The sequence below is a fragment of the Protomyctophum bolini genome (genome assembly GCF_963924005.1).
Source record: "Protomyctophum bolini genome assembly, chromosome: 16".
Lineage (NCBI taxonomy): Eukaryota > Metazoa > Chordata > Actinopteri > Myctophiformes > Myctophidae > Protomyctophum > Protomyctophum bolini.
Window position 1 is genome coordinate 18,780,452 of NC_137877.1, and position 66,123 is coordinate 18,846,574.

Below are 66,123 nucleotides of genomic sequence, written 5' to 3' on the forward strand. Positions count from 1 at the left end.
AGACGCCCGCCGGCCAAGCACAGCCCAGGCGGGCCGGAGCCCTAGATTGGTGGTATATTCCCCTCCCAACGGAGGAGCCTTTCTCGAATCGGGTTACGAGCGTAAGGCGCCCCTGCAGAGCCCAAAGGGTTGCAGTGAACGTTAGGTCCCCGCACTGCCCTCTAAGAGGGTGCGCCACAAACGTTGCCTGCGATCCGAAGATCCTAGCAAACATGCGGACTTCATGCGGGTTGACACCGTGCTCTTCCCCCCGACCGAAACGAGGCGAACTGCCGATCGAACAAGGCGGACGCCCCCGCACCGACCCCCACGCAAGCCCATGGGTCCCCCACCCGCCATGGCGGGCAGGCGGATCCATGGACGGCATGCCGGATCAAGCAACGAGAGCGCCCCTCGCATCCATCGACAACCCTTACGGGCAAAGTTCGGAAATACCACCAAGAGGAAGCAGAAAGCCCCGCTCCGCACCCAAAAGAGCACGGGTTGGGGAACTGCTTAAGGGGCCTTGAGCCCACGCGGGCAGGGCAAAGAGAGAATGCAGCACAGGCGGGCGAGGGCCGAAGCCTAAACAACCGACAGCCACATCCAACCAGGTAGGGCCGGAGCCCTGTAAGACCATACTGCTTCCTAAAAGGATGGCAGTCACGATCACCGAGACAACTGATCAAGCCCGCACTATAACTTCAATCAAACTTCAAATTCAATTCAATTCAATAAAAAGGTTACCTTTTCAGTTTTTTTGGATTCCAGTCCAACACCTTTCTTTTAGGCCTGGCCTGGTGATAGGTGGGTATACAGGGAAGTGCTGGGGATGGAGGGGGTGGTGACGTGTGTGGCTGTGAGGCGCCAGTAGTGAGAGGCTGCGGGATCGGGTGGTTCTTAGAGGGTTCAGAGGGGCCTGTTTGGTCACGGTTGTTTCCGTATAGAGGCCTACTCATCATTACCCGGGATCTTAGGGTACCGATCCTGCGCTTCACACCGGCGCCTCCTGTGGGGGAAAGGGAAATGGAGTTTAAATCATGGAATGATGCTGTGGTGTGCTGGGGAGTGGTGGGTGTGGTGGGAAGGACTAGTGAGGTGGGTTGGAGTGGACTTGGGGCTGTGGACTCCTCACAGGTGGAGCACCCTCTGGGTTGGAAACGGGGGGAGGTTCCAGTGGTGGTATGGGTGGACTTGGGTGTCGAGGAGGCAGAAGGAAGGGGATAGGGTGAGATGCCCGCCACCTCCACCTCCCGAACACCGCTAGGGGGTCCGGGTGAAGAGGAGGCAGGCAGTGTTGAGTCCTCCGGGACAGGGGGGAGGGGGGTTGTGGGGGGCAACCGGGAGCTGGTCCTCTGGGGTTTTACTCTCTGTGGCTGGGGGGGCGCCAGAGCAAAGGCCTCTGGACGTCTCCCCAGCGACAGAGAGCAAATGGGTGGTGGGCACTAGGGAGGACGGGTCGCTGGTCTGTGGGGGTTATGAGGAGGGGTGGGATGGTAGGCCGCCTGGTTATAGGGAAGGTGAGAAGGGGTGGGATGGAAGGCGTTGGGAGTAAGGCTGGTGCACTTTGAACTGCACTCGCTGCCTGGAAAATGTGCTATAAAAATAAAGATTGATTGATTGATTGACACGTATACAGAGACAGACATGTACACAGAGAGACAGACACGTACACATGGACATGTGTGTACTTGTCTGTCTCTCTCGGGATTCCTGGATCGCTGCCCTCCACAAATTCCTATCCAACATCAGGTTCTTGAGCTCTGCAGTGTTGTCAGCCAAGCTGTCGCGCCGCAGCACGTCTACATAGGTGGTACGCTTCTTTCCCCTCCTGGCTTTGCTCCCATAGGGTGAATTTACTTGCCTCAAGTTCAGGGTGCCTGACGCAGTGCCCTGCCAGCCTCATCCTTCTCTCTCTGCCTTTGTCCGTGACGCGTGGTAGGTCCCCATAGAGGTCCACATTTCTGATGCGATCCGTCCATGTGACACCTAGTGCCATTCGTAGCATTCTAGTGTAGACTCCATCCAGGGCTTTTTCCTGTTGTACTGTGAGGGTCCATGTCTCAGCCCCATACAGCAGTACTGACTCCACAGTAGCTATGAACAGCCGCCGCTTAAGGTCTTCTCCCATGTCTGATTTCCACACTCTCCTCATCCCGTGCAAGGCTTTCCAGGCAAGTGCTCTCCGAACCTTCAGATCCTGTTCAGTTGAGGCAGTCCAGGCCCCGAGGTACTTGAAGTCCTCGACTTGCTCGAGCACCGTCCCGTCTGCAGTGGCAATGGTTTTGTCCTCTGTGTTGACTGTCATTACCTTTGTTTTCTTGGCATTGAGCTTGAGGCCGATCTTCCTGCACTCCTTTTCTACTGCCAGTAGTAACTCCATTCATTTCTCGACTGCATCCGAGATTAGGGCGATGTCGTCTGCATAGTCGAGGTCAGTGACCATTATGGGGTGTACTCGCCTTGACTTCCTCGGGACCAGAGTGAACCCCCAGAGTGGGGTTTGGACCTTGGCTCGAGTCTGGCTGTAGCTTGACTATCATCTGGACCAAATTTTCTGGAACTCCGTAGGCACGTAGAATACTCATGAGTTTCCCCCGGTGGATGGTATCGAAAGCCTTTTGGAAGTCAATGAAGTTGATCACAGCTGAAAATTTCAAGCCTGTTGAAATCAGCTGCACTGAAAACTTTGGGATGGGACCGTCTAGTTTGAATGGACCGATAAGAGTTGCTAGCGGCTCCATATATGCAGATATAGGTGATGATCCAGTCTTCTCAATATATGGCTATCCAGGGTTTGTTGAGGACAGTGTCGTGATCTTCATATTATGGAGACGGCCATATATGGAGCGTGTCACGAGGCATGATACAACTATACATGATTGATCTGGAAGCTTTTTGAAGAGTATTACTTCTTCTTGCTGCGAGAGTGAGGTCTAGCCAACACCAACTCGGGATTCCTGGATCGCTGCCCTCCACAAATTCCTATCCAACATCAGGTTCTTGAGCTCTGCAGTGTTGTCAGCCAAGCTGTCGCGCCGCAGCACGTCTTACAATTACAATTTACAATTTAGGCATTTAGCAGACGCTCTTGATCCAGAGCGACTTACAATTAAGCAAAAAACAAAAGCATGTCATACATCACATATATAAAAAAGTAGTTATCATGAATCGTGTATAAACTAAGAACGTAACAGTGGAGTATCTATGTCAACTATACATACTATACAACTATACATGATTGATCTGGAAGCTTTTTGAAGAGTATTACTTCTTCTTGCTGCGAGAGTGAGGTCTAGCCAACACCAACTCGGGATTCCTGGATCGCTGCCCTCCACAAATTCCTATCCAACATCAGGTTCTTGAGCTCTGCAGTGTTGTCAGCCAAGCTGTCGCGCCGCAGCACGTCTTACAATTACAATTTAGGCATTTAGCAGACGCTCTTGATACAGAGCGACTTACAATTAAGCAAAAAACAAAAGCATGTCATACATCACATACATAAAAAAGTAGTTATCATGAATCGTGTATAAACTAAGAACGTAACAGTGGAGTATCTATGCCAACAATACATACTATACTATATTATACTATACATACTATACTATACTATACAACTATACATGATTGATCTGGAAGCTTTTTGAGAGTATTACTTCTTCTTGCTGCGAGAGTGAGGTCTAGCCAACACCAACTCGTGATTCCTGGATCGCTGCCCTCCACAAATTCCTATCCAACATCAGGTTCTTGAGCTCTGCAGTGTTGTCAGCCAAGCTGTCGCGCCGCAGCAAGTCTTACAATTACAATTTAGGCATTTAGCAGACGCTCTTGATCCAGAGCGACTTACAATTAAGCAAAAAACAAAAGCATGTCATACATCACATACATAAAAAAGTAGTTATCATGAATCGTGTATAAACTAAGAACGTAACAGTGGAGTATCTATGTCAACTATACATACTATACAACTATACATGATTGATCTGGAAGCTTTTTGAAGAGTATTACTTCTTCTTGCTGCGAGAGTGAGGTCTAGCCAACACCAACTCGGGATTCCTGGATCGCTGCCCTCCACAAATTCCTATCCAACATCAGGTTCTTGAGCTCTGCAGTGTTGTCAGCCAAGCTGTCGCGCCGCAGCACGTCTACATAGGTGGTACGCTTCTTTCCCCTCCTGGCTTTGCTCCCATAGGGTGAATTTACTTGCCTCAAGTTCTGGGTGCCTGACACAGTGCCCTGCCAGCCTCATCCTTCTCTCTCTGACTTTGTCCGTGACGCGTGGTAGGTCCCCATAGAGGTCCACATTTCTAATGCGATCCGTCCATGTGACACCTAGTGCCATTCGTAGCATTCTAGTGTAGACTCCATCCAGGGCTTTTTCCTGTTGTACTGTGAGGGTCCATGTCTCTGCCCCATACAGCAGCACTGACTCCACAGTAGCTATGAACAGCCGCCGCTTAAGGTCTTCTCCCATGTCTGATTTCCACACTCTCCTCATCCCGTGCAAGGCTTTCCAGGCAAGTGCTCTCCGAACCTTCAGATCCTGTTCAGTTGAGGCAGTCCAGGCCCCGAGGTACTTGAAGTCCTCGACTTGCTCGAGCACCGTCCCGTCTGCAGTGGCAATGGTTTTGTCCTCTGTGTTGACTGTCATTACCTTTGTTTTCTTGGCATTGAGCTTGAGGCAGATCTTCCTGCACTCCTTTTCTACTGCCAGTAGTAGCTCCATTCCTTTCTCGACTGCATCCGAGATTAGGGCGATGCCGTCTGCATAGTCGAGGTCAGTGACCATGATGGGGTGTACTCGCCTTGACTTCCTCGGGACCAGAGTGTTGTTTGGACCTTGGCTCGAGTCTGGCTGTAGCTTGACTATCATCTGGACCAAATTTTCTGGAACTCCGTAGGCACGTAGAATACTCATGAGTTTCCCCCGGTGGATGGTATCGAAAGCCTTTTGGAAGTCAATGAAGTTGATCACCGCTGAAAATTTCAAGCCTGTTGAAATCAGCTGCACTGATAACTTTGGGGTGGGACCGTCTAGTTTGAATGGACAGATAAGAGTTGCTAGCGGCTCCATACAGTATATGCAGATATAGGTGATGATCCAGTCTTCTCAATATATGGCTATCCAGGGTTTGTTGAGGACAGTGTCGTGATCTTCATATTATGGAGATGGCCATATATGGAGCGTGTCACGAGGCATGATACAACTATACATGATTGATCTGGAAGCTTTTTGAAGAGTATTACTTCTTCTTGCTGCGAGAGTGAGGTCTAGCCAACACCAACTCGGGATTCCTGGATCGCTGCCCTCCACAAATTCCTATCCAACATCAGGTTCTTGAGCTCTGCAGTGTTGTCAGCCAAGCTGTCGCGCCGCAGCACGTCTTACAATTACAATTTAGGCATTTAGCAGACGCTCTTGATACAGAGCGACTTACAATTAAGCAAAAAACAAAAGCATGTCATACATCACATACATAAAAAAGTAGTTATCATGAATCGTGTATAAACTAAGAACGTAACAGTGGAGTATCTATGCCAACAATACATACTATACTATATTATACTATACATACTATACTATACTATACTATACAACTATACATGATTGATCTGGAAGCTTTTTGAGAGTATTACTTCTTGCTGCGAGAGTGAGGTCTAGCCAACACCAACTCGTGATTCCTGGATCGCTGCCCTCCACAAATTCCTATCCAACATCAGGTTCTTGAGCTCTGCAGTGTTGTCAGCCAAGCTGTCGCGCCGCAGCAAGTCTTACAATTACAATTTAGGCATTTAGCAGACGCTCTTGATCCAGAGCGACTTACAATTAAGCAAAAAACAAAAGCATGTCATACATCACATACATAAAAAAGTAGTTATCATGAATCGTGTATAAACTAAGAACGTAACAGTGGAGTATCTATGTCAACTATACATACTATACAACTATACATGATTGATCTGGAAGCTTTTTGAAGAGTATTACTTCTTCTTGCTGCGAGAGTGAGGTCTAGCCAACACCAACTCGGGATTCCTGGATCGCTGCCCTCCACAAATTCCTATCCAACATCAGGTTCTTGAGCTCTGCAGTGTTGTCAGCCAAGCTGTCGCGCTGCAGCACGTCTACATAGGTGGTACGCTTCTTTCCCCTCCTGGCTTTGCTCCCATAGGGTGAATTTACTTGCCTCAAGTTCTGGGTGCCTGACGCAGTGCCCTGCCAGCCTCATCCTTCTCTCTCTGACTTTGTCCGTGACGCGTGGTAGGTCCCCATAGAGGTCCACATTTCTGATGCGATCCGTCCATGTGACACCTAGTGCCATTCGTAGCATTCTAGTGTAGACTCCATCCAGGGCTTTTTCCTGTTGTACTGTGAGGGTCCATGTCTGTGCCCCATACAGCAGCACTGACTCCACAGTAGCTATGAACAGCCGCCGCTTAAGGTCTTCTCCCATGTCTGATTTCCACACTCTCCTCATCCCGTGCAAGGCTTTCCAGGCAAGTGCTCTCCGAACCTTCAGATCCTGTTCAGTTGAGGCAGTCCAGGCCCCGAGGTACTTGAAGTCCTCGACTTGCTCGAGCACCGTTCCGTCTGCAGTGGCAATGGTTTTGTCCTCTGTGTTGACTGTCATTACCTTTGTTTTCTTGGCATTGAGCTTGAGGCCGATCTTCCTGCACTCCTTTTCTACATGGAGAGAGAGGGAGAGAGAGAGGCTACGCTCACGCTAGAACACATTTCTATCCCTCAGGGCGCCCAGCAAGCCAGCTAGCCAGCAAGCCCGCCCAGTCAGCCAACGCAGCCAGCCAGCTCCGCCAGTCAGCCAGTGTAGAAAGTCAGGCTGCCAAGCCAGCACACATCAGCCCTTGCAGTCAACCATTGCAGCCATACCAGCCTTGCTCAGTCAGCTCAGCCAGGCCTCTCTCGAGGCCTGGCTCTCTGCCTGCCTGGCCCGGTCTGACCCGCCCTGCCTTGCAGCAACAGAACAAGCCGGAGTGGCAAGCCAGCCAGCTCAGAATAAGAGCTCAGCAAGCTAGCGCAGCTGGCCAGTCTGGGCTTGTTGCTGAGCTAGCATTCTGAGCTGGCTGGCTTGTCAGCCCGGCTGGTTCTATTGCTGCAAGGCAGGGTGGGGCAGACCGGGCCAGGCAGACAGAGAGCCAGGCCTCGAGTGAGGCCTGGCTGAGCTGACTGAGCAAGGCTGGTATGGCTGCAATGGCTGACTGCAAGGGATGATATGCTCTGGCTTGGCAGCCTGACTTTCTACACTGGCTGACTGGCGGAGCTGGCTGGCTGTGTTGGCTGACTGGGCGGGCTTGCTGGGTAGCTGGCTTGCTGGGCGCCCTGAGGGAAGCTTTGTGATGGATCTCTAGGGGCATTGATTGGCTTGTGTTGAGCCTTTTAGTGAGGTCACCTGACTTTGGTACTGGAACGATGTTCATTGTGCGCCATATCTCCGGCTGCTCTCCAGACATGTGTGCTTTGTTGATGAAATCTAGCACCACCTTGTCTATGGGCACGTATTTCAGAACCTCTGGTGTCAATCCATCCTCCCCACAGCTCTTTCCCCACTTGATCGTAGCCTTGGCCTTCTGGTACTCATCCATGGTGAATGGTCCATCTGGAACGGGAAGGTCATGGAAGACAGGGGCCATCAGAACATCCTCAGTTGCAGGTGGGTTACCTAGGAGTGTTTTGAAGTGCTGGTACCATGCTTCAACCCGTTCCTCTGCATTTTCTCCCCGGATCTTGGTAGTCTGAGAGGAGTTTCAGCCAGAGATGTCATTGATGAGCTTCCAGCCCATGCCATGCTTCTGGTTAACATGAGCATCCTCGATCTCCTTGATCTTCTGGTTTAGCTCCTGTTGTTCCAGTGTTTCATAGACTTGGTAGAGCTCCTCCTTCCTCCGCCTGTATTCGATCAGCGACAAAGTCCCTGTGTGCTGCTCTCAGCTCCTCCCTGGCTTTGATGATTCTGGGGTCAAGACATCTGTCTTTCCTCCTTGCTTTGGGGGCTTGCTGGAGACATGTCTCAGCTGCTGCATTGTTTGCTTCAACAAAACTTTGGTAGCGCACTGATATGTTCTCCTCCTCCTGCAGTACTTGGAACCTGTTCTTGATTTCTACTGCGTAGCGTTCCTGTAGCAGAAGGTCCGTTGCCAGTTGACTCCATTCATATTTCACCTTCCTCCTTCCCTCCTTCCTTGGGGCCCTCAGGCTCAGTCTAACTGTTGCTGTTACGACCCATTGGTCTGTGTAGAGTGAGCTCCATTTTCTACGAGTGAGGATGTAGTCAATCTGATGTGCCGTGTTGTGTGGTGACGTCCATGTCCACAACTTCCCCCTCTTCATTTGGAACATTGTGTCGGTGGCCAGAAGTTGGTGCTCTTCCATAATCTCTAACAAGCGTTTTCCATTGTCATTTGTCTGTTCGTTGTAGGTGAACAGCGCATCTCCTGGTCTGAGAAAGTCCCCTAGGATGGCCAGGAAGTTGTGTAGCTTGACTCTTTCAATTGCATGCTTGAGCTTGTGGTAGAACTGTTCCTTACTTTCCATGCTGGCATCTTCAGTCGGGGAGTAAGCTTTCTGATATGCGTTGAACACCGATCAGTACCTTCTGTGCCTCCCTTCCTATGAGGATTCCAACACCACCATTTCGCTGCCTGGGCTGCATTCCGCCATGCTGACCCTGTGTATAGGGCATACCCCATTCCAATTGTCTGGAGGTTAATCTCGTTTGTTATGTCGTCCTTGTGCACCTGCCTGTGCTCTTGTAGGCCGCATATGTCAACGTGCTGCTCCCAAAGGTTCAGTGCTAGCTCCTCAGTCTTCAGCCCACGTTCTCCTTACTGCTCGTGGGTGCTGCAAGAGTCCAGATATTGAATGTGGAGAGTCTGAGGGGCCGCTTGCATCTTAGTATAGCATCAGGTGCCCTGCACCCGTTAGCTACGCCCCGCCCAGGTGGGTTTAGGGGCACTGCATCATCCGGTCTGTCTGGCAGACGCGCTTGGGTACCTGGCACTGTTATGTTCCTGGGGACTCCCGCCCCTGGAAGTATAGGATTTGTGTTTCGGGTGTAATGATCCATAGTTTCCTTTCATGGCTGTTTACATTCGAGGGTCGCCGGTCCTCTCGAACGGAACAGTTTAACGTCATGCCCAGGACATATTACAGAAGAGTATTACAGTCAAGCATAATACAGTAAGACGCCCTGAGGGCTAGAAGCAACCTCGCCCCGGCAGACTGCTGGGCGAGCACTGGCGCTTTGGCATGGGTGGGTCAGATCAACATCTGGAATTAATTCTGTACTGGCCATATATGGAGCACGTCGAGTGTACAGGGTTTGATGAGGTCTGGCCATATATGGAGCACGTCTTGAGTGTACAGGGTTTGATGAGGTCTGGTCATATATGGAGCACGTCTTGAGTGTATAGGGTTTGATGAAGTCTGGCTATATATGGAGCACGTCTTGTGTACAGGGTTTGAAAGTCTAGGTCAGTGACCATGATGGGGTGTACTCGCCTTGACTTCCTCGGGAACCCCAGAGCCTCCTCTCTGCCATTGATTGCAAGTCTCAGTGCATGATCCATCACTACAACGAACAGGAAGGGGGCAAGAGTGTCTATCATCTGGACCAAATTTTCTGGAACTCCGTAGGCACGTAGAATACTCATGAGTTTCCCCCGGTGGATGGTATCGAAAGCCTTTTGGAAGTCAATGAAGTTGATCACCGCTGAAAATTTCAAGCCTGTTGAAATCAGCTGCACTGATAACTTTGGGGTGGGACCGTCTAGTTTGAATGGACAGATAAGAGTTGCTAGCGGCTCCATACAGTATATGCAGATATAGGTGATGATCCAGTCTTCTCAATATATGGCTATCCAGGGTTTGTTGAGGACAGTGTCGTGATCTTCATATTATGGAGACGGCCATATATGGAGCGTGTCATGAGGCATGATGGAGCCAGCTTAGGTGGATTCCTCTCAATCATCTCCCTAGGGAGGTCCTCGGACATCCCGCTGGAAAGAGACCCCTGGGAAGCCCAACGATGAGATGTCAGAATTATATCTCCAAAATCTTCCGAAAACGCCTCGGGATCCCCCAGAATTAAGTTACTAATGTTGCTTTGGAGAGGGAGGTCTGGAGCTCTCTGGTGGAGCAGTTTTCCCCCACGACCCGACTACGGAGAAGCTGTTGAAGATGGATGGACGGACCTTTGTGGTGGTACGTGTCAGTCTGATACCTCGGTAGTCGTTTGCTTTTGAGAGGTCTCCAGCTTTAGGCACTGGGATGATGTTAGGTCTAGATTAGTTCTTCGAGTCAATTAATATATAGCTTCACACTAAAGGGGGTTAATCAAACACAAACAGTTGGTTGGCCAACCTGGCGGGAAGGAAACAACAAGATACGGAAAACATTTGGCCAACCAATTAAAAACAGATTCAACACACATACCACATACTGTACCACACACACACCCTTAGGCCCATCACAATTACTACATAATAAGTATTTGTGATAATCGCAATACTTTTGGGATGATAGTCATAATAGTCATACTCGTTCCCATGTTGAAACGTAGTGGAAGTAGCAGATCTAGGAGCTCAAAACCGTTTTGATCTCGTAGATCTGATACTTTCACTATTCATGTATTTTTATTGTAATTTAAATAATGTATTAATACTTGTGATGGGCCTAATGTACCTCAATGTACCAGCTTGAGCGATACATTTGGGGATTCCAGACAACATAGCGCGCCCACTATCGTTGACCGGCTGGGGAGACCCTTGAGTCTCTGCCCTACCCCCGGCGTTCTGAGGTCACTGTCCTGGCAGGGAGACCATCGACCCTACCCCTGGCGTTCCCAAGGAGCATTCCAGACATCAAGGGCAGCAGGCATAATTTTCCTAAAAAAAAAAAGGTGTTAAAAACAAATGTTAGAAATGACTACACATGTACGTGCCCATCGGCCTACTTGAGAACGATGCAACTAGGGAACCTAATAATACCCGTTTTCAACTTGTCATAGCACCCGTTTTAACGGGTCCCTTTTGTGACCATACTATATGGAGGTCTCTGCATCTGTCTGTCTGTGCCTGAAGAGTGCAAACTGACTGTGACAAGTGGACTGGTTAAGTAATCAATTAACAGGTGTGGGGTTGCCGTGGCAATCAATTGGCTGAGGCAGAGACTGGAAATTGCACAGGTGAGGGACTTGGGCTCATTAGGTCCACTGGCAGAGCCTGACCAGAGCCTTTTGTGGCGTTTCTGGACAACGGTGTATGCCACCGACTCAAGGCCGGGCACTGCACTCCCTGTGGGGGTGTGGAACGCGTGTGTCAAGTTTGAAGTCGGTGGGGCAAACTGCGGTTGTCCTTGAGTTACGTGCATTACAACAGCACGCACGCAGAGACGTGGCACATTTATAGTAGGATTTGGGACCACAATCGGGCATAGCTCCGCCCTAATTGCTACATTCACTACATTTCTAAAAAAAAAAAAAATCTCTGAAATGACAAATAAAAATAAACTAAGACATTGCTGCGTTTAAAGCAACCCCAAAAATGATCAAACATTAGCCAAATTGGTAATTACATCAGAAAGGCAAAGATTTTGAAAATAGCTGATCTACAAGCTCACAACAGCTCGCAGTACAAGGTATTGCCTTTTTAAAAAAAAAAACATTATTTAGCACCATGTTCGAATGCCCCCACCCCCATGTCAAAAATAGATAAAAATCACTAAAACGAAACAAAGCAGCGAAATAAAATGTACACTCATCTTTTACTTTCTCTAATAACCTAGAACATGAACCTTGGTTGAAAAAAATCTAAAGTTGTTTAAGTAAAAGTATCAATAGTGCTGTATAGAAATACTGTTTCTGTGCCAGTCCAGAATTTAAAATGTACTTCAGCAAAATTACAAAAGTATTGGTTTTATAGCTATTGAAAAATAGCAGACCTACAAGCTCGAAGCGTGGCACTCGGTGCCCCTCTCTCTCTCTCTCTCTCTCTCTAGCAGGCAGAGCATACCTCTCTCTCTGTTTCTGGCGCCCCCTACTGGTATTAATAAGTCACATACTCGTGTCGTTCCAATTTCACGCATGCGCACACCACTCATGCCTACACAGGTACACGCACACGGACATTGCTGGTTGTAGGAGTGGTTGCACCACTCAAAAATATTGGGGAAAAACTCAAGTGCAACTACCTCAAAATTTAAAGGAATGACCGGAAGTACTCAAATTCCCTCAAAAACTGTTTTTAACATTGTAACAACATTGTAGTAACCTTGCAATAACATTGTAACAACATGATTGTAACAACACACTCACCGGTCTGCCGGGTCCACAGGCCGGGGAGAGGCAGGGAGCCAAATCTGTACCTCTCCCCCCCGCTGTTCTGAGGAGGGTTCCAAGAGCACCAGGCATCATTCTCCTTTAAAAACAAACAAAAAAGTATATATATTATAAAAAGACCCGTCTGAAGTGTACTGTACTGTACTGTACTGGACTGTACAAGCCCTCCTCCATGGCCCGTGTGTGTCTGTGTCAGGCTGTGCAACAGTGACACTTGGTGAACAAACGCTATAATACTATTTTCGTGCTCGGACACAAGGACACAGCCACACACAGCTGTCTATAGGAGTGGTTGCGCCACTCAAAAATCACACCCGTGTGAAGTGAGGGGTGCTCATCATCATCGTACATCATCAAGAATGGTGGCCCCTTAGTGGTCCCTAGTGTTCCCACCGACATCTGACTGGTTAGCGGATTTGCTCGTCTACATATGACATACATATTTTCCCTTCATTGTCAATGGCAATTAATGTTTTGATGTTTAATTTACGTCATATTTGAAGTAAATTTGACCTAATTTCTCCTTTCATTGGCAAATATTGAGACGTGTGGGGACAAATGCTGTATTAAATAAAAATCACACTCGTGTGAAGTGAGGGGTGTATTATCATCGTACATCATGACGTAACGTGTGTCGATTTGCTCAGACACACATGACGTAAATTCACCATTCATCATCAATGGGAACTGAAAAAAATAAACCTAACAAAAAAATGTTTGAATTGATTTTGGAATGTGGATGCAAACTTTAATTTTAAGATTTGTCACAGGTGGTTAGGCCTGACGTTGAAATTAAAATAATTTATACTTAAAATGTATATATTTTTTTCAGGTGCTTTATGTTCATGGAGAAGAGTTACGTTTCCCTCCTCCTCTGCTCACACGGTGTGTGTTTTCCCCCTTCATCACCACACAAAGCCACGTGAAACACCGTTTTATTACGTGTATAGATTATGAATACAAAAGGAAAAGTTAAACATCTGAACATTAATCCAGACTGAGCAGTGTAGTCGCGATCCCCCACAGAACCTCTTGGGATTCTTATTATATAATTATGGTTCACTAGATGCCTGTCATGACTCATGATGATTCTTATTATATAATTATGGTTCACTATACGATTATATAATTATGGTTCACTAGATGATTATTATACAATTATGGTTCACTAGATGCCTGTCATGACTCATGATGATTCTTATTATATAATTATGGTTCACTAGATGATTATTATATAATTATGGTTCACTAGATGCCTGTCATGACTCATGATGATTCTTATTATATAATTATGGTTCACTAGATGATTATTATATAATTATGGTTCACTAGATGCCTGTCATGACTCATGATGATTCTTATTATATAATTATGGTTCACTAGATGCCTGTCATGACTCATGATGACGATGCCAGCCAACCAAGTATACGCATCACCATGACGATGCCAGGCGTGTATATCCATATTATGAGGTTTCTAGTCTGATGTCAGTGCTGGATATCGCTGTTGTCTCCATACTGTATATGGAGCTCCACGTGAAATAACGCAGGCTTTCACCTAGTGCTCCATATATGGAGACAAGCTATACTATACACTATGCCCAGGTCTCGTGACATTGCACGCGCCGGTAGGCGTGACAGCCTACCGTGACGTGAGCCTTGCATGCCCTAATAATATTGTTGTATTGTTTGCATATTTATCCACTGATTGCGAACGCAGTGATTGCGAACGCAGTGAGCACTTACTATGAGACCTAGCAGATCATGTCTGTCTGTCTGTCTGTCTGTGTGTCTGTCTGTCTGTCTGTCTGTCTGTCTGTCTGTCCCGCTATACGTCCAAATATGGAGTGTACGTCCAAATATGGAGTGTGTTGCATCAATCACAAACAAACCACTCAGCTCCATATATGGGCACAAAAGGGGCATGATCTGCAGCTGCGTTCACTTCCCGCGTTTGCGCGTCTTACTGGTTTATATAGGCCTGTATTTTATAGATGGTTTTACTAGGTTGGGGTCATTGCACTGTATTGAATCATTTTCCATGAATCAGCCGTTTGCATTCTTCTATTTTATACGTAATGTCATTTTGAGCATTATAGTTAATAAAGATCGCTCTTATAATTAGTACATTGTTGTCTGTGGTGCTTCCAGGGACTGACATTTACTACCACAACGCTAGAACCCACATTTATTACAATATTTTCAGACAGTTATCCACTTAAAGCCTCAAACCTGTACTTGGCATGTCATCTATTCCCTCTATACCAAACCTCTTTGCAAAAAATAGCGATCTACAAGCTTGTAGATCGCTTGTAGATTGTAGATTTTTGGCTAAAGTTCCCCTCAGAATAGGGATAATCGACGTTCAAGTGGTTAATCAGCCCAGTGTGTGCCCAGTGGAAACCTCGTATGAATCTGATCTCAGGTCATGGGTTAAGATCCACAAGACACCCTTCAATCTGCTTCAAATTGGTCGTCCGTGTAAACGGTAAATTATATCACACAAATACCAACAGTCCAATACCTAGACAACCACTGCAGTGGTCCATGGACCACCTTTTGAAAACATCTGCTTAACCCATTCTGACCTGAGATCAGATTCATACAAGGTTTTCCACTGGACACACTGGTCTGATTAACCCCATTCTGACCTGAGATCAGATTTTTAATATGTCAGTCGTTCTTTGATTTTTCAAAAATAGCAGACCTACAAGCTCGTAGCCTTGAGCTTGTAGATCTGCTATTTTTCAAAAGCTAAAGCATAACATGATGCTAACACCAAAATGGGTTCCCGTTCAGAATGGGTTAAATGGGTGCGAGATGGATGGATGCATGGTGTGTGATAGGTGTGTGTACTGTATAAAGAAGTGATGCCAGTATTGTATTGTATTGTCTGTATTGTATTATATTTTCTGTAAAGGTTTGGTAGTGTAATGTATTGTATTTATTATTTTCTCGTCTAGTTTCGTTTAATTTGTTGTCTTAATTGTTTGTATGATTATTTCATGTACATTCTCAGTTATTCCTTTGTGCCAAACTGAAAAAGCAATACAAATTTGAATCATATAAAAAAAAAAAAAGAAGTGAAGCCATATGAATGAACCGATACAGACACCCAGCTGTTTAGAGCTCAGTTAACTTTGACAATAAGTAAATATATATAAATATTTTTGTACAAATCGCGACAACTACTCAACGCAGCGTCCGATTGCGGTTAAACTGTGCATGCATATTCCCACTAGGCTGAGGAAGAAATGCCACTTGTCCCAGATATTATTATTATTATAGGAGATCCCCCCCCCCCCCAGAGCAGTGTTGTCCATGGTGAGCAAGTTGACCTGGTGATCAGCTACAAATACAGTAATACTTGGACACTGCATTTGATAGCAAGCTGAAATTCGATGTAAACTGTGATTTGCTGTTTAAGAAAGGCCAACAACGCCTCTTTTGTTTGAGGAGGCTCGCCAAATTTTAGGTTGACAAATCTCTAATGAAACTGTTCTACAGTGCATTTATTGAGTCAATTATCTCCTTCTCCATCATTTGCTGGTACGGAAACCTGAACATAAAGGGAAAAAAACAATCAACAGATTGTGAGAACGGCCTCAAAAATAGCTATAGAGTAAATTTTAGTAGCCTGGATCATGTCTTATCTCTCAAACGCCAGGGGGGTTAAGGGGGTAAATCCTCTTAAACCCCAGGCAGGGGGGGTAAAGGGGGTAAATCTGCAACATCGGAGTTGGAACCAGAGACCAATTGGGTCTCCATTGACCCACTGAGCGCTGTTCAGAGGTGGACAGCCGCTGCCCCCGCCGGTACAAATATTTTCTATGTGTACCGTCCATGTTTTTTTTTTTTTACTGTGTTTTATGTGATTCATGCCTGTTATGCTTTGCTCTACACCAAATGGCCCTTCGGGGACAAACAAATAAATTAACCTGAACATAATCCAAAAAAAAATGAGCGACAGTTCTTTGTGACGTTTGTTCCGGTAAGGGGGTTCGTACTTTGTCTCCACCATCAGTTGTCTTCAGAGGAGGCTGCTCTGTTGGAGGATTCCAGACGAGATGGCAGGTGTAAGTAAGGGCCGCGTGGACACCAGACAGCGAAGTCCGATCATCACACGCGCGGAAGGGGACCTTCCGGCGTGCCTGAGGGAGTGTTTTAGGGTCAGCCTAACTAGCCCATCTCCCAAAGGCAGGGTCACCCCTACACACCTGAACCTCTCCCACCCTGTACCGCTGTCGTTCCAGGATACCAGCCCTTTAAAAGAAAAAAAAAAATACAAAAAGGATTAAAAAAAACAAGTAAACTTCTTTCTTCTTTTTTTTTGCTTTTTCTGTTTTTATATGCGTCTATGGAGTTAACGTTACTCTTAGTCTAATAGAACACTGCAGGTGTTTTAAGCATTATGTTGCACTTTAGCTATTGAAAAATAGCAGATCTACAACCTCGTAGCATGGCACAGAGTGCCACGCTACGAGCTTGTAGGTCTGCTATTTTTGAAAAATCCTAAAAATGTGGCGCAAATCTTATTCTTATATAAATATATTCTTTCAGAGCCAAAGTTTTTAACTCAAATCTTTGCTTCTGGGGAGTGGGGAGGTCCCTGGAACAACATGTTTTCAGATGGGGGTCCACGACCAAATGCAGATAATTCTAGGGGTCCTTGACATGAAATAGTTTGAGAACCACTGATATAGAAACATAGAAACATAGAGAGAGAAACTGGGGACCTGAGACGCTTCCCAGCTACGAGAATAGACTTTTACCAAGGTCTAGCAGGCTTTATTTCGGTGAGTGGTTACGTCGTTTTGTTTATTTGCTGGTATTAGAAAAACAGCGCACTGGAGAGGAAATATGACCAGAGGGCTGTGGAAGGTACTTCCACAAGGCGTCAGAGAGAGACACTCGCTGTAAGCATTGGACCAGGGCTATGAGCTACTATAGGCTGCCTGCTTCACTGGGGCTTAATGTTGTGTCAGCATGGCATACATCACAACCAAAACACAGCTCAATGCAACAATATGCCAAAAAAAACACTGCTTGTCAGCCTGTAGTGGTCATTTTAGAACGTACCATATCCACTTCAGAGATGCTGTCCAAACTCTCCACCTGGACGTCCACTCCTACGGGAATAGCTGGACCTAGAAAGAAGAAAAAGAAAGAAGTTGTGTTTTATTTCATTGTTCTTTTTCATTCCCCTTTCATAATAGAGACCTGCCATACCACTGCACTCCACCCCGCTTCCCACTAGGTGGCAGCAGAGTAGTGGAAACATTGCATAATCATCATTGTAATGTCTTCTACTTTATCACTTTGCTTGATGAGAGCTGATCAGAGGCGGATTTACCGTTGGGCTAGGGTGGGCTGAAGCCCGGGGGCCCACAGCTAGGGGGGCCCCAGAAAAAAATGAAAGAAAAAAAATATATAATATTATAATCTTTTTTCTTTTTTTTTTTAATATTATAAAATTGTAAACTATTGAAATCCAATTCAAGTGAAATGTGTGAAACTTTATTTCTATTTACTTTACAGTTTATTTAGATTACACAGGCGAGGCGACAGACAGGTTTCCTCCCCTCCCTTTTTGACTCTCCTCTCCTCTTGTGTATGACTGTGCCGTATGCGCGGCGACTCCGGCGAGTTCTGACTGTAGATAGAGGTGGAGAGTCTGGACTCGGAGACAGCAGAGCAGGCAGCAGTGCAGTCCGTGTTAATGAAACCCCATGAACCAGATAAGATCGCGTTGCGCCTTGGACCCGTGCGTTGATGGGACATTTAGATTTAAAAGGCGAACGGATGGAAGTGTGTATAAAAACAACAACGAGAGGGGAACTAACGTTAGCCACTTAGCCTCGTATTAGCTGGTTAGCTAACGTGGTTATCACTACAGCACAACAAGCCTCCAGTCCAGTGTAGCTACTTGTGAATGAAACAACACGTGGAAGCTAACATTAATCTCTAGCGGTCTAGTCTGCTATGTAGAGCAACTGTATATAGTAGCCCGTGTGTGTGTCCCAATAAAGTTATTACGTTCTCATGCCCCCCATGTAATGCACAATTGAGTATTCATATAGCAGTCGTTCTCAACCTGTGGGTCCCCACATGATTTGGGGGTGGGGGGAGGACCACAGATGACAGTGAAAGTGACAATTTAACGACTTTTAAGACTTCTATAATACCTCAAAGGCTCTAAAAGAAAAAAAAAACATTACTGCATCAAAAGTAATCAGCAAACCATGCATGCTATAAAAACTGGTCAAACATTGGCCAGATTATTAAATAAGAAAAAGGCAACAATTGTGAAAATAGCCGATCTACAAGTTCACAATGAGTTTGTAGATCGGCTATTTTCACAATATTTATCTGTGGAACCATTCTGTTGCTTGTCTGGGTGGGAGGGGGGTCCCCAGTTCAAATACCGTATGATTACTTTGGGGGACCACAGCCTGAAAAGGTTGAGAACCACATAGACTAACTGAATATTCCTAAAATTGCTAGCCTATATAAAATATAAATGTTGTGACTTGCTTATGTAACTATTCATGGATTCACTCGTATACCAAAATCCATTTTGGAAAAAAGAAAAAAATCACACCTGAGGGACGCTCATTTCGCATTATCCAAGGTTTGGATAGTTGGTGTCAAGGTGATGTACCGGTATGATTGCTCAGTAGTTGCTGATGTCTGCTCAGGAGGTTTGAGTGTTTGCTCAGACCGATTTTCTTTTAGAGGGAACATTGGGTCTGGGTACCCCAAAATGAAAACAAAATAGCCCAAAAAGAATTCAGCCTCGCGGCTGCGCCGATCGGTCGAATCGCAACAGGGTGCAGGGTTCGATGAGGTCTGGTCACATATGGAGCACATCTTGAGTGTACAGGGTTCGATGAGGTCTGGTCACATATGGAGCACATCTTGAGTGTACAGGGTTCGATGAGGTCTGGTCATACATGGAGCAAATCTTGTGTACAGGGTTCGATGAGGTCTGGTCATACATGGAGCACATCTTGAGTGTACAGGGTTTGATGAGGTCTGGTCATACATGGAGCAAATCTTGAGTGTACAGGGTTCGATGAGGTCTGGTCATACATGGAGCACATCTTGAGTGTACAGGGTTTGATGAGGTCTGGTCACACATGGAGCACATATATAATATATATATATAATTGTCAACCCACTTGACTGTGAGTTGATAATATTCCTGTTTGATTAATCAATATCAGGATTAATATCCCGTCAGTACTACAATGTGATTCAAGCTGTGTTGAATGCTTTGATTTTGGATGTGATTCAAGCTGACGGGATATTAATCCTGATATTGATTAATCAAACGGGAATATTATCAACTCACAGTAAAGTGGGTTGACAATTTTCCATGCTCTTCCCTTTGCCTTGCATTAAAAATCAACGTCTCTTGTCGGACGTAAGTAATTGATTATTGCTAATAAATGTGAATTAGAATTCCATCAGACACAATCAACATGACACAAATAAACGTATATCGAAATAACTGCAAATGAACAAATTGATAATTGCATAATAACACGTAGCATTGCAAAACCCTTTGTCTTTCGGAGCACCTCGTCTGAACACGAGTCATACACGGGTGTTTCGAGACAAATTGTATGAATTTGCGCTGATCAGATAAAAGCGTTACCGCTGTTGATAACTGCCCAAACTAGCTCGGCCGTTCATCAAGAGCGATAACGTTATTGAAATGATTCCGTTCAGACCAAATACCACAAATCAAATTGGGTATGCTTTATACAAAACACATCAGCTTAAATACGCGCGTCATTAAATTACACTGAGGACATGAGCCAAAGTATAATGAAATGCGCATCTCAAATGAACTGTCCGTGGTGACTAATGCAAGATTCGCTGTGTCTATCAATACGAGTATTGATAGTCAAGGTGAATTTCCCATTTCAAGTTATCTACCACGTACGATCCGCCGAGATCTTTGGCAGTATTCATAAAACACAATGCAGAAGAAAAATAATGTAGTTGCCTTGCTTTTCTTTTTTTTCTCCATTGCTCTGTACAATTTAGGCATTTAGCACACTCACCGGTCTGCCGGGTCCACAGGCCGGGGAGAGGCAGGGAGCCAAATCTGTACCTCTTCCCCCCGCTATTCTGAGGAGGGTTCCAAGAGCACCAGGCATCATTCTCCTTTAAAAACAAACAAAAAAGTATATATATTATAAAAAGACCCGTCTGTAGTGTACTGTACTGTACTGTACTGTACTGTACTGTACTGTACTGTACAAGCCCTCCTCCATGGCCCGTGTGTGTCTGTGTCAGGCTGTGCAACAGTGACACTTTGTGAACAAACGCTATAATACTATTTTCGTGCTCGGACACAGGGACACAGCCACACACATAGCTGTCTATAGGAGTGGTTGCGCCACTCAAAAATCACACCCGTGTGAAGTGAGGGGTGCTCATCATCATCGTACATCATCATCAAGAATGGTGGTCCCTTAGTGGTCCCTAGTGTTCCCACCGACATCTGACTGGTTAGTGGATTTGCTCGTCTACATATGACATTTTCCCTTCATTGTCAATGGCAATTAATGTTTTGATGTTTAATTTACGTCATATTTGAAGGAAATTTGACCTAATTTCTCCTGTCATTGGCAAATATTGAGACGTGTGGGGACAAATGCTGTATTTTTAAAAAAAAATCACACTCGTGTGAAGTGAGGAGTGTCTTATCATCATACATCATCATCATGACGTAACGTATGTCGATTTGCTCAGACACACATGACGTAAATTCACCACTCATCATCAATGGGAACTGAAAAAAATAAACCCAACAGAAAGTGTTTGAATTGATTTCGGCCCAAAATTGGGCATAGCTTCGCCGTCCAGAAAGACGTGGCATTACTCCTTTAAAGCAGGGGTATACCATTCTGGCACAATAGTTACACAAACTGTTGGACAGATATATATATATATATATATATATATATATATATATATATATAGAAAAACATAAGTACAACAGTGAATGTTTTTGTTTTTTTACTTTAGTATTTCAATTTCCAGTACTTTTCACTTTCACCACTACATCTCAGGGGCAAATATTCTACTTATACTCCACTACATTAATTTGAAAACTTTCATTACTGTATGTTAGTTTGTACATTTAGATCAGTGGTTTTCAACCCTCTTCATATCAAGGCCCATTATTTATTTATTGGGCATTTGAGCCACGGAACCACCATTTGATGACATTTAGCCTCTCAGAACCAAAACTAAAGCATATTTTTATGTCGTTCGATAAGATTTTGCTGTACCATTAGGAGAGATAACAGGCAGACATTGATCAAAAAAACAATTCTTCTACATTCTCTAATTGTGTGGACTTCTGGTAAATTAAGTAATGCAGATGTTTAACAATAATTTAACTCTTGAGCGTAAAATTATATTGGTATCATTTTACGCTCTCAAGAGTTAAAGATCTAATAAGGGTCCATTTGGTTACCAACTCATCATTTAGCTGGGGACCACCTGGAACCCCTCAAGGACCACTGGTGGTCCCCGGACCACTGGTTTGAGACCCATAGTTTTAGATCATTACTACAAAACACACATCAACCACATTAAGCCCTATATACACTTCGGCCATTTGAAAATTGCTGATCTACAAGCATGCGATGCGACACATTGTGAGTTTGTAGGTCTGCCATTTTCAAAAATATTTCTATACAATTTATACATTTGATAACTTGTGTGAAATGGGACATTCTGCATAGTAATTGCAACCGTAGATTACTATGAAAACCTGCAAAACCCGTGGCTCGGTCACCATATACGGGCGTCAGTGCATCACGCCTTGTGACACAAGCAGTGAGGACAGAGCGATACGGAGGCTGCCATGACACTCCATATATAGGCATTGCATTGCAAAACCTATGTTTCTAGTGAGCAGAAAGAATCAATAATAAGCAGACTTGGCAACCTGACTGTAGAAAGTAACAGTACAGTAAAGAACCTGGGGGTCATTATTGATTCCGAATTGAATTTTAATTCACACATTAATCATGTCACCTTAGAAATATTTCACGAATCAGAGCCCATTTGTCTTTGGACGATGCAAAGACACTAATCCACGCCTTTGTTTTTGTTTTTTCGGCTTGATTACTGCAATGCACTTTTTTCAGGACTGCCTAAGGGTCGATTCATGCTCCTATTTTAGAGCCGAATAAAAGTCGGTTCGGCGCTGTAGAGCCTACAATTTGACGTCATTTGAGGTTCGGGGGGGCGGGTACCGTCCTAAAGTCGGCTCTTCGGTGCTACTGAAATTTTCTGACGAGCCGAAATCATTTCGGCACTACAGCGCCGAAACAGGAGTATGAATCGGCCCTTAGAAAACAACTGACAGATTACAACTTGTCCAAAATGCAGCAGCCAGAGTTTTAACTAGAACTAAGATGAGAGAACATATAACAGTTTTGTCTTCACTGCACTGGCTTCCGGTTGTTTTTAGGATTGATTTTAAAATTATTTTACTTGTGTATAAAGCTCTCAATGGTCTCGCACCTTCCTACCTACATGACTGCCTGCCTAAATATGTCCCAAACCGCCCACTAAGGTCTTCCACTGCTGGCCTACTCGCTTTGCCTAAAAAATGGCAAATAAAAAATACGGGGAAGCAGCTTTTTGCTTCTACGGGCCGACGGCATGGAACAAGCTCCCACTGTACCTTCGTCAGGCAGCCTCTGTAGACATTTTTAAAGCACAACTCAAGACCCACTTCTACAACATTGCTTTTAATTGATCTTTTATTTTTTGTTATTCATGTCCTCACTGTATTGCACTACTGCTTGTTTTTTAATGTAGTTGCCTTGCTTTTCTTTTTTTTCTCCATTGCTCTGTACAATTTAGGCATTTAGCAGACGCTCTTAATCCAGAGCGATTTACATTAAGCAAGAACAAAAAAAGCATGGGAATACATCACATAAAAACATTTATCATGAAACATGCGTAAGCTAAGAAAGTAACAGTGGAATATCTATATAATGAAACTATACATATAAACTTTACATCTATACTACTATGCTATACATATGTAAAGCACTTTGAGCTGTATTTCATGTCATGAAAGGTGCTATACAAATAAAAATGTATTATTATTATTATTATTTCAGTGGTGTTCAACCTTTTTCACGTCAAGGACCCCCAGAATTATCTGTATTTGGCCGTGGACCCCCATCAGAAACTATGTTGTTGCAGGGACCAGGGACCAGCAAAGATTTGAGTTAAAAACGTTCGCACGGAAAGAATATATATTCCAAATTTGCGCCAGAAAAGTAAAATACTCCAGTATTAGGCTAAATAAAAGCTTCATATCACATCACACAAAACAACAATGCTTCTATAACTCCCCGGACGACCCCCAGGGGTCCTTGAGGGAGTTCCAAACTCTTATCCTCTAGTTTTGGGTATGAGAGTCTAAATGTCATCAAATGGTGGTCCGTGGCTCAAATGGGTCTGAGAGGCTAAATCAGAGCTAAATGTCATCAAATGGTGCTCCGTGACTCACATGCCCAATAAATAAATGGACCCTGATGTGAAAAAGGTAACTGAGCTAAACTAACAGTAACACCACACTCACCGGAGTTTCAGCAGCTGATGGATATAAAGGCCTACAGCTACTTCTGGTTCCATATAGAGCGCCGCAGTCCCTCCCCCTTTCAGAAAAACGAGTGGCCCAGGAAATGAAAACCCAATGCATTCTCCCATCGGCACTTCTAATATAATTTATTTAAAGACGGTTACGCCGCGGACAAAGCCAACTCGGATCGTGACAAATCATGACAATGAACACAATGTTTTGGGCCGATCAAATAATTTATAAGACCAAAAACAAAACAAATAGTGTTGTCTCCTGACTTTCTTTTCTTCTTTCTAATGATTTGATCGACCCAAAACATTGTGTTCATCGTCATGATTTGTCACGATCCCAGTTGGCTTTGTCCGCAGCGTAACAGTCTTTAAATAAATTATATTAGAAGTGCCGATGGGAGAATGCATTGTGTTTCCATTTCCTGGGCCACTCGTTTTTCTGAAAGGGGGAGGGACTGCGGCGCTCTATAGCACCTGTATATTAACCTGTCTAAATGAATTAGTCTTTAAAGTTAAAAAGGGATATTTCCCTTTTGTTTTATGGTCATTGAGTAGACGATACGTCTACTCAGGCTTATATGAACACCCCAGTGAGTTTTACAGTTGCTTGATTCAGTATTTAGATATTTGATATTCATTTTAGTTGCAACGCCCCCACACAGCTCAAAACAGCACGTGTGGCAATAGTTCACTCACCTTAGAAGAGTGGAAAGGAGCCGCCAGGAGCAGGAAACAGACCAAATGGAGCCACAGGGAGCAGGAAAGAGCCGCCAGGAGCAGGAAGGAGCCGTCAGAAGCAGGAAATGGACCGAATGGAGCCGCAGGGAGCAGGAAACAGAGAGAATGTGACTGTTGGGTTAAAGAACATAAAATCAGCTGGTTCCCATTTTGGACTGAGACAGATTCTAAAAATGCCTTCTAAATCCTGAACTAAGTTTTCTGAAATATTTATAGCAGCATCGATATTTTGTAATTTTTGAATACTGTACTTAATCCCAAAAGGGGTTCCCGTCAAGAAGGGTAGGGTCACAAAAAGTGGTTCCTGCCTGTAATGGGTTAAGATTCCAAACACATTTCGCACACAAATATATTGTTGCACATTTGTTACAATTACACATTATACAATAGCTATACATCCCACTAAATAAAACAAGAACATTGACAAGTACACGTGACACGCACCTTCCACTCAACTTATAATGGAAAGGAGCCGCAGGGAGCAAGACAATGACCGATGGGATTGGGAATGTGACTGTTGGGTAAAGAAAGATAACATGGTTTATTAAGATTCCAGAACACATTTTACTCCAAAATATATTGTTGCTAAAAGAAATCTGCAATAATAATAATAATCTCTAATAATCCAACAATGATGATGTTTGAATGTTGTTGGCATGGCATGTACAACATGGAAGCCATAAAAGATAATTTGAAGAAAGCGCTACTACAGTACATCTTTCATTAGCACAGTCATTTCTGACTGCATGGGCCCTGCTATACCAGAGCTAGGGCCCTGCCACCCTGTATAAAATAGTTTTCAAAACCTGCCCAAAACAATAAAATACGGTTATTTTCATGGCTGAAGAGGCGTTTTGGCAAATCTCTGGAACGGAAGGCCCAAAGCTGGTTCTTTAAAAGCTTGTTAGATGCACGATTTTGACGAAATTAAGCACATTGATTGGCAAAATTAAGCAAATTGCCAGGGGCCGGCCGGCACGCTGGCAGGAGTTTTAGTATTTGTCCATTTGCTTAGGTTCCTTTCGTGTAGGCCACTCTCATTTAAAAGTTGTAAAATGTAAATGTTGCGAACGACCCAGGTAAATCATTTGAATAACTTAATACAATTAATTTAAGGCACGTGGTTCTCTAGCAATGAAACACGGGCGTCATGTCATGTGAACAAACTTTTTGCTGTACCATTAGGAGAGATAACAGGCAGACATTGATCAAAAAAACAATTCTTCTACATTCTCTAATTGTGTGGACTTCTGGTAAATTAAGTAATGCAGATGTTTAACAATAATTTAACTCTTGAGAGCGTAAAACCAGTTGTTCTCAGACCTCGTGTCAAGGACCTCCTGTGAAGAGTTTGTAGGCTACAAACTAGTCCGACCTCAGGCTCACATAAAGCCAACAATGGCATTACAGTACGTTTACACGCCATATTAATTCACATTAATTTACCTATAAATATATGAGATGCAATTATTTTTCAAACGGTCGAAATTAGCATCAAGAATGATCGGGAAAATAGACGAGGAATGGGTAGCACTGCTCCCTAGCTCTGGTCCATATAGCCCCAATGCTAAGAGGGCAGGAGGAGGAAGCGCGGCGACATTATCTCTACGTTATATCCATTTTAGGCAAACAACAATTGAATAATCCTCATAAACTACTAATTTTGATAAAAGTTTCGGGTAATCGTTTGATTTTAATTCCTTACCTCAATGATTTCGAAGCGAGCCAGCAGGAGTAAGGCACTAAGGACATAGACGATTCCGAACGTACAATTCGCACAGATAATCATTACTAATCACCGGCGCATTTGTCACAGGTGCGGTCCCAGAGCCAACCCCAGCGTGTGCGTGCGTGCGCGTGCGTGCGGATGAATCTGATGTTAAATAAATAAACACATACAAGCAAACGAAAGAAAGAAAGAAAGAAAGAAAGAAAGAAAGAAAGGAAAGAAAGAGTGTGTAGGCCCTGGGTTTTATGTGTGGGTCAAGCACTTTTTGGGGATTTACAGTCTGTAACCTAAAGTATGTATTTGTGCATATGTGTATACTGTATAACCACTGCTGTAGCCTAAATACAGAAGAGGGGCCCACATATGCATTGATTAGTAAATTGTCGATATGCATGGTCTGTCCAGTTCCAAACTAAAGGGCCCCTGATGAGAGTCAATTAAGGCCACTGGGAGGGCTTAATAATAATAATAATAATACCTGGGATTTATATAGCATTTTTTTTGCCCAAAGTCAAAGTGTGTTGGGAGGGCCAGGGGGAGAGATTAACTTTATTTGTCCTTGATCAGGGCAGTTTTGAAGGCAGGGATGGGGTGAGCATCTCTGATACATTTGGGGAGTGCATTCCAGAGGGAGGGGGCAGCCACAGAGAAGGCCCTGTCACCCCAGGTTCAGTGCATGGCTTTGAGTAGGCCGGCAGCACTGTACCTGAGGGAATGGTATGGGATAAGTGGCTGGTAGGAGGTCAGAGAGGTAGGGGGAGACGTTGTGTAGTGCAGTGTGTAGTGTGGTGAGGAGCATTTTGAAGTGCATTATTTGTGCAAATCCACTTTTGTTTCCAGTCCAATACAGGACTCCAATAAACCTCTTCAAACTTCTGCTGATTCATACACAGTATTGCACACTACACAGCCAGGCTGACAGGCCAATTTCACCATCTGTCTTTTCCCCAGTCAGCCTATATGCAACATGTATATGTTTGGGCATGTGGTCAAGCATAAAATATCTTTACTATGGTGATTTATAAAGAGTCATTCCACGGCCGGTACGATATGTGTGTTCCCTCTGACCTTTTCAGGTGCATGTATTTAATCGATTGAGTCACCAAAATATATTTCTTTATCATCAATATAAATGTTCCATTTAATAGTGTTAAAATCACGCATTTTATCTTCATATCAGAACTTATTTTGCTTTCTATTAGACACACCCCGTTTTGTAAACTTGGGACATAAACAAGATATGACTATTAAAAATGTACAAAAATCCATAAATTGTGCCATCACATATAAAAATATCTGTGCTTTATTGCTGGTCATGTTTATTTTTTTAATAAATATATGATTAATCATTAAAATAGCTTAATAGAGCTCTGTCCCCCAGTCGCACTAACCGTTACACAAGTCATTCTCCCCTCCATAACAATGATGAACTGGCCCTTTAGTGACATCAGCAACAGGAATTATGGCTTTCAAAACATTTATATAGCGCCTTTCAAGAAACCCAAGGACGCTTTACAATACAGAAAAAATTAACAAGAAACTAATTGCCAAAAGCCCGAGTGAACAAATGTCTCTTCAGTGCCGACTTGAAACATGCTAAAAAAAAGAGACAATTTCACCCCTTATTTTACAATTGTTTTATAGTCATGTATACTCTGATATGTGCTCATAAAAGCATTTAAACATTTTTTTTAATGTCTATGGGTAAAATGCATTGGGAATCATTTCCTGGGCCTGGCGTCGTCATGAATGGGGGAGGGACTGCTACGCTCTATAGTGGCCACCTTGAGTAAAACCCATTATTATTTTGTTGTATTATTCAATACCAGTAAGGGCCGATTCATACTCCTGTTTCGGCGCTGTAATGCCGAAATGATTTCGGCTCGTCAGAAAATTTCAGTAGCACCGAAGAGCCGACTTTAGGACGGTACCCGCCCCCCCGAACCTCAAATGACGTCAAATTGTAGGCTCTACAGCGCCGAACCGACTTTTATTCGGCTCTAAAATAGGAGTATGAATCGACCCTAAGAAGCCTTGAGGGCCAGAAGGCATGCATGCATCCACTGGGTGATGGCAGACTGCTGGGCGAGTGCTGGCACTTTGGCATGGGGGGTCAGATCAACATATGGAATGAATTCTGTACTGGCCATATATAGAGCATTTTTCGAGTGTACAGGGTTTGATGAGGTCAGATCAACATATGGAAAGTCAGAATAGAATAAACTATACTTATGAATTTATGAACTATAACTGGTCAGTCAATGGACATCATGATTATGGCCTGTCAGGACACATTTGCTCAATGTCATTTATCAACTAAATCTGGACGCCAATGGACGTCCATATTATGGCATAGCAGCAACGTCTTTTGTAAACTAAATCTGGTTGTCAATGGACACCCAGATTAAGGCGTCCATCTAGATATGAATACAGAAAAGTTAAATAAGACTGCATGTTTTATATATATATATATATGAATGTAAATAATGTTTTATTTTGCACCAGGAAATAAAATCACCCTCCCAACCAGGCTGAATAAAAAATGATTAACATAAAGTAACCAAGACTACTAAAAATAATGTCAGAAATAATATCTTGAAAAAGAAAGACGTCTCTTGCATAGATAGACTACAGGTGTTTGGGGATGTAAAGACTTTTGCCCCACAAAATTAAACATTCTGTGTATTACAAGTATTAGACATGTCTACACCAGTAGTTCTTAAAACACACACACACACACACACACACACACACTTGGAAAACACTTTAATATAAAACAATAATTTGCTATGATACATATTTACATAAACAGAAAAGATTCACCCACCACAGACAGACACACTATTGAAATGAATAGTAGATAATATCCTGTCTTGTGTGAACAATATAACATTGTTTAAAATAGCTTGTAGATCAGCTATTTGAACAATCGTTTAATGTATTTCAAAATAGTAAAACGGTTTAAGCATAAGGCAGCGCCTTACCCCTCATATTTAAACTGCCAAGTTAACAGATCATCCAACGCAGGGAAGCTGGAAGTACCCAAACGTCCCAAACTCTTCAGACTCCATCATGGCCCGTATCACTTACCCTAGCCCCGACGACCTTACAGGCATATGCAAAGGCTCAACTTATGTAACTTAGATAGAACTTTATGCAGACTTATAGCATTCTATGTAGACGGTACTAGAATAGCATTTCATGTAGACATGTACGCATGTTTCATGATAACTACTTTTTATGTATGCGATGTATTGCCATGCATTTTGCTTAATGTAAGTCGCACTGGATTAAGAGCGTCTGCTAAATGCCTAAATTGTAAATGGCCAATCATCTGCAGAGGAGCTGCAGTTCGCTGGTGTCATACGTGAGTGCCGGCGACGACCCATCCGCTCCGCCCAGAGCTCCCTGGCCTCCTCGGATCTTCATGTTGACGAACTTGATCTTCCAGGTGTCGTCCAGGGGCGAGCGGACGAGGCCGAAAGCCTGCTCGTAGATGCCCAGGCAGTGCGCCCCCCGGTGGATGGTCCCGGCCACGGCCACCAGCATGGTGCCGTGCGCGGAGGCCAGGGCGCGCAGGCCGTGAGGCTCCGTGTTGGGGCTGAGGAGCAACCGCTCGTCCTTGGTCAGCGCCAGGAGACGCAGGCTCACCATCTCTGCTCCCTGGAACTCCTCCTCCGCCTGCTGGCCGTCGCCGGCGCTGCGGGGGAAAACATGCAGGGGAAAGCGTCAAAGAAAGCGTTTATTTAATTTTAACCAGTTTCAAACCTGGCGTCCCAATTTTGGGCATGCTTTATTAACGTTGCTGTCGGGCAGAAACCTCCAATCTCCATAATTATTTTGACTATTTGTGTTTTCCCGTAAACTAACATTTGATCATAGTACAGCGCCACACACACACACGTGTCAAAAGAAGATATTTTCAGGCTTGTGGATCTGCTACTTTTGAGTTTGAAACCTGGAAAGTAACAGTTTTGGACATTGGACAGAAGTTTCAAGCTCACAACTTGTCACAATGTGATGCATTGTGAGCTTGTAGATCAAAGTGTCCTACTTAACTCCCCCTGTTGCCTGTGGCAGGTATAGAACATATTGTAGTTTTCTTTTTTTCGGGAAGGCATTATAACTAGACAATCAACCCTGCCAAAACATCTCTACATCCATCTTCTGCATATGTGAATACTGACCAAACCTGTGTATTTGTACAGCTATCACATTATAATTAGCCCGCAGCTTGTCAACTGTCGGTTGAATGACATGAACATTGAAAATTAGGACATTCACGATGAGGGTCTTGGGCTTTTCCCACACCTTCTCTGTCTCCTTGAGTCCTATTCATTTCTCACCAGTTGTGTCTGATATTTTCAGTAGCAATTATGCGCGCTTGTCAAATTAGACAGAGATGTGAAATCGATCCACCACAGGAGAAAGTCTGTCAAATTCGACAGAGATGTGAAATCGATCCACCATGGGAGAACGTCTGTGTTGGGTTCACTGTTACTGTACATCTGTTTACATTGGTTGGTGTGCACGCCCAGTGCTGATTAAGTCATTTCAAGCCCAGTTTGGATTGGTTCAATGCACTCACAGTGTGAATCACATGATTTCAAGCCTGCATTGGCGAATTCTCTCACAGTTAAATTATCACCAACACAAGGAGGAACACCGGATGTTCATATTTGCACACTGCCGTGGACCAATTTGATCCATTCTGACATATCTTTGACACTTCCCCAGATTTGCCACTGGAATTTTGTATTTAATGCCTGTAAGTAAGTAAATCGTTCTGAGAGGTACGCGCTAGACCCCTGGGAAGAAGGACTGCTGAGGTGGAGCGCCACAGGCACACACCACCAGCTTGCCGCACACATGCCGTACTAATCATACTGTGAGTTGTCTCTCATGCTCTTTAACAAACATTTTCAGGTGAAATTTCATCCATTCGGGAGAAAAATACCCATTGGTGTTCCGTAAAAAAACTTGATTTTCAATGAGATTGAAAAATAAATTGTATCCTGATCTCTAAATGTGAGTGGTTGAAGTGTACTTGCGTGTGCAGTGTACTGCACCTACAGATGGGCCATTTCAACTCTTCACGCTTTCCTGAAGGTTTTCTGAAAATGCATGCTTTCCCTGTTGATTTTATATTCACTGATTAGCCTTGATAATTATACTGCTTTGCTACTGAAAAGAAGTGTCCAGCAGAGGAACTCTATCTTTTCAGGAATCTGAATAGAATGAACGTATATCACCTTGGCAAATGCACTTGTGACAATGTTCTGTTTCTGGCAATGCACTGACAATCTACTGAATTTCCAGTGGCAGGACACGTGAAGCTCTCAAACGGCACATCTGTAAGTGGTTGAAGTACTTGCGTGTGCACTGTGCAGTGTACTGCACTTCAAGCTGTATCAAGACAGAGTTACCTGGAAAGCAGAGACATTTTCACGTCGGGCCAGAAGTGCTGCGGTCCCCAGTCCTGCGGCTGCTGCCCCAGCGAGGGATTGTGGCTGTTCAGCAGCTGGAAGAACCACTGGCAGAACTGCTGGCCCAGGACCAGCGGGTCAAAGCCGGCGGCAGGCTGCGATGGCGCGGCAGGACACAGGCTGCCTGCAGCGGGCTGCAGCGGCTGCACCTCACAGCCCGGGTCTTCAACTGGGCTTGGGTCCACTGCCACCACCTGGACGACAAGAGCATAGGGGTGCAACACTTTGAATTAATCATGTTAAAAAACAACGTATAAAAATGTATAATCGATAATGAAATTAATCAATCGTTTCATTCCCCGTTTTGTGATCCCTATTATTATTATTATTATTATAGGTTAAAGGTTTCAAATAATATAAATAATCTTAATAGTTTCAGCCCTAAAGAGAAATTATTGAGAAGCTATTGAAGAATAGTGTGCATTTGTGCAATAGCCTATTTAAAGCTGCAGGGGCCAACGTTCAACCACTAGATGGTGCATTAAGGGGGGATTCACACTCCCGAATGCGCAGTCGGGATCACTTGGCAGATGTTATGGTGTGACCGATTAAAGTGTACTCGTCTCGGTAACAGATCAATGCAATGTGAAAGCATTGAATACAATTGATTGAAGTATACTCTGGTAGGAAAGAATCAAGGCCAATGTGAATCATGGCCAGGGGGGACCAGGCAACTGTATTCGGGAACAGTTTGAATCAAACGGACTCAGTGTGAAATCCCCTATAAGCCTTCCCCTCCACATCACCACGCCTTTGGGACTCACACTTCACTAAATGGGTGTACAAAACATTAGAAACATTGGTTCGCTGCCACTCTGCCTTGTCATTTGATCGTGGGCCAGAAGATATTCAACAGCTAATTTAAGAACTGGAACTTGCAACAGACCAGATCTTACACATGATTATTACTATGTTAATTGCTAAAAAGGTTAATAAAAAAGATGTGCGTTATAACTGCATACTGACAGAACTGTGTGAATGTGTAATCCAATACCACAGGACAGGTGTAGATAGAAATCATCGTACCCAGCAGCCAGAAGCAGACAAAAGAACAGGATAATCGCTACATATTATTACTGGTATGTTCATCTCATCGGTACAACTCTGTCAATAAATACAGCCAAACTGAGCTCTACGACTGGACATCCATCTGTCATGTTTCTGTGTGCACTGCTGCGTACGATCACTTCCACCACCTGTGAAGTAACGTGCAACAAAGTTTGGAAGGTGAACGATTGCCGTTACAATCAGTATAAAAGTCCATGTCGTCGAAGACATAGCGTGATCATAAATTATGGTCGTCCAATGTAGTCCTTGGCAGGGAAGGAGTTTGTGCTCTTTTAGGACATTTAGCTAATTAAACCTTTTTTTAAAGAACATTTTATCTGAAGACAGACAGTCATACTCCAGAGATAAACAAGTTATTTCATAGGACAAGAGCTCAAAGTCTCTTCTTAGATAGTCCTATCTTAGAATAGACTTTGTTTCTCTCTATATAGACTCTATATGGAGAGAAACACTGTTTAAAAAATGCTTGTCATTCCCTCGCAACGTTGATAAAAGCATTCTTCAGGTGGGTGTAGATTCTCTATCTGTACATTATATACTGTAGACCAGTGGTTCTCAAAATGTTTTCCATTTGTACACTCAGAGTTACAGATAGGGCTGTCACGATTACACATTTAAGTGGACGATTAATTGTCACACAAATAATTGTGATTAATGATTTACTGGTAATTGTGTTATTGGCATTGAACGAATTATTTCCGTTTGCCTTTTAGGCTTCGTAATCACAAATTGCACAGGGCAGATACAGTATACTTAAATATACAAAAAAATCACTGACACATTTAATATTTATATTTTTACAATATAGCAAAAATAGTTGATCTACAAGCTTACAACAAGTCACTTTAAGTTTAAAGTGACTTGTTGTAAGCTTGTAGATCAACTATTTGTGCTATTTTTTAAAACTGTTTGAAAAAAAAATTCAACATGGAAACGATTAGGGAAAATGTAATTGCAATTAGCTCAAATAATTGCAATTAGGCGATTATGTAATAATTGTGACAGACCCACTCCTCTTATAATATTTATGTTAAATTGGTCCCACCTGTCCTGCTGACCAGAACTCCAGCGTCCTGCGGGCCAGCTGGTGTTTATCGCTCTGCGGTGATATCACGACACCTTCGCTGGCCAGGTACCTGAAGATGGCGTCGCGATTAACCTTCTTACGCTTCAGCAGCTCATCGGCAGCGTTGCTGTACGCCAAGATGGCCGTCATGGCCTCTGTAAACACAAAACATACAACAAGATGGCTGTCATGGCGATGAGGGTATATCATTGCCGAAACGTTGGTTCCTACTCTGCATCCTAATAAATAATCGACACTTTGGCTATCAGTGTGTGCAGCCACTCTTTTGTCTTTTTAAGACTTATCTCTTTAGACGTTTCTGCCGTGAGCTGGCACCACTACTAAGACTGGTGTGCGTTTAGCATCCTCCTGCATAGTGCTCTACACTTCCTCTGCCAACCTGGAGGGGCAGCGGACTGACCTCATGCTTCCTTCTATGCATGAGGAGTCCAAGCTGCTTCTTTTCACCTAACAGGGGATAGTTTCCCCGGCCGGATGTAGCTGGTGGATGGGTTTCTGAACTGCCCACAGCACTCCTATGACAATTGTGGCATTTCATCATGAACATTTGTGAGGAACAATTATATGAAGAAAGGTTGAAAAGTGGTATAATAAACCCACCTGTGGTGTTCTCCACTGTGATCATCTTATTGGTGACTGTGTCGCACAGGGACATTAAGTCACATGTTGATAATGATCTCAGGAGTTTCTCACAGCCTCGACGCTCTGTCTCCGTCAGTCCAGACATGTTCAACAGAATGTAAACAACATTTATGATTCATAGCAGGTATTAATATAGCTTAACAGCCATAGTGTAGTTATAGACATTATGCAAACACTACACTCTCTAGCTTTACTGTTGGTGTGTTGCCTTCATAAACTTCCTTCCTACTCCGTACGTACGGTAGAAAGAATGTTCCGTGTCGAAGCACATACCATGGCAGCAGGAGTGAAACGTTCCGTCCTAACACCGCCACCGGAAACGGAATTTGTAGAGTAAGGCGGGCTCTAGACCGGATCTGCAAAGCTTGCGGTGCCGCCTTCTTCAACTTTTTGATTGATTGGAGTCAATTTGAGACAGCAATAGACAAAAACACGAGTCTCAGTAAGTCTGATAAATTCACATATTTAAAGTCATTCTTAAGTGGCACAGCGGCTATGTACTCGCGGGATTGGCTTTATCAGACCAGAATTATGACAATGCCATTAAAATGCTTAGTCGTTTTGGGCGCAAAGATCTAATAATTAATGCCCACATGAACAAACTGTTAAATCTGACTCCAGTTAAAAGGGCCACAGATGTGATTGCATTACGCAAACTGTATGATGACATTGAGATACAAGTAAGAAGCCTAGATACAATGGGAGTTGTATCCGACAAGTATATGGAAACGTATTGTGCCCAATTCTCATGAAAATGATACCGGAGGAAATCACATAGGTTCACTCGTCAAACTGGCGGTGATGAGGATGGTGATGGAAAGAACAATACGTTCAGTGTAAAAGACCTAATGTAATTTGTACAAAAAGAAGTGGAGAGCCGTGAGAGAACGGCCAATATTTACGCAAGGAACGCATGACCCCCCCATGCAGAGAGAGAATCAAGAGAGCGCTCAGAGCGCAACTGGGAGAAAAGAACGGAAAAAAGGAAAACCTACAGCGGCGGCGCTGCCTCGACAGCTGCATTCCATGCTGCGAGTTTCAGAGATGATTCAAAATGCATATTCTTAACACAAATCCAAGAACTGTAGCCTACTGTAACTGAACTGACTGTTGAACTAAGAAGAGAAACACTGAGGAAACAAGGCAGGTGTTTTGTATGTCTGGTAGGCAGGCATGTCGCGCGTAATTGTAGGACGCAGGGCATTCACTGTGAAGAGTGCGGGCGCAGACACCACAAAACAGTTTGCAATCAAACAGCCAGTCAATATACAGCGCATGATACACGCGCCGACCACGGCAACGACAGACAGGCTGACCACAGTGTTGCAGATGCAGTTAATAGAAGTGTAGCAAGCAAATATATATAAATAAATTAAATGTACCCATGAAATTAACCCATTCTATATACAGTTATTATCGTTAATAACATTTTCAATCAATGTAATAATCAAAATCTATAAAGTAACTAAAGTTAGCCTATTTGGATCCGAGATGTAGTGCAGGGAGTAGAAAAGTATTGGAAATGAGAAATAGGCTACAAGTAAAGTAGCCTACATACATAAACATTTTGACTGAAGCACAGTAGGCCTACTAAGTAAATGTAGCTTGCAGCTCTGCTTTGTGACAGGAGTGTGCAGACAGCAGTAGTAGTAGCTACTAGCCGTAAGCCCTGTGCAATCAGGTTACATTGGTGTGAAAACTGTTTGTGCAAGGAGTTGCTGTACACCTTAGAAAACAGGAGAAGAGTCTGTTATATTCATGAACAAAGACCAACAACAAACAAAGCTGGGTACTTACAAACAAAATGGAGCCTTTATTGGAATGTTGCAACAAACCACATCCTTATATGGAATCATTTAGTATTTAACAATAAAAAACCTTATAGTCAAACAATACTGGTTCCTCCGTCTTTCTGAATTTAAATTTATAATCTCATTCAGCCCCGCCGCCCCCACCCCACCCTCCTCCTCCTCCTCTCTATCATCAGGTGGTGTTCACAAGTGGGCATTATTTTCACTTTAACCCCAGAAGGAAACACTCACTAAAATAGCATATCAAAAAGCTTAAAGCTTGTACTGTAGATCGGCTATTTTTGGATAACAGATTTGGCACAGACGGAAAAAAGCGGTCTGACTACTGTTGTAACTCTATTCCATCTCACTTAAGACTAAAGCGGCTTAAGTGGTTGAATCACTTCTGGGGTCATTTTACCATCAACTAAGGCTTTTGTGTGCACCCCCAGACTGTTCTTAAGTAGCTCGATTCAATTTGTAGATATTTAGTATTCATGTTTCACTCATTTAAAAAACATCCCTGGTTCTGGTAGGTTTCACCCTACTAATGCGTGAGGAGACAATATGTTTTAATTACCCTTTTAATAGTTTAACACTATTGTAATTATTAGTTTTCCATTTTTACAATTATCAGAATATGGCCCCCCTCACACATTAGTAGAACAATATCAGTCACCAGAAGCAGGGATACATTTTACAACATGGAAACAAGTTTGAAGTTCAATGAGTTTACAGTATATGAGGGCGTGATTGACAAAATATGTCAATATTGAACCAAGTCAACATGCAAACCGTCTGGGGTGCATGAAACAGCTAGAGTTGACGTTAAAATGACCTCAGGAGTGTTTTAAAGTCAAATACCTTTCAAGCAGGAGTGAATGAATGCCTATTCATGCTCCAGTTTACTCACTGCTCACCGCAACACATCTCTCCATCACCGTTTCGGTGCTCACCTTATCTCCTAAAACTGGAGTATGAATAGGCCTTTAAAGTCTGGACTATTTAAGAGGGGGAGACAAAGGAACCGTTTAAGAGGTGAAGCGTCTCATACTTTAAGGAAATACTGCGTGATCAACGCTGCATTGTGGGTAAGAACAGTCGCTCCCTGGAAACTGAATGCAATCGAATGTTTTATTTATTTTTTACCCCTGATTACCCTACATTTTACATATAAAAAACATTTCATGAAATATAAACATGTTCTTGGCGTGATACAGAGAAATGCACCGGAAGCAGGGAGGGGGAAAAAAATATATATAAAAAAAAGAAAGAAAAAGAATGCAGGCAAAATAATATGTTCTAAAGTCGATCACATGATCTCAAGAGTCGTCAGATAGCACCTGGACTCTGCTCCTATAAACATAAATAAGTTCAGATGTCCCGTTATTATAATCATCTATATTACTGTAATTATGAGTTTCCACCACCAACCTTATAATCAACATCACGTTCAGAATCTGCTCGCCGCTCCGCAGATCCACAAATGCTATTTGGTTTATACAAACCATGTTTTCCCCCCATCATTTAAGAAAGCATAAACAAAAAAAAAAGATAAAAAAAATAAAAATAAACATTATCGATAAATTTCCAGCTGGCGTGCACTTGGTCTATCATCAACCAACGTCTCTTTGCTTTCCTCTCTTACGCTGTAAAAGCCTCAGTGTTGACTTAACTCTTGAGAGTTACAAATGGATGAACGAACACTGAGAATTCTACATCGCCGATATTCCAGCAAATCCCAAACACAACCACCATGGTTCCTGCCAGTCTCCTGTATCCCTCACCGACCTAGCTAGGCCTGTCACAATTATTACATAATAGTCTCATCGAAAGGATTTGAGATGATCAAAATTATTTTTGTATGATCGTCATAACCGTCAAAATCATTTTTATGATCGCATTTATTTTTAGGTATAACATTATTAAATATATGTCAATATATATGTCAGTACTTTCTTTGTATATTAAAGTTATTTGTCATATCTGCAATGTTTAATTACGAAGCCTAAAAGCCAAACGGAAATGTAAATTTCACTTATATGCTCCAGTTTTCAAACGACAGAAACCCAATTAATGACAAACTTAAAATCTTAATCGTGACAGCCCTCCGCCCACCCCAAAGCCCAACCCCCCCCCACCCAAATCAAAGCAAACTAAGCGCTCTCCCTGTATGTGGAGTTAAGACATGACTCCGAACACGGGGTTGTGACGGCAGATGCTGGGTCCCATCTCCTCGTAGTCTTTCTTGGTGTGGCACACCTGGTAGAACTCAGGCTGTGGTGGGAAGTCATACAAGGCATTACTTACAAAGCACAATAGAACTTAGTAAGGAATTTTTCAAAATGTGTCATTTCAAAAGTTATAAAGTATAAAATGCATCGTTTAACCCCTTCTGGGCAGGAACCCCTTTGGTGTAAACAACAACGTTTTCAAGGTTCATATTATTTACAAACCTAAGATAAATGTTACATTTAAAAAGGATTAAAACATGAGTCAATGATCTCTTCTGCTTTAGTTGACCCTAAAACCTAATTCATGAAGTATAATGAAATAATATGTATACTAGGGTTTATATTATGATCAAAATTAAAGAAAAATCTACAATCTACAGATATATCTCTGATAACTCTAGACTAAATAACACAAATTTTCCTACTTATATTGATCCCAAAATAAAAATAAATCACAGTTTTGCTGAATTTCCCCTGGTGTCCAATTTCCCCAGCAGACCTCATAGCATAGAGCGAAGCCTATAAGAATATTGTTTTTGCGCTATTTGTTAGCTGAAAAGTTTTTTTTTCCTTCTTTCTTTTCTTCCATGAATGTGATATTAGTTATAGCCTCCGTTCTATGTTATGAGGGTGCGCTTTATAGTCCGGAAATTACGGTACTGTATTCCCTTAAATACTCCAATATGATACACTGTATTCATGGTATGATAAATACTCTACTATGATACACTGTATACGTACAGTTGATGCCAACATGGAGCCTCCGAACCATACGGCATATCTCTGCATGTGGTGAGTTATAACTTGGACGTCAATGGGTTTGGGCTGAGGGGAGAAGAAAACACACACAGTTCAATTAAAACATGAAGGAAAGCCTAGAGCTGCTGAATGGGATGAAATACACATTCAAAATACAGCACAGTCTTGTACTTTGTTTCGTGTATGCTGTATGTATGCTTCTATGCTTTGTCTCGTATTGTACCGGTAATGTGATTCACTGCCTGCCCGGTTAGTTTTTTTTGTGCGGGTGGGGACTACGGATGAAGTTTAGCGTCTTTGCTAATTCTGTTACATTCTTTTTTTTTACGTTGGATTTATTTGTAATGTTCATTAATATGCTTGTCCCTTCAAAGTAAAGTAAAGCACAGAGGAGGTTGTGTAGTGTACTGTAGTTAAAGTTGGCCCGATCGGATCATAAAATCTAAATATCAGATTGGGAAAAATCGGTATCGGCAGATGCTCAAAATCAAATGATCGGAATCGGATCGAAAGCAAAAAAAACATGATCGGGACATCCCTAACTGTAGTTAGTGCATAGATATGGTTCTGTAGGGTTACTGTATATATGTGATGTACGGTTATGGTAATAGAATAGCTGTGATAATGATATCAAAATGTGCAGTTCAATCTATATATTCAAGAAAATGTTTCAAGATAATATAGTAGATAAAATAAAAATTGAAAGCATTATAACCCATAAAGTATTACTTTATTACTCTAGTATGCGTTTTAAGTATATTATAAGGTAAAAAGGGTAGGCATTATAAGCTACGGCTACAGCCTAAAACCTTTTGGTCCAAGTATTGTTTTGACTAACTCTGTACATTGGTTAAGACTGAAATAAAAACTATTCACTCATTCATTCATAATGTGGTTCTGTAGTGTAGTGTATAATCATGTGTATGTGGTGGTTCTGTAGTGTATAAATCATGTGTATGTGGTGGTTATGTAGTGTATAAATCATGTGTATGTGGTGGTTCTGTAGTGTATAAATCATGTGTATGTGGTGGTTCTGTAGTGTATAAATCATGTGTATGTGGTGGTTCAGTAGTGTATAAATCATGCGTATAAAAGTCCAGTTCTCTTGCCTTCAGCTTGCCTCCGCTCAGCTCCTCACTCAGCTTCAGCCTGGCGTCCACCGATCTCTTCAGGTCTCTGCCCAGACGTCGTCCAAAGTCCCTGAACATGGTGGAACCTCCAGACAGAACCACGTTCTATAGAACAACAAGACACATGGTGAAATGGTGGAACCTCCAGACAGAACCACATTCTATAGAACAACAAGACACATGGTGAAATGGTGGAACCTCCAGACAGAACCACATTCTATAGAACAACAAGACACATGGTGAAATGGTGGAACCTCCAGACAGAACCACATTCTATAGAACAACAAGACACATGGTGAAATGGTGGAACCTCCAGACAGAACCACATTCTATAGAACAACAAGACACATGGTGAAATGGTGGAACCTCCAGACAGAACCACATTCTATAGAACAACAAGACACATGGTGAAATGGTGGAACCTCCAGACAGAACCACGTTCTATAGAAAAACAAGAAACATGGTGAAATGGTGGAACCTCCAGACAGAACCACGTTCGATAGAACAACAACAAGACACATGGTAAACGGTAGATTTCTAAAACGGTTAGTCCCAATACTTGATTCTGATTGGCTGGTTACCGTCACATGACGTTGTAAATCTCACCGATAATCCCCACGTTCAATCACTTTATATCATTCCCAGTTGATCCCGCAGGACACTAATGACTGGTCTAACCAATGACTAGTCTAAACTAACCGGTACTGCTCCTTGTAAAGACATCAAGCGCCTCCTATTCCCCCGTCACACTGGCTGACTAAAAACAAGGAAGTGTGGCTCGCTCTGGTGGGTGCAAAGTGTAGCTACTTTTGTGAATTTAATAGTTTTGAGGTTAATATTCATTGCTATATGTTTGTAACCGTTTTAGAAAAGCAAAAAGCCACACGAGGCCCCAGCTTTCCGTGGATTTGATAATGGGTGAGAGGGTTGGAGACACTCACTGTGCTCGTGTCTCACCACACCTCTCACCCATTATAAATTCCACAGTAACCTGAAACCTCTTGTGGCTTATTATCCAAGGCGCTTTACAGAGATTACATTCATTCAGGGGGTTCAGAGTCTTGCTCAAGGACACTTCGGCACCAACTCTGGGGGAGCCTGGGTTCGAATTTTAAAGAATAAAACATGGTGGAACCTCCACAGAACAATGTTATCGTGTCTTTGCCGTGATGTTGGCTTGCAGTGGACATTTGACAAATTCCATTTTTGCTACGGACATACAAAATGAGTGGACAATAATACCAGAAACACATAACGAGATAGCCCTGGATGACCATAGCAGGTCTGCAAATCTGAGTGGAACCAAATGATCATAGCAGGTCTGTAACTCTGAATGGAACCAAATGGACCTGTAATCCATCTGTACACTCTCATAGTTATGAGAAGTTTGAGAACCACTAGTACTAGTGGACTCATAATATGCCAGTGTCGTAGTAAATGTGTCATACATATTCTGAAGAAAACATGGAAGTAATTGGGTCTTATGATCATCATAAGAACATCATCCCTCTTTTATGGAAATGGCAAAAACGTGCACAAAAACACATTCCACGCACTGTGTTACACCTGTAAACCTGTGATGTGACAAAGTTGATTCTGACTTAACTACAGTATGCAGAGGAATCCCTGCACACAGGTGCCCAAAGCAACCAGTAGGTGGTGCTAGTGCACTGCTAAAGACCTTCACTAGGACTCATGGCTGCATGTGAGCTTGTAGATTGGCCATTTGTCACAACAGAGTATACTGTATAGGGCTTAAATGTTTAGGTTATACCAAATAATAATGATAATAAACCGTGCCATTACATTTTATACTTTTGATTTCTCTCCTCTGCTCTACACTACAGTACACATTTCTCTTTCAACAAATGCCTTGAATCAAATTGTTGCCGTTGGGCAGAACGCTTGAATCTCCACATTTCAACTTTTTGTGTTGTTCTTTTTTTAGTTCAAAAGCTACAAATTGAATCTCAGCTGGGTTCAACTTCCAGATGCAAAGCTACAACTGTAGCTGCAATTTCTTTTAATCCCCCTTTTTTTCCACCCTGTTCTGGCTGACAAAAACTTGCGGCGTCTTCTTCTATTCTGTTTCCAATGCATATAAATAATGCCAAGGTCCAAAAGGGCTCGCAGTTGAGACTCCATGCTGGATTGTTGTTGTTGTTTTTTCTTAATCTCCACCACCGACAGCCACGCCTCAGACACACATCACTACGGACATGCGCTTGATGACGTCAATGACCGTGTGAGCAACAAATAAGCCATGAACTTTGCATCGCTGCATATGCCTCGTGTGAACGCACAATAAGAGTTCTAAGAGGCTGACCTTGTACAGAGGACGTCTGGTGTCGATTGGACAGTTCTGGATGACCTCGTCCACCACCTCAGAGATGGGCTGGGTGAAGTCAGGGTTAGCAAACTGGAAGGACACAAACACACCAAATGTGTCATTCTACAACCAACTAAAAATAAATTGTACCGGTATTTTTTTTTTTTTTCAATTCTAATTTTAGTTATCTGAAAAATAAACTAAAAACTAATGAAAATGTTGAAACTATAAAAACCTTGCTTCTAACGCTCCTGAAGTACTTAGGCATTTAGCAGACGCTCTTTATCCAGAGCGACAGTAAGCAAGGTAAGCACACATTAAATACAGAGACAGTGTAGTGCCTCGGTAATCTAGGATCATAGGTAAACAGAGAACCTAGCCTCAGTAAGCCCAAATATTATTTTAATAGATCTGTCTTTTTATTTAAAAAAAATAATTTATGGATTTTTTTAAATAAACAAATTGTGGTGTGGCTCAAAAATGCTGCCCTAACTATGCAAAGAATTCAACTGACAAAAAGGGCCTTGAAGCCCCACAAAGGCTAATTTGACATGAATAAATAAGTCAGCAAGGGTCTCCAAAAACACAGTTACTGCACTTTGGCTTTTGCAGGGCAAAGTTTGAGACCCACTGAAGGGCGTGGCTGGTGTTTCGTACCTCAGGGTGGAAGAAGATCTCGGGACCCAGGAAGCGCTCGTAGCCCACATCGATTGTGAACTCCTTCTTGCTGATGGAGTTGATGCCAGTGTACTGTTTGATCCACTTGGATCCGTCCGTGTCGTACTTGTTGAACTCCTTGACCAGGTCTGGACACACGTAGCTGTAGCGCTCCTGATGAACACGTTACAAGAAGTTACTTAGCACATAATATATTGTTGCTGTCGGGCAGAAACCTCTCATTTCCTTATTTTATGTTTACACATGTCCTAGCGCATTTTCATTGATAGAAAAATATTCACATTATTTCTTCGGGTTGGCCTCTCCTTCTGCACCATACTCCTTGCTGTTCACGTATGCACGCTCCCGTACACTTCCCCTTTTACCGCTCAAAAAGAAAGGCTCGTATCTCCTAATCTAGGGAGCTTTCCGTAGTTTTGACCAGATGGATATACTAAAGCTCTTCATTTCTGACTTAACATGCCTCTCGTTTAAAATATGAACGCGAGGGATTATCGAGCGACTTTATCGTAATCATAGCGAGGTAAGCAAGCAACATTATTTATCCCGTTTTTTGTACGGAAGGGGGGGCTTTCAGAGTAAAAGCTGCCATATGTGCGTGGCACCCAAGCTGCTATTTTGAAAGAAATCCCGGTGCTAATTGCGGCACACCAAAGCATCATAAGTAGCAGATCTATAAACTCGAACTTGATCTGCTACTTTTTAATCCTGCTTTGGACATGTGAGATTTCCACCCGAAAGACGATATCTGTAAAATTCAATTAATAATCAGATATTATACTATATTAGATGGATAACATGGTTGCCAGTGATTATCCACAAGAAAACAAAATGACCAAAACCATTATTTGCACAGTTTCCACTGTGATAAAATGCCCAGTAAATTGACATTTGCACGTATACCTATAGTACTTTGTCATCATTAACCACTTAAACACTCTAGTCTAAAATTGACCCGAGTTGGCTCTGTACTTGGACCGCTCCCCCACCCCCCCTCCAAAATCAAATCTTTTCAACAAAAATAGCTGATCTACAACAAATGCTAATGTTCCCCCCTAATATGGATGTTTGTGTTCGAGTGGTTAATGAAAAATCATGAGTCTGACATCAGGACTGCACAACTGCATTCTCACTGGTCGTCGGCCAAGGTGGCTGATGGGAAATGTAGTCAGGGCAGGGATAGATTAACCTACCTTGACGGCCTTGGCTGTCTCCAGAGACTGTTCTGGAGGGATGCCAACCTCACGCTCTCTCAACAGCTGCTGCGTGAAGTAGGTGATGTCACGACCTGCGATGGGGATGTGTTTAATACAGCTACCAATGACATAACCCTCCGCCTGGAGGGGAGGTGGGGGGAGAGAGAGAGAGAGAGAGAATGGTCTCAGCTTTACTGGTAAAATAAACGTTTATATCTATTTATTAATTTTTGGGTGGAAGTTGCGGGATTTAGGCGGAAGTACCGCTCAAGGAAATGACGTTGACGCTTTACAAATCTGTTTACATCTCAGTGAATGAAACAAGTGTTGTATTTTCCTAGGATACAATATTTGTTCGACCAATCACATCCGACGGATGTTCCGGCTCGACACTTTTGTCGATACCGTCTCTGCCTTAGGTTGTGACCAGGCTTTTCTCTTGGCAGATGAGTAAGCCTGGGGCAGAGGCTAGTCTAATACAGGGTTCCTCCTACACAATTTAAAAATTCCATACTACAGTATAACTTCAGGCCCGTTGGTCACTCCCCGGGCAAGCTGCACCCAAAGAATCAAGGTGTCAAGAGATAAAAAGTGGTCAGAGAGACTTCCACATTTCATTACTTTCAATACTTGCATAGAAACCCTGCTAATAAACGTTATTTCTCTTCAGAAGCGTTGTAACATTGTAACCGCGATGCAGCATACAATCAGAAATGAGCCCACATTCTGCTCAATCACCGTGAGATGCAGCCTAGATTCAGAGAAAAAAGGGTTTAAAGATGGCGCTAAAAAAGGATGGACGGTCATATAGCCTATATACTATTATATACGTAACTGTAATAGACAATCGAGTATCAGGCGTCTGGCAAGTAAAGAGGAAAACGCTATAGCTTCAGCCTGATGAGTTGGTATTTGTATTCCCTCTGGAGGGGCACCAAACAGCACCGTTATTGGATTGGGATCTATAGTTGAGTTACAAATATACGAGAAGGTATTAATCTCTGTCCAAAATGCAGTCAATCTGGGGGGGATAAATGTAGTCTATGTAAAACCTTAAATTGTAACAAACCATGTCTAATGCATATTGAGGATGAGTGTACTAGTACTAGCGAGACTGCCATCTGCCAGGTAAAATCAGGTAAGTCTCCTCCTCCCATGCCCTTTTCACACGTTCAAGTGATGGGGAAGCCACCCTCTGAATGCAGTCATATAGCCTAGAAATTATGCCCGTCAACCGGATCCCAACTCAAACACTCGTCCACCCAAGTACTTGGTGGAGTTGTCAAAGAGAAATATTTTCTAACAAAGCTACGTACTTGTAAATAACTAAAGAAGTTTGACTGAAATATAAAAAACCTCCTTACGCAGGGCACTTTGCTATTCCAAATAAACGTTGATGTGTATTTATTAATTTCCCTGAAAAAGACCTTTGGGCAGTCACAGCACATCAAAGCAGGTGGTCAGATGAACATTAAATAGTTTCCATTTCAGTGTGCTGTGCATTCAGCTGGTGGTGTTGTGAACGAGTCAGCAGGTCAGAGGAACGCTGACTCATGTTTCTTTCCCTCGCTAGCTAGCCTCTCTCTCACAGCGACGTCAGCTGGAAATGCCAGGATTCTGTGTTTTTCAGCACATTGCAGAGACGAGGAAAACCACCGGGAATGAAACCATCTAACCACAAATATATCATATTACACCGCCTTCAAATTCAACATCCAATGTAAGCACCACTACCCAAACGCGTCCTGGAACTCAAACACACTCATCGAACCAAACGTATTCTCAGACCAGTATCAGACAATCAGTCAGGCTCAGACAGACACGCAGTCTATTACAGACAGACAGTCTATTACAGACAGTCAGTCAGTCTATTACAGACAGTCAGTCTATTACAGACAGACAGTCTATTACAGACAGACAGACACTCACCACAGGGATGACATGAGTGACTCCGTCTCCACTGTCGATGACGCATCCTGTCAGTGTTCTCTCACCAACCTGTCTGGACGTCCATGAGGCTGCTAGGGCCAACACAGCCTACACACACACACACACACACACACACACACACACACACACACACACACACACACACACACACACACACAGAATGTTAATTTGCTGCATGTTAAAGAACAGTGACACTTTGGTAGAGGTTTGCGTTAGTTACATTGCCATGTTTTTAATTAATTAATCATCCAAAAATAGTGTCTCCATTGAGGTACACTGTATGGTGAAACAGCTCTCAAAGTCACTCTTTCAGCAAACAAACAAAAATAAAAAAGAATCCTGCCAATATAGATAAAGGAGTTCTTTATACCATGGTCATTTACTGTTTGACGATCCGGCTCCACAGATCCAGCACGGGTTAGAATTTGTTTTTAATGCTGTACTAGGTTTTTGTATGTTGTACAGTATTGGCAGTATCAGCAAGAGTGACAGTGTGTCATGTAAGTCAAACAATAAGGAGAATTTCACTTTCTAATCAACAAAGCAAGATATCTCACCAAGTGACGTTACATCACATGGTAATTAAGACAATCCAAACCTGTGTGTCCTTGTGCTTAACATCTGACTTCTACTATGTCAGAGTAATTGCACTGCTACTTTTATACGTGCGTGCGCTCTCCCTCACCTGCACTGCGATATACAGTCCTGGAACGTTGAAGGACTCGAACATGATCTCGGCTGTGTACTCTCTGTTCTCTGGAGTGTTTAGTGGAGGCTCCGTCTGTAACGTGTACATACACACAGAAAGTTGATGATTAGTTGTCGCCCAAATAATTGCGATTTCTTTATGTTTTGGGCTTTTTCTGCCTTTATTTGATAGATAGCTGACAGGACATGGGGGAGAGAGATGGGGAGTGACACCCAGCAAAGGTCGTCGGGATTAGCAGCCTAGGTGATCAGACGGGGTGCGCACGCTTTTCCGACACACCGAAGATCCGAAGCGGGGGGACATGCGATGCGATGCGAAAAAGCGATGGTCCGACATGCGCTGCTCCCGTGCTTGCGGTTAGGGTTAGGTTAGGATTGAGGTTTCGGATCAATAGTATGTCGGAACTAAAGCCTGCACCCGATCAGACGGCTAGGCCGGCCCAGGCCTGCCTTTACCAATTTAATTGAACTGATTTCCGTTTGTCTTTTAAGTTCCCTTTGTGACTCCAGCACCTCCTTTAAGTTTTCAGCAGATGAGCTGTGGTTCTTCTAACATTTTAATCTATCCCTCTACAAAAAATAAAACAAAAGTCACGTCGCAGCGAGCTTGTAGATCTGCCATTTTCAGTGCACAGCATGCTGTCACAGAAGCCAGCGTGTCTTCTGTGGAATCCAAATGACTGAACCTACCAATAGGAAGTAGTGGTCCTCTGGCTCTGCTCTCAGATACTTGAAGATGACCTGCTCCATGAATCTCTCCATCAGGTCCCAGTCCTCCACGATTCCATGACGGATCGGCCACTAGGGGGCGCAGGCAGGTAAACATTCAGAACAGCATCATGATAGAAGTGGTTAGAGGCCCACATAAAGGTCCATTATTTATTCTGCATTTGAGCCACGGACCAACGGGACCACCATTTGATCATTTATCATCTCAGACCCAAGTCTTTTATTTTGTAATCGTTGGATACAATTTTGTCCACAATCGTTACACATCCATTGATTTGATACCTACCATTAGGAGAGATAACTCTTCTTTGTTCTCTAATTGTGTAGACTTCTTGTAAATTAAGTCAGGCAGATGTTTAACAATAATTTAACTCTTGAGAGCGTAAAATGAAACCAAATAGACCTGTAAGGGTCCATTTGGTTTCATTTGACACGCTCAAGACAAAGCCGAATCTGGAGCAGTATTGGCAGTGACACCTGCCGTGGGGAGTTCTTTCGGGTTGAATGGGAAAACATGGCACAGGCTGACTAAATTCAGCCATGTAAACGGTTGCTTTACCTCCACTAAAAATGTTACTTTCGGGAAAATCCTCTGTAGCTACCTTTACTTTTTGAGGGGCACTAGCCGCTCCTATATACAGATTTAATGTTCGTTTTTAGTTCAATGTTTGTTTTAAAAACGCCATTGACAATGAAAGAAAAATTGCATCATATTGTCCCTCATTACTTCATATTGTGTCTATTGTTAATGGCATTTAATGTTTGTGTTGGCACCGTTTGTTTTACAGCACCTAATCGACATGAGTTAGACTTTAATATATTAGCGCCCCTCACTTCACACGGGTGTGATTTTTGGATACAACGTTTGCGAAAAGGGTGATCTTCACTGCACTAGGACGGACTCTCGGTCGCTCTGCCTCCGCTATTACCTCATCTCGGAGGTAATAGCGGAGGGTGAGGTTTAGTGCTGCACAATTAATCAAAAAGATTGAGATCTAGATTCAAAGACCTATGCGATCTAATTTCTAAATGTGAGCAAGAATCATGCAGCTCTGGTTGGCTGTCCAATTCATTTTAGTTACCCTCATATTTTTGCTACCAGGGAGAGACTTTAAGAGAGGTTTTAGTCAAGCACTTTGATGTTGTCCGTTTAAAGCCACAGTAGTTGGCTCCACACACTTTGAATGTAGTTCAGAAACTACAGATTTAGAATCGTGTGACAATCGTGATCTCAATTCTTGTGGAGGAAAATTATTTGAGCAAAAATCGTGCAGCACTAGTGATATTCCAAACGTGGCTAGGCTGCAGGTGACCGTTATCTTTAGCAGCCTGTAGTGTTAAACATGAGCAGCAGCTCACACATACATTTAATAATTCATGATTTCTGACTGAACGCCACAGGGACATGAATGCCTGGCCTGCATCATGCCAGGTGCTTCACTGCAGCAGCAGCAACAACAACAACAACAACAACAACAACCATCTTATGAATCTTTTAACAAACAACCTTCCAACCTGAACCTTTGCAAAACCTGTGGAGTTCAGGTACTCTGAACATAGGGACATATCCTTGGAGTGTTTGCACCACTCAAAAAGTTTCAAAATGATTAATTCTGAGTTAGTACAAACTCCCGAGCAAGGCCTAAGTTAGGTTTGCAAGACACTGAAGCCCTAATTGCTCCCGATGTGCAGTTGGTGCCTTGCATGGTTTGCATGGTAAAGCGCCTTGGATAAAAGCACTATATAAATGCACCATTTATCATTAGATGCTCAACATGTAATATATAGTACACCAGGGGTCTGCATTCTGCAACATTTTTGACATGAAGTGCCATGTTTTTATTTTCTTGATAGTCTGCCATATCAACATTAGATTAAATTATAACCAGCAGGGGTGCACAACTGCACATAAGGTAGGTACACAAGTGCGCCTGCATTGTCAAAATAAATAAAGCACTTTTGTTGCACACTTTTACTCAAACCTGGTTATGCGAGTATGCACACGTGTGTACACGCGCAAGTGGCGAGCACACACACTACACACAAAAAGCTGAAAGTGTGTGCGTGGGTGATACCTTTGTGGAGTACGAGGGTTTGTCTATCGCTTCGTCTCCGATGAAGAAGTCCAGGTCATCCACACCCTTCATCATCTGCCGGCCCACCTTGGCCGACTCTTTGACGGCGATACCTTTAGGAAACAAACAATGATCCATCACTACAAGTCGCAAACGAGAAAGATATATCAATGTTTTATAAGGAAAATAATCACAAAAAACAGTGAATGAAACAGGGTTTTGTGGGGCGTATATATTATTGTTTTTTATTATTCTATTACATCGTCATGATGAGGGCAAAAATAAAGCAAATAAAAAAGTTAATGTAACGCTACTTTAGGGATGTTTTTGGGATGGTAAAAATACATATACTGTATACAGTACACGAGTAAGACGCGCAAACGCGGGAAGCGAAAGCAGATCCATCACACTCATGTCACCATGACTCAGCCATAACCATATAAGGAGTCCCCAAAGCAGCTATACGTCCAAATATGGAGTGTGTTGCATCAATAAAAAAAAAATCACTCAGCTCCATATATGGGCACAAAGGGGACACACAGACAGACAGACACACACACACACACACACACAGACAGACATGATCTGCTAGGTCTCATAGTAAGTGCTCACTGCATTCGCAATTACATAAGATTTATTGTTCACAAAGGATTTAACCCACACATTTGACATTATGGTAGATCAGATTATTATTAGGGGTGTTTGTGGACCCTGTTGTAAATAAGTGTAATGCTTAATCATGGATGTCTACAAAGTAACAGTTTTTGTATTGACTTGTGATTTCGTTTCAAATGTACCCAGTCTGCATAGTGTGAAATAAAAACGTCAATCAATCAACGATATAGTAACTGCATCGGAAAAAAGTATATCGAAATGAAAACTCAACATATAGTATCGTTTGTCTTTGTATTGTATTGAAACGCAAATAATCAATTTTATCAATACTAGGCACTTGCTTACGTGCTTACACTTAGCATATGTGCTTTGTATTTGGAATTTTAAGAAGAAAAAGTAAAAGAGGGGTCTAATTACTTTTCCATTCCATATCACTACACTTGGTCTATCGATAATGTGTATTCTCTGTGATCATGTCAAGGTGCAGGTTTGTCCATAATGTGTTCGAATATAATGTCCATGTATTTGCAAGAGAATCACTGTTTACTTTATATTCATTTTTTTTTTAATTTTATCCCACGATTTTGTAACCCAGTTTTCTTTTCACCCAGTGCCAATTATCTAATGTAATCCTGGGCGCTACACTTCCTCTGCCAACCTGGGGGGGGCAGCGGACTAACCTCATGCCTCCTTCTATGCATGAGGAGTCCAAGCTGCTTCTTTTCACCTGACAGAGGGGAATTTCCCCGGACGGACGTAGCGCGTGGAAGGGACGTTATTCCGACCAGTTCCTCTCCCCTCCATCAGGCGCCCCGGCTGGCCAGGGGGAGGTAGTTTTAGAGACCAGGATTACGGCATGTTTTTGTGAGGGTATCTACCCTAGGGGACACGGGGAGAACATGCAAACTCCACACAGAAAGGCCCTATCGCCAACCCCCGCCTCGGGTATGGGCACTGATGACGCGGAGGAGGGAACACGCCGCCAGTGCCCACAGCGTCCCCAGCGGGAATCGAACCCAGGACCTTCTAGCTGTGAGGCGACAGCACTACCAACTGTGCCACCGTGCCCCTTTTACTTTATATTCATAATAATAATAAATGTTTCCCTTAAAAAAACCTGCTCTATCCACATGTTCCACACAGATTTAATGTTTTCGCTAAATAGTTACTGTATCGATTTTAAGTCATTGAATCGTATCATATCAGCAGAATTAACCAATATCGTACATATATCATATCGTCAACCATGTATCGTGATACGTATCGTAGTTAAAATGTATCGTTAAACCCCTATGAATTACGCATTTACCTTCATCCAAATCGATTTACAATGTGCATTACATTCACCCATTCACACACACACATTCACACACCGATTGCAGAGGAATCCACGCAAGGAACCAACCCAGTGTCTTGCTCAAACTAACGCAGGGTGAGCCCAGGATTGAACCGGGAACCTTCCGTTTCCCAAGTGGACACTCTGCTCTACCTCCTGAGCCACTACCACGCAACGGAACATGAAAGCAATAATCCACATTCTGTCTAATGTCATACTAGACAAACTTTTGTTGAAAATAGCCGATGTATATCGGCTATTTTCTGAAAAGCCATTTGGTGTAGTACTAGTTGTGAACGAAGGTCGGGACTGGCTTATGTCGGTATCACGTGGGAGTCTGTCTCCATTAGAATGCGCTAGACCCCTGGGAGATGGATTGCTGAAGTGGAGCACCACACCTACCATCAGCTCCCAGTACTGCACAACTTGCTGCACCCTAGCCATGCTACTCATACGCAGAGTTGTCGGTGCCCGGAATCAAACTCATGAACTTGTGGTCCACAGGCGAGAGATCTAGCGACAGAGTATAGAGACCTGGGGGACCTCCTTTAACAAAGTATATAAGGATGAAGTAGTTAAAAAACGGAATAAGGCCTTTATCCGTTGACCTGATGAACTTCCTCTTTCTGATAGAGAGAATGAGGAAGTGTCCCTTGTTGTCATTAGTCAAAATAGTCACTGTGATAAGAATTCAGTGGCTCAGGGGGTAGAGCAGCTATCTTGAAAAGGAAGGATCCCGGTTGGAAGTCTGGCTCCTCCTGGCCAGATGCAACTAGTCGCAGCTACTTGCAACAAACCACTTTTAAGACCACTAAACTCCAACTGCCATCTATGATAATGGTTGCAAGTAGTTGCATGTTGCAAGGAGTTGCATTGGTGTGGACTGTGGACTGGCCTTTAAAGGGATATTTCAAAACAGTTCCATATCCCTGCAAACATCCTTTACATCTAGTTTTTGTTGATGAAATTGGCAAGATATTTAGTCTCAGATTAGTCATCATAGCTTAGTTTTTATTTTGTTTTTGTCATAGTTTTAGTCGACGAAATATACCCTGCGGTATAACTCCATTTTGACCAGTAAAGGCCTATTCATACTCCAGTTTTACGTGATAAGGTGACCACCAAAAACTACAACATAAACACATCTGTCTGTTTTTACTAACCACCGTTTCGATGGTTACCTTATCAGGGCTTGACATAAACGTTTTGAGGCACTTGTCCTTCGGGTCAGTACATTTCCCATTCACTTGTCCGGGCACAAAAGTCACTTGTCCGGAGCACGAGCAAAAGAAAAAATAGGCCTACAATTTAAATCGACCAACTGTAACGTTTCGGCTATCCAGCCTTCATCAGTGTGTTCTCTCACACTAATGAAGGCTGATAGCCGAAACGTTTGTCCTCGGTTCAAAATGCAAAAATAAATGTTTTGAACTGCAGTCTTGGTGTGTGCGACCCACTACCGTTAAATGCATGTAATACAGACAAATATTCTAGGGCTATTAACAATATTGGAAAGGTGATGATTAGGAAAGCCAGACAATAATGCCAGACAATATTGTTGGCTTGTAGGAGTGTCACGGAAAAAGCGAAACCAAGGACCAACGGACAAGTAAAGTTTTAATGCACTTGTCCGGGAAGATTTAATACTTGTCCCGGACAAGCGGACAAGCCTTAATGTCAAGCCCTGCTTATGACCTAAAACTGGAGTATGATGAATAGGCTTTAAAGCCATTTCAGCCATTTTGCAAACATATCTTATTTTAATGTTTAGGACACAAGAAACACTTTCCTAGGGTTTTTTGTGTAAGAAATATGTGTTTTTAGATATTTTAGTATTTCAAAGTGCCAGTGATAGACACTGGTCTTACACAAGCAGGAGCAGTGCAGCAAAGCATTATGGTCATTGTAGGAATACAGAAATCCAGTCAAACCCTAGTCAAAACACACAAACTACATTATTTTTCTGGCCATAGCGTGCACATTTCAAATTGTGCTACTGTTATCTACTACCGGTACATTAACATTGAGTGACTGCAGATTATTCGAGCGGTGACATGTCCCATTAAGTATACTCACATGAAGGTACGATGAACTGAGGCTCTGTGTTCCCTGCATATCCTATCTTCGTGTATCTGAAAGACAAAAACAGTGACTCGTCAGTCACCCACTGTCTGTGACCTGAAATAGCATAATTATACATATAATTATATAATAAGTCTTGTAACCACTTTTTCAGATGTGGGTCTGTGCTGCGGCCAATAATTTGGGGCTCCTTGACCTACAAATAACCTAGAGGAAAAATCTACGTTTCCCCCACTTTTCACAAAAATATCCCTTTAAAGCAGCAAAACAGACACTGAGGGACATACCTTCAACATCTGAGGATCAAAGGGAACCTTTTTACTGCCGGGTGTGTATGTGTATGTGTGTGTGTGTGTGTGTGTGTGTGTGTGTGTGTGTGTGTGTAAGTAAATGTAGTGAATGCTCCTAGTAACTTTCCACCACTGCCTCTTCCAGCCTGTGCTGTGGTTGTGTGTGTGTGTGTGTGTGTGTGTGTGGGGGGGGGGGTTCTCCTGGGGCACATGCTGGCCAGATGTAAGGCTGGTGGGCAGATCGCTTCCTGCTCCCAGGACTCGGATAATCTGCTATATCAGGGCTTCAAAAACTGTTTCCGCCCCGGACCCACATCTTGGGGTCTCCCTGGGACCCAAAACTTACAATAATATATTGTTGCCGACTTGCTGTCTCGGGCAGAAACCTTATCGCCAAAGTGCTTTACATAGATTGAATGTCATTCACCCATTCAGCATTCACACACACACACACACACATTATACACCAATGGCAGAGGAAAGGCACCACCAACCTGCACGTCTTGCTCAAGGACACTTCGACACTAAAGGTCATTACACACTGGCAAATTAGCGACGCGATGTGAATAAGTGATCTTGAAAATGCGAAATATTGCATGTTGCAGTTCGCCTGCGAATCTCTGCAAAATACGACACCAGAGCGAACAAATAAAGAGCTAAAACGGTCGCATTTTCGCACATTCGCCACTGATGTGGAAGCTTGCATGGACTTCAATTGTTTTTCTTTTAAATGCGAATTATTCGCACGAATATATCGCATCGCCAATTCGCCAGTGTGTAATGACCTTAACTCTGGGGGAGCCCGGGATCGAACTGGAAACCATCCGATTGCTCTACCGTCCACTCTACCCCCAAGTAACTGCCAGGTCTAAAATATGTACTTTTAATGTTTGTTTAGCACACTAAACGACGAGGTGAGACGTCATATCATATGGCCGATATAAATACAACTTAATAATTCCGTTTCATCATACAATAACGCACTGAATTAATGTCTGGTGGAGGACGATGAGGATGATGAGTGTCAGACTGTTAACCACTTCCAAGAAGGAAATTTACTTTTTGAGTTCTATGCACCACTTTGTGTGTTTGTAGCACGGAATGTGATGATTTGATTGGCTGATGTGCGTGCGATTTTTAGACATCATTATGTCCCCTGTGACGTTGTGTGGCAGCCACAGTAGGAGCCCCTCACTTCGCACGGCACGAGTGTGATTTTTATTTCCAAGCGTAAAGGGCAAACGGAAATGTAAGCTTTATTATCTGACCCAATGTGCAATGCCAAAAAACACAATGGTTAATCGCAAATCATTTGCATGACAATAGTCACGATGGTGACTGACAAACGCCACTGTATCATGGAGTCAGAGTATGGTGCTTCATTCATTCATTCCACAGAACAGTCCCAGCGTGCCTGAACATCTCACCTGCCTCGACAAGCCTCCGTCAACCACAGTCCTGCTAATAGGTCTACAGCACTACTGTACTACCTGTCACAATTATTACATAATCGCCTAATCACAATTATTTTAGATAATTGCAATTACTTTTGCATAATCGTCAATCATTTCCATGTTGAAAGATTGTCCATACATATTTTTTTTAAATAGCGGAAATCTAGATAAACTATTTTGATCACAGTGACTATTTTTATTTGGAAAGAGAAGATTAAAAATTATTAAACGTTTCAGTGATTTCTTTGTATATTTAAGATATTTATCATCTGTGGATTTTGTGGTTATGAAGCCTAAAAGGCAAACTAAAAGACAAAGAATTGTAACGTTTCAATGTTCAATTAAAAAAGAAATCGCAATTATTTGTGTGACAATTTGATCGTCAATTAAATTTGCAATCGTGATAACCCTAACTGTACAGCCAGTCCTGCTAGTAGGCCATATGGTTCAGAATGTTGGACATTGGACAATGACAGAAAAATATTCCCTCAAACTGTCATCCTAAGACTTTCACACCACAAAAGCCTACAGAAAAACGCAGAACCCAGTTATCCAACATCTTCTTAACCTGTGTAAACAGGAAAATATGGCTACCATTCTTATGAGAAGGCAGCAGTGGGAAAGGACAACGAATTGGGCAAGTCTTCCGCAGAAAGCAGGACAACATCACCCTAAATGCCCTTCACTAGACACCAGACGCCAGGTGGTAAACGTAAAAGAAGCTGACCCAAGAACGCCTGCCATAGATAGGAGAGTGGAGGGAGAGGTGAAGACCCGAGAACTAAAGACCATGCATCTCACCCGGGGTTCTAAAGACACTATTCTAGCCGATTGCCATAGAATCAGCTAATGGTCACTGGATCTTTTTTCAAATAAAACACGTTAACTTCAACACCCAACACAACAGGAGTGGAAATCCTTTGTTGCATCTGCTGCATCTGAGTTAAGTGACTATTTCCTTTGCAAAAATGCATCGTCATCTAAAATGTCATCATGACGGAGACCGGTCTATCTGTGCTGCTGGGCGCACTCTTAATTAATGTTTTATAGCCGCCAGTTATGAAAGTTTGCTCAGTCAGGAGAGATGAAGGGAGTGACTCCACCTTCAGCGTTTGCCTAAGCTAAGATGTATCGTTTCCTCATGCAACTAATCCTGATAATGTTGCACAGACACATTTTGTCTGATGGAGGTTTGGCTAGTTTGAACCAGCACACGTGCATGATGGTCCATCCATCCATCTTCAACCGCTTATCCGTAGTCGGGTCGTGGGACCCGACTACGGATAAGTAGTCGGACTACGGATAAGTACGGATAATGTAATCCCTCCTTGGAATGCCCCGGGGTCTCCTCCTAGTGGGAGGTGCATCAACGAGGACCTCCCTACCTAGGCAGACGCTCGAGAGCCATCCTAACCAGATGCCCGAACCACCTAAGCTGGCTCCATTCCAGGCGAAGAAGCAGCGACTCCACTCCGAGTCTCTCTCGTGCATGATGATCACTCACAAAATGCAAAAATGTTAATATAGAATATACCTTGATAATGTCACTTCTTCTGCACGTTCATAATTACACAATAGAGCCCAATGTGTGCTGTACATACCTGCAAATGATGCTAACATTCTACATATCATGTATCTGATATTCTGCTTCTCATAGGAGGATGGAGCGTGCACACAAAAAATAGTATTTCAAATGAAATGACACTGTCTCACACAACAAATCAAAGACCCATGGAGGAGATGGTTTATGAATCCTTTACACCAGTAGTTCTCAAAGGAGGGGGGGGGGGGGTCGAGGCCAGAGACCCCCAGGGGTCCTTGAAGGGGTTCCAGGGGATCCTCCTCACCAACATTTTTACACTTCAACCCAATTTTATAATATGCTGGATATTAAAAATGAACTGATCTTCAAGCTCAGCGATACAGTGTGTGCTTTATTAGATATGCTATTTTTGAATTATTTAGAAAAATGTTGAGCTATTTATTTAATTAGAATAACTCAACACATTTAAAAACAGAAATAGTCTAAGTTCTAAATACATATGAATGTGTGGGTTTTTGCCATGAAAACGTTTGAGAGCTACTGCTAACGTTACACTGTTGAAAGACGTACTACTTCCAATGTCTCAATACTGAATTTTCCATACAGTCCAGTCTTGCATATAAATGACAGTCTATAAATGTCACTGGAAGTTGATTAGCACTGCCCTTTTGTTGCAAAGTCATAGAAATCTGCTGTAATAATAGTAGTAGTGAGTTGAGAGGGGGAGACCAGAATGATGAGAGGGGAAGTGGACCTCAGACCATCGTGTCTGACTCACACAAACTTCTCCGTCACTCTTCTAGGCCAACAATAACAGCGGTCTCAGCACTCCACAGTGTAGTGTAGTGGTGGCTGAAGACGTACTCTGATAATACCACAATGCAATGTGGCACAGGTTTCCTACGTTCAGAATCAAGTAAAAACCCCAGGAAGATTTATTAACTGATGTTATGCATGCATCAGCTAATGGTGTTCCTAAAAGAAAACTCAATAAACCAAATAATATCAATGTGGGGGTCCTCCATGTGAAAACGAGAACCACCAGTGCTACAAACTATTTCATTTAACAAGCCGAAGACAGGCAGGGACTGGGGACACACAAACAGACAGGCAGGAAAGCAGGGGAACCGCGGAGAGGAATGTAACGTACGAGAGGAGTGAAGAGTTCAAGTCACTACATGCAAGCAATGCCGAGCAAAGCCAGCACAACACGTCTGCCAAAATATCTGCAAAGACAGGGCCTGTGTGTAGACTCGAGCAACACACCAGGAATTCACTTAAAACTGGACAAACTCAACAAATCAATAGCCTACATCTGATTAAGTTGTACTTTTTTGAATAATATCTCAGTGTTATTATCAAAGTATTCTCAAGGCACCCCAGGACTTGCGTCAATAAGGCACCCTAGGGTGTCATAGCAGCACCAACTTTGAGAGAGAAGCCCTTGTCTGTCCATTTGTGTCAAATAGAGAAGTGTAGTGATGGAACATAAAGCCAGATCACTTGACTCCATATATGGACTGAACTGCCTGAATGAGGAAGTGTGTGTAGTTAGTACACACATAGGAAGTGGCTCTGCGCATGCTCACCAAACACCCGTGCAGAGGAAAAAAATATTCATATTTATGATGAATTACAACAAACCAAAAATCATAATGTCACTTATCAACGGACAAATATGAGCTTCATAAAAAGGCATTTTCTTGACAAAGCCGAGTAAACAACATAAGACTCTTATGTGTAATGCATGGGGTTTCATACTTTTACAGTGATGATAGCTTTCGGTCTCTCAAGAAAGATGGAAGTCCAAAGATAAATTGTTTTTTTTATTTAGGGCTACAGGATTCAAGATAAATACTAAATTATTCATGAATAATAAATGAATCGACCCCTTTTCGTTTTGTCGTGTGAATTAAATCAAAGCACCGTCAGTGCAAAAACGAGCTCGTTTGTTGTGAGATCAACGCCTATTGCTAACGCAGCCTTCATTCATTTTGAGATTATCATCGTCGTTTATTATTATGATTATTAGCTTTAACATTAATTAATAATAAACACATATTTCGAGCCGTTTGTATAGTTTCACATTTCGATATTAACGAACGAACGAACGGGCGGAAAATAAATGACACAGATGTGTGACTCTTATGTTAGCATGCTAGCTATAGGTGGCTAAATGAAAACACATACACACAGTGACAGTCCTTCATAATATTATAAATGATATAAATATGGTTGTTGTTAATGATAATAATAATAATAATAATCAGACCCGGTGCCGCAGTCCACCACGCACGCCGGTAGCCGTCCTGCCATGTCTGTCTGTCTGTCTGTCTGGCTGGGGGTGCAAATCCGACTCCTTTAGTCACTAAAGACTGACTATCTCTCTGTTACACACCCTGCACACACACGCACGCGCGCACACACGCTTACGCACGCACACACGCTCACGCACACACACACAGACGCGCGTGTGTGTGTTGAATGAAAAAAATGTTTTTTGAAAGTGTTTTGAAATAACAATAATTCAAAACAGAATGTTAGTGAATCAAAAAATAAAGGGACCCATAAAATGCGCACGCACGCACACACACACACACACAAGTACAGTCACACCGTCTACTTCCGCGTTTGGTCTAAGCCCGTAGTGCACGTTTAACTTCCGGTCATTGGACTTCACAATAAGACACACGAGCAGATAAGAGCCTCTGAAGTATAGCTCTGAAGAGAAGGCATGATTGGTATGTAATAGCTGAACTGTATAGACTGAAATGTGACACAACAGTGCCCTCTGGTGTTTCTTTTGTTGCAGTTTGATACAATAATAATAATAATAATAATAATCTTTATTGTCCCGAAGGATATTTGTCTTCACAATCTGTTCAACAGTTCAACACCCACATCAAAACAACACAGAGCACATAACACCAAGACAGTACAAAAAAAAAACAAAAAAAAACATGAGGTCCCCACAAGCTGTGTACAGAACCATCCTATCGGCGGGGCAGTTTGTTTAATGCCGCGATGGCTGAGGGGACAAAACTCCTACTAAAACGGACCTTTTTCCATGGCAAGGTTCTGTATCTTTGTCCAGATGGCATGAGGTTAAAGAAACGATACAGAGGATGGTCAGTGTCATTTGATATCGAGAGTGCTAGTCGTGTGATGGCGTTATTGTTCATATCAGAAAGTGTGGGTGTAGGAAGTCTGATGATTTTGGAAGCAATACGGGTGATACTGAAAAGTTTGTTCCTGTTAGGCATGGACAGTATGGTGTAGAAACATGCAGAACAGTACAACAGAACAGGTTGAATAATGCTTTTGTACAATAATAGCAGAAGATGAGGAGCAACAGATAATGATCTTAGTTTACGGATTACATGGAGTCTTTGCTGAAAGCGTGACTGGATAGATGTAATGTGTTGATCAAACCTGAGTCTATTGTCCAGTGTGAGTCCAAGATATGTGAAGCTGTCTACCTGTTCTATTGTTTTACCATTAATGAGGAGTGGGTTAAGTCCAGTGTGGGTTGTTGTTTCAATGACCAGTTATTTTGTTTTGACCACATTCAACTCTAGATAGTTGTCAGTGCACCACTGTGTGAAATGAGAAATGGTATTCTGATAGACTGTGATAGAGTTATTGTCATGGAGCAGTCCGAGAATGGCAGTGTCATCAGAGTATTTAAAGTATGTGATGTTAGTGGGTGAGGGGCTAATACAGTCATTTGTGTACAGAGTGTAGAGGAAGGGGCTGAGGACACAGCCTTGAGGGGCCCCTGTGTTGGTGATGGCAGTTGATGAAAATGATGTACCAACTTTAACTGTTTGTGGTCTATTGCTCAGGAAGCTGTGAGTCCAGTGTATGAGAAGTGGGGGGATGTTGATCTGATGCAGTTTCTTGATCATATGATGGCGTTGAATTGTATTAAAGGCAGAACTAAAGTCAACAAAAAGAATAGTGGCAAAATTGTCCGAAGATGAATCCAGGTGTTGGAGAAGGGAGTGAAGGAGGCATGCCACAGCGTCCTCTGCCCCCCTCTTGGCCCGATAGGCAAACTGGAAAGGGTCCAGCTGTGACCTGACAGCTGGCATACAAAGATTGAAAACAAACAAACACAGAGGTAAGGTACAGATTCATGCAAAAGAAGAATGCCAAATAGTATCAGGGAATCAGAAGAATGACCAATCTGGGAATAAATGTGTTTGTAAAGGTGTCTAGTAACACATCTCAAGACTGCTCCCTAGATGTCTGTGACATCTGCTGAAAGTTGGCCAGGGTACCATTGATAATACTATAATATCTTTCGTTCTGCTTTAAGTAGCATGTGGCGGGTCAACCTAGGGCCGCACAATCTCGATGCATTGTGAGCTTGTAGATCTGCTATTTTAAAATAGAAGATCTACAAGCTCAGATCTACAATCTCACAATGTGTGCATCGTGACACATTGTGAGCTTGTAGATCTGCTATTTTCAAAAGATTATTATACATTTGAAAACTTGAAATGAGACATTCCTCATATTGACTACTTTCTACTTTTGGTCATTTAAAGTACATTTGGATGCCAATACTTTGTACTTTTACTCATACATTTTGAATTCCTGACTTTTACTTGTAACAGAGTATTTCTATATTGCAGTATTGATACTTTTACTTAAGTAAATAATGTGAGTACTTTTTCCACCACTGCCACTACTTTAAGTCAAGTAAAGAATGTGACTGGGCAGCCTTTGGTGTATAATGGAGTCGGAACATTTAACCTCGACCTCCCAGTCTCAGGGCGGACACTCTAACCACAAGGCCAGTAAGGCCACTGAGCTGGTTCAATCAATATAGTACACACGGTAAAAGTACTCACTATGCAAGATTGTCCCGTTTCACAAGTTATCTCATATGTATTTTCAAATAGCCAAAGTTTAAATAGGGCTGAAGTGGTAAATCTACAAATCTAACTAGTAAAGTTTTCAAGTAATTGTAGTGGAGTAAAAGTGCAATATTTGCCTCTGGGTTGTTAGTGGAGTAGAGGTAAAACCATTGATATTTGTAAATACTCCTAAAAATGGCACAGTACAGTAGGCCTACTTGAAGTTAGTTACATTCACACAGTCAAACTCCACCCTTCTCCATACAGCTCTTGAACCCTGAGCTTTGGACACAGTCAGCAGCAGCACTAAAGGAGATGAGATAGATATACGTTTCTACCAACTGACAGAACTGGATCATTCACACCTCATTCATTACATGGTAAGCACCTAATCTAATAAAATATGTACATGAAGCCAAAAAGTTGTTGGGAAGAAACCTATATCAAACTTTGTATTATGACTGTTAATGTTACTTCCTCATAATTTACGAGGAAGTGGGTCATATATGTCTTGAGTCTTTGACAGCATTTATGAAGTGTAAATATCACACTTTATGAAGTGTGATATTTATACGGTGCTGTGTGCACTCTTCATGGTGACTTAGGGTTTGGATTGTGCCAATAGGATAATGCAACCGCCTTCCAATATGTTTTAAAATCCTTCTTTAGTCCAATAATTATGCTGATGAAAGTGAAAATGAAAGTATCATGAATACTTTAATGACTTGCATAATGAGGCTGAAAAACAAAAAGGTGCGGCCTCTATGCCTGTACCTCACTGACAAGTGTCCACCATGTAGAATAAAAGTATTTGCAAACAAATTTGAAACATTTTGGATTTCTGACAACAAGATGTTGTCCATCAGGTTGCTGCATGTTGACGGCTTGAAGCAATACACATCCGTGGTGCAATGGACGCAGAAAAAGGTGAGCATTTTCCATCCTTGGTACAGTTCAGTAGTAATCTCAGCAAGGCAGATGGCTTCTTGGTTAGAGTGGGTGACAATATTATCACACGTAAAGATGAAATTACCTACCAAGGTTCCATCCTGGAGGCTAATCTTTCCGGTGATAAAATGGCCACCAACGTAATAAAAAAGTCAACCAAAGAACAAGATTCCTTTAAAGGATCTACTCACTGGTCAACAAAAACACCTTGAAGACCTTAACAGGAGCCCTCGTACAAGGTTTCTTTGACTATGCATGCACCTCCTGGTACCACACCACATCAAAGGCCCTTAAAACAAGGCTCCAGACTTTCCAAAACAAACTGGTCAGGCTCCGACTTGGAGCCACCTCACCCCTGCCCACTTTGACAGGCTGGAATGGCTTAGAGTCGACGACAGAGTACAGCATCTTGCAATGGTTCTGGTCCACAAGATTCGATACACCACCAAGATACCCATGTAACTGTCAAGATACTTCCTTAATGTTAACAAAGTCCACACCCACAACACCACCAGAGAGAGTGCAACGAACCATGTACAACCCAGATTCGGCACAAACAAGGGACTAAATTATTTTCGCTCCTATGCCACCAAAATGTGGAATGCCCTACCAACAGTCATTAAGACATGCAAATCCCATGACTTTACCTCCTTTATGATGAATTCCTGTTCTGTTCTTTGGATATATAGAAATGTCTATTTGTACGTCTCTAAATGTTTTGATGAATTAAACAAGGTGGACCCTCTTGTAAACAAGTGTAATGCTTAATTGGGTCGTCCACTCACAGTTAACAGTCTTTGTATTGAGTTTGTGCTTGAACTGTAATTCTGCAAACAAATATTTAGATCAATCAATCAATACTTGAGGTGATAGAGAGTACAGTATATTGTAGTTTAGTTGACCGGTTCTAGCTTTTGTATGTTAGGGTGTACACTAGTACATCCGTTTCCAAAACTATGAATGTATAGGACCAGCTGTTGTTGTGCTATACTATTTATGAGGCAGATGTAGAGATGAGAGCTTTATTTTTTATTGAAATGGCAATAACATTCTGTGATGCATTTATGCACTCTCCCTTTCTCTTGCAAACAGCACGTTATGTGATGGAGCACAGGGCACGGTTGACTCAAGATGTGTCTGCAGTCATGCCTATAGTAGACAGTCTAGGGAACAGGGTCTATTCTGAACTCTACACCGAGATTCTAGGTGAGAAGACAAGACAGCAGCAGATGAGGATACTGTATGTCCAGCTGCTACAACCAGGAACATCAACAATCCGTGCAGAATTTTACAATGCAGTAAAAGAACACCAACCCTTCCTGCTGGAGAAAAATGGTAAGATGTTCTACTATATTACTTTTTATTTTTAGAATAGGTATATAACTTTATTCTTTAATAAATAAATACATTTTGAAAAGCCTATCGAAATATTGTTATATGTAACATATAGTAGTTGGGGTCCATAAATGTCAACATGTGTGGTTTGCAGAAACATACAATGCCAATTGCCAACGTTTCACGCCATGGCTTTGTTTGGAGGCTAGCCTAGCCACCAATAAGATAAGAGGGTCTTTTTGTCTGTCTATGTAGGCTACTGTATGTATAAGAAATGCCCACCTCTTTCAACAGCAGTGTCAAGAGAAGAGACCATGGACCGTGTGTCCTCGCAGCAGGTACAGTAAATGGCTTCAACCTACAGTAGTGCTGTCCAAAGATATTTTACATTATAAAATCAAGATATCTGTTATCTGTTATGTCCATTACAGCACCTATCAGACACCTTCAGAAACATGTCAAAACTGCTTTTTCACATAGTCTGCTTTTTCACATTAGCCCTTAGATATTTTTGCTTTAAATAGGGTACATAACATAACAGAAATGCACATTAATTTGTATTCCCTGCATATTTATTTCAACTGAAGCTTGAGTTCAGTCTCTTCACAAGGATGCATGCATTAAGTGAACAAAGCAGAGACGTTAACCATCATCTATTTGTACCAGGATTCAACCCTGCAGGGGACTCTCGAGGAACGTATCTTTGATGCTCTGAGCGAGCTGACTGAGAAGGAGTTTGATGATTTCCGCTGGTGGCTGCGAAAACCAGGACCTCTGGAAGGCCTGCAGCCTATCCAGACGGACCACCTGGAGAAAGCCAACAAGACAAGGACCGCCGATCTGATCGTGCAGACGTACACCAATAAAGGAGAGAAGATAATGGTGAATGTACTGGGGAAGATTAAACGCTATGATCTGCAGGGGAAGTTTGGAAGCATACCCTAAAGGTAAGTGAAGAAGATCTGCTTGACATGTTCATGTTGATGTCTGCCTGCCTGCCTGCCTGCCTCTCCAGCTCTTTAGTAAACATGGTTTGAGAGATCTCATACAGGATACAGCATAAACAAGTACAATTGGACGTGATGAAATGGATTTTTTTTTAACGAGCAGACAAAATTGAAACTGGAACACTATAAAATTGAAGCCGATAAATGGGTTCTTGGTTCAGATTGGATGGAATTGGCAACCCACCTGTATTTTATGTTTATTAAGAGCTGGAGAGACGGGGGTCACGGTGTGATCCCTTGATATTGAACAAAGACTCTAGTCAATAGCAATGAACTATCACATTTAAACACAAAGTATCAGCTGCTACACCTGACTTTAATTGTAAATGACAACAACGCATTGTTTTTCCTC

At 42.7% G+C, this 66,123-nt stretch overlaps 3 protein-coding genes across 3 annotated transcripts in view; 1 reads left to right on the forward strand and 2 right to left on the reverse strand.

Moving 5' to 3' along the window:
• Nucleotides 1-28,914: 28,914 nt before the first annotated feature.
• LOC308331213 (uncharacterized protein C3orf38 homolog) lies at nt 28,915-34,943 on the reverse strand. The gene is made up of 4 exons (XM_080786492.1): nt 34,677-34,943; nt 34,035-34,210; nt 31,862-32,115; nt 28,915-30,135 (listed from the first exon to the last, which is right to left on the reverse strand). Exons 1-4 carry the CDS (start codon nt 34,801-34,803, stop codon nt 29,766-29,768), a joined length of 927 nt encoding a protein of 308 aa, XP_080642618.1. The 5' UTR covers nt 34,804-34,943; the 3' UTR covers nt 28,915-29,765.
• A 2,681-nt stretch (nt 34,944-37,624) lies between these two features.
• Nucleotides 37,625-60,139, reverse strand: LOC308331146 (actin-related protein 3-like). The gene is made up of 12 exons (XM_080786352.1): nt 59,889-60,139; nt 54,324-54,379; nt 50,297-50,409; nt 48,183-48,293; nt 47,470-47,565; nt 46,764-46,871; nt 44,832-44,975; nt 43,618-43,791; nt 42,958-43,050; nt 40,611-40,736; nt 39,484-39,567; nt 37,625-38,785 (listed from the first exon to the last, which is right to left on the reverse strand). Exons 1-12 carry the CDS (start codon nt 59,930-59,932, stop codon nt 38,690-38,692), a joined length of 1,245 nt encoding a protein of 414 aa, XP_080642478.1. The 5' UTR covers nt 59,933-60,139; the 3' UTR covers nt 37,625-38,689.
• A 2,642-nt stretch (nt 60,140-62,781) lies between these two features.
• Nucleotides 62,782-66,123, forward strand: part of LOC308330607 (uncharacterized protein) — a 3,852-nt gene continuing 510 nt past the window's right edge. Inside the window, exons 1-5 of the mRNA XM_080785547.1 lie at nt 62,782-62,861; nt 63,348-63,408; nt 64,522-64,764; nt 65,059-65,102; nt 65,431-65,711. Of these exons, the coding sequence (XP_080641673.1) occupies nt 63,393-63,408; nt 64,522-64,764; nt 65,059-65,102; nt 65,431-65,709 (582 nt within the window). The 5' untranslated portion in view covers nt 62,782-62,861; nt 63,348-63,392 and the 3' untranslated portion in view covers nt 65,710-65,711. The remainder of the gene's footprint in view (nt 62,862-63,347; nt 63,409-64,521; nt 64,765-65,058; nt 65,103-65,430; nt 65,712-66,123) is intronic.

Bases quoted from the DNA above. Each gene is read 5' to 3' on its own strand.
- LOC308331213 (XM_080786492.1), bottom strand. From the start codon at position 34,803: ATGTCTGGACTGACGGAGACAGAGCGTCGAGGCTGTGAGAAACTCCTG. The intron at 32,116-34,034 runs GTGGGACCAATT...CTTGTCGTCCAG, and splicing joins AGTTCTGGTCAGCAGGACAG to GTGGTGGCAGTGGACCCAAG. The intron at 30,136-31,861 runs GTAACTCTGTCT...TTTCCCCCGCAG, and splicing joins AAAATGTCTCTGCTTTCCAG to CGCCGGCGACGGCCAGCAGG.
- LOC308331146 (XM_080786352.1), bottom strand. From the start codon at position 59,932: ATGGCAGGACGGCTACCGGCGTGCGTGGTGGACTGCGGCACCGG. The intron at 50,410-54,323 runs GTGAGTATACTT...TGTTTCCTAAAG, and splicing joins TCAGTTCATCGTACCTTCAT to GTATCGCCGTCAAAGAGTCG. The intron at 47,566-48,182 runs GTAGGTTCAGTC...TACACGTTACAG, and splicing joins AGGACCACTACTTCCTATTG to ACGGAGCCTCCACTAAACAC.